The sequence below is a fragment of the Lolium rigidum genome, chromosome 7 (assembly GCF_022539505.1).
Source record: "Lolium rigidum isolate FL_2022 chromosome 7, APGP_CSIRO_Lrig_0.1, whole genome shotgun sequence".
Lineage (NCBI taxonomy): Eukaryota > Viridiplantae > Streptophyta > Magnoliopsida > Poales > Poaceae > Lolium > Lolium rigidum.
The window spans coordinates 190187372-190259460 of record NC_061514.1 but is presented as its reverse complement, the minus strand read 5'-3'; the positions used below and the strand labels follow the sequence as shown (position 1 = coordinate 190259460).

General features: G+C 43.2%; 2 protein-coding genes across 3 annotated transcripts in view; both read right to left on the bottom strand.

Annotated features, from left to right (window-relative positions):
• The window catches only part of LOC124670102, a 6228-nt gene extending 2117 nt beyond the window's left edge, over positions 1 to 4111 (bottom strand). The window contains exons 1-5 of one of the 2 annotated variants that reach the window (XM_047206607.1): positions 4009 to 4111; positions 2891 to 3140; positions 1953 to 2076; positions 950 to 1293; positions 1 to 841 (exon numbers count right to left, since the gene is read on the bottom strand). The exon at positions 1 to 841 is cut by the window's left edge and continues 870 nt beyond it. In XM_047206607.1, the coding sequence (XP_047062563.1) occupies positions 1 to 841; positions 950 to 1293; positions 1953 to 2076; positions 2891 to 3140; positions 4009 to 4094 (1645 nt within the window). In that variant the 5' untranslated portion in view covers positions 4095 to 4111. The remainder of the gene's footprint in view (positions 842 to 949; positions 1294 to 1952; positions 2077 to 2890; positions 3141 to 4008) is intronic. The other variant, XM_047206606.1, reaches the window with a different exon arrangement.
• A 9739-nt stretch (positions 4112 to 13850) lies between these two features.
• Positions 13851 to 17666, bottom strand: LOC124670103 (CBL-interacting protein kinase 23). Its single transcript, XM_047206608.1, has 14 exons — positions 17179 to 17666; positions 16597 to 16659; positions 16207 to 16278; positions 16006 to 16113; positions 15826 to 15906; positions 15623 to 15676; positions 15398 to 15523; positions 15181 to 15270; positions 14979 to 15098; positions 14777 to 14893; positions 14570 to 14686; positions 14405 to 14461; positions 14236 to 14310; positions 13851 to 14099 (listed from the first exon to the last, which is right to left on the bottom strand). Exons 1-14 carry the CDS (start codon positions 17359 to 17361, stop codon positions 14001 to 14003), a joined length of 1362 nt encoding a protein of 453 aa, XP_047062564.1. The 5' UTR covers positions 17362 to 17666; the 3' UTR covers positions 13851 to 14000.
• Positions 17667 to 72089: the final 54423 nt, after the last annotated feature.

The window sequence follows — 72089 nt, the reverse complement described above, 5'->3', positions numbered from 1 at the left end:
AAGAAGATGGTGGGTGGACATCAAAGAGATTAAAGCCACGTTGCCTTTTGCTCCGAATATCTGAATTTTGTGCAGCATCATCAACTTCATCACCGTCACGGTCAATAACAGTCCCTTCTATGCTGTCAGCAGGCTGAAGCCTGTTTACTGGCTTATCAGCTGTGCTCCCACCTTCCTCTATATTACGCTTCCTTGAACTGGGACCACGAGATTCAAATGAGGCTGCATAGCCACCAGCCTCACTTCCGGAAGGTTGACCGATCACCAGATCTATTCCCATTCCTCCGTTATTGAAATTTCCAAGCACTGAGAGCATCCCAGAATGGGTTGGTGGCAACCCTCCTGCCATTGTCAGATTTAGGTCAACACGAGCATTTGACATTGATTTTCCCTCATCAGTACATGCTTCATCACGTCCTTCAACATTGTTCTTATCTGCTCCTTCAGCAACCCATCCATTGATCCCACTTGTAGCACTAATTCCACGTGCTAACAGAGGTTTCGTCCCTGCATCAGGTGCATCGATGTTACCCAGATTAAGATGAGCAGGACGTGGCACAGATGTAAAATCCCAGATTCTCACTGTAGCTCCACATAAGCTGCAATCCAGCAAAGGTGATCTCAAACTGCATCCAGAATCTTTCACATGTAGTTTGCCTTTCCCCTTGTCTTTCTTGACTGATGTGGAGTACGAATTTTGCTGTTGCTCAGCAAAGCGGGAAGATTTATCTGGTTCAGCCGAGGCTGCAATTTTTGCAGAGTGGGTTGAGTTTTCTTCCCAATCTTGTACATTTGGAAGCCATCTAGGTTCCCATCCACAAAGGCTAATAAGCTTCTGCGCCTAGATATATTAGATGGAAGTGACCTAGATTAAATAAAGATAAAAGTTCTGCTACGATAGTAGCAACAAAAGAGGCATCAGGAAGAGCATAAATGAAAAGAGATATACTTGAGAGTAGCTGCAGGTCTCATCTTGATGATTGACATCAATTCCTGCTGTGCCGTCTGTTTTGTAACCCAACTCCCCACACAGAATCGCAATTGATTGGGATAACACATGCACAATCTGATGATTCCGAGTGAGCTTCATACTCTCTATTGCAGAAGAGGCAATAACAGGGAGAGATATAAATTGCAACAGCCCTTCGCAGCGATCTTTAAACCCACCAAGAAGAGCTGATGGGCTGAAGTGGAGCTGCACTAGGCTATCAGCACAGCTATTCCCTCTCCAGGGACAATCATTCTGGTGTGATGCATCAAGCTGTTCGGCAAAGGCTTCTCCAGCATTTGCAACTACAGCATAACAATAACGGAAGATTAGGTTTCATGACCAAGCATGTTTCAGAATGTGAAGAAATATGCAACCGATACAAGATCAGATTAACGGTAGTCATGTCTGTTGGTAATACTGAGTTCTAACTTGAATTTGTTAAGTAACATCAACGTGCAGGAAATTGTAGGAAAGAACCCATGTGGTCATGTCTGTTGGTAATACTGAGTTCTAACTTGAATTTGTACAGCAGTAGTGAGAATCTAAACTAAACTAGCTTCTCTCAAATTCCAACGGAAGAGTTACATACATATTCTTGATCAAGAAATACACCATACAAGCAGATGTTACAGGCGAAATTTTGGTCCACGTGAAGATTTGTACTCATCAAAACAAAACTCATCTAATTCAGCTAATGGGGAAAGTATTCATAAAAAAATGAAGGCATAAGATGTCATCTGTGCACGATTTGCATAAAGCTAGCAAGCCAAAATAAAAGGCAAGCATGATAATCTGACAGAACAGAATCGTTCATAGCGACAAAAATGCATATCACTCCAAAGAGGTAAGACATATCATGGTTTACATTATGCAATATATTTGCACAAGTCAAACCTAAAACAGGGCCAGTTAATTCGAAATTGAGAAAGCCTACGACAAAAATTACTGACTCAGGGCATACCTTCAGCAGGAGACCAGGATGTCAGTGCAGTAAATATAAGATGTGCGCCACATGAGTCGCATTCAATTTTGTCCACGTCAATGTTCACCCATCCCCTTTGAGCACAAGCCAGTGAACTGGCAGCCTATAATTTTGAACAAATCAGTGCTCTTCCAAACAAACTGGGATACCATTTTTCATGTAAGTACATGATTTACCCTTTAAATTTTGAGAACTTAAAAGTATCCATAGGAGATAAACATATGCACGATCCTTGGTAAAAAAAAACATATGCATGATACTTTTCCTATAAACATCTCAAGTCCGTATGAATACGCAAATACTGTAAGCAGGAGACAGCTGCTGAAAACTAAGTTACAAAAATGTCTCATTCAGCAGCACCAAGATGGAAACAAAGAAATTTGAAGTAAACGATCACCTCTCTGCAGTCAGAATATAAACGAAAATTATCAATGCTTTACTCCCTCTATTTTTCTGTAGCTACTCGTAGCCTTGAGAGGTCCCTGTTTCAACACAGGCCCGCTGAGGGAACCAAGAGTGCAGTTCTTGCCTTCTTGCAATTTTCCCTTTCTTATCATATTTAAATGATTCAGAAGAGGTTAACTGACTGCAGCATGTCTATATGCGACATTTCTCATTAAGTTTCTCTCAGATTTAGTGTTTTCTAACTTCCCCGGTCTGTGCTCACAGTGGGTAAAGAGGGAAAAAGAGGAATATCAGGGGCACATATCCAATTCAAAAAAATACTTATGTTTTAGTCCGAGATTGAAATGGACAACATTATCAGTTTTATTATAATTCAATTATTCTAAATATTCACGAGAGAAGCAATTTATTCTAAACTGATATAAGTGCAAAAGGTAACACTATACCTTCCTATTAATCACTCAGTTACAAAGTGACACAATTTAAGAAGAGGTCCAATAAGAGAAGAAAACCTTTGGCTTGGAAGCCCATGTTGAGGGCTTAAATGTGGCCAGTCGATGAAGTAAGTCTCCTCGTTCCCATGGTCTGCATGATGATTGCGAGAAATCCATAGCAGCTCCAACAGCATTAGTACTGAGAGAAGGCTGAGCAGGAAGTGAAGCAGCCAGTGATGATGACCCCACTTTAGATAACTGCTCACTGCCTAACCAATCCATGGTAACTACATTCGTTTGTGCGGGAGGCGATGAAGGACCAGCAGAGCTGAGAAGCAAAAGGAATAGGTTTAGCGCAAGCATACAATCAACAGTATGTATATCAGTAGAGTGAACTCTTTAAGAACTATAAACATAGAAGTATAGCATTACAGGTCGTCCTATTTATCCAGGAAATGATATGCCTTCCAGTTTTGGCAAGATAAATCAGCATTTCAATCTGTCCACTGTGACTTTTTGATAGTGTATTTTTTTTCTTTTTCTTCTTGAGGGACAAGTCACATAAAATGGAGAACTGACATATACAACAACCTTCATCGTCTTAAATCAAACAACAAGTGCAATAAACTATAGAAACCCCAAAAGTTTACAAATTTCTATATTTGGACCTTGCAAATTTCAATGCAATCAGAACAACAAACAGTAAATATATTCAAAGTTGATAACAGAACACCCAAACTGGACCCGGAATATAGATCAATCAACTGCGTCGGAAAGTAGCTTAGCAAAACCAGTAACGACACCAAAATTATACCGTCATAGAATTGACGCTGCAGAAGCTGCAAACTTGGTGCCCACGTAGCCAACGCCAGACACCCCGCAACAGAAAAGTCTATTCCACCGGAAACCTAGCTCTACCAAATTCGCTGGATCGGCGAGAAGGCAAGCTCGCTAGGGTTTAGACGACGCCCTACTCCGACCTACCAACCCACCTAGCTCAAAATTTCCTAGAGTTACGAACCCAAACCCCCCAAAATCCCAAATTTCCTCTGCACGGAGCACCTCACCGGCGTCCCGAAGCCGTCGGAACCTACGATTCGTAGATTAGCACTAGCATAGAAGGGCCACAGGGCACAAACCCAGCACCCAAGGTGCGATGGCAAGAACTGGGCGGGGATGGGGGTTCGGGGGCGTACCTGGCGACCGGGGTGGCGGGTGGCGAGGCCGACCGCGGCGGCGGGTCGGCGGGCGCCGCCGACGAGCTCCTGACCTCCTCCCTCATGGCTGTCGCTCTCCGCCCCGATGCGGGTTCCTTGCAGCCAGGTGAGGTACGACCGCGTCGGAGTCGAGCTCAGTGGGAGTGAATGCTGCGCGTCTTTATCATAGTGGATCGCGTTTTGTTCTGCCGGCCTACTGGACATTATCTGGGCCTCAGGTTTGCTGTCTCACTTTGATGGGCTATTGGGCTTAGCCCATCGTGTCCTATGCAGCTATGCCAAGCCAGTGAAACTTACTGAACTCTGAAAAAATTTACCTCTTCGCCTCTCGCGTCTAGGGTTTGGGTCTCGCAGGCGATCACCGCGGCGAGAGGAGACACCGGCTCCGATCGACGTCTGCTCCTTCTCACTTGCCTTCCGATCCGCTCGGGCTGACTACGGGGACGTCCTGGTACGTCTACCCGGCCTTGGCGGCGGCGGGCGACGTCGGGGTTGAGCGACGGGCGATCCGATCTGGGAGGAGGAGGACCTGATGGCGGCAAAGATGCCAAAGGAAGGAGGAGCGTCGGGATCAAAACCCCCGGTAGATCTGCAGGAGATGTTGAAGAAGCTGGTCTTGAAAGACGAGGAACTTGATGATGTCGTTCTCCCGAAGGAGGAGGTGGTGAACCTGAGGGAAGGAGCTCGCTGGATGGCGGTGGTTAGAGTGCACACAACTAGGCACTTCGGAAACCAGCCTTTTTTTCAGAAGATGGATGTAGCTTGGGGTTTCGCCAAGTCATGGACGATACGGCCTGTCGAGGATAACCTGTTTATTCTCCAGGTATCTTGCCTGGGAGACTGGAACAGGGTGATGAATGACGGCCCCTGGATCTTTCGCCAGATGGGCGTGATGGTGGAGCCTTATGATGGTGTGGCAGACCCGGCCTCGGTGGTTCTTAATCGTCTCCATGCCTGGGTTCAGGTGCGAGGGATCCCACCGTTGTTTCGGAAGGATGAGATTGTGCGTGACATGGCCGCAAGGATTGGAGAGCTGCTGGGTGCAGAAATGTATGCACTGGGAGCTAGTGGTACAAGCTTCGTGAGAGTCAGGGTCAAGCTAGATGTTCATAAGGCTCTGACTAGAGTTGTTGGTTTGCACCCGGAAGGGAGCGAACGGCTGATGTTCCAAGTCCTATACGAGAAGCTACCAAAATTCTGTGATGTTTGTGGGCTTCTTGGCCACGGAGATGAGGAGTGCGAGGACGGTGTGCATGAGCAATCGGCAATGCAGTATGGGGCGTGGATGATTGCGCCGATGGAAGACTGGCACCCTAGCTCGTCGGGCGTGCGAATGAGGGAGCCGCCTAGGGAGAATTTCCGCGGAGGAAGAGGAGGAGGTCGGGGCAATGGGGCGGCTGATTCACGTAAAAGACCGCCAGGAGCCACACCACCGCGAGCGGGAAAGGCAGAGGCAGCCACCCATGAGGCGGGAGGACGACTGATGCTGAATGATGGGAAGGGTGACCCCAATGCGAGGAAGAATCTGGATATCGTGTTGGCAGCAGAGGTGGATGGCACCAAGGTGGGGGTCGCCTCGCCAGTGAAGCCTGATCCAAAGAGACCAAGAATGTCAGGAAGCAACTCTGATGAGGCGGGCTCCGTGGAGGGGCACCGCCAGGAGCAATGAGTTGCATATGCTGGAACTGTCGCGGTCTGGGGAGCGATGCGACAGTTCGAGAGCTCCGGGACCTCGTGAGGCGGTTTAATCCTACCATTCTCTGCGTGGTGGAAACTCAGCTGCCAAAAGCGAGGGTAGAAGCACTAGCAAGAACACTAGGTTATGATAATGGCTTTGCCGTTAGTAGTACGGGGCGCAGTGGCGGTCTCGGTGTATTTTGGAACAATGAAATAAAGGTGGAAATTTTGCCGTATTCTAGGTACCACATAGATGCACGAATAACTGAAGGGGAGGAAGAGCCTTGGAGGCTGACGTGCGTGTATGGAGAGGCCCAGACATCGGAGCGGTACAAGACGTGGGATATGCTGAAACGGATCCGTGCAACCTCATCTCTGCCATGGATGTGTATAGGGGATTTCAACGAGGTACTACATCGACACGAACACGATGGTGTGGGAGAGAGAAGCTTGGCTCAGATAGCAGGCTTCCGTGACACGGTTGACGTGTGTGAGCTGGCTGATCTGGGGTATGAGGGTAACAGTTGGACTTTCGAGAAACGGGTGGCGGGAGGATCGTTCTGCAGGGTGCGTCTCGACCGTGCCTTAGCGACGACGCAGTGGTCAGATCGGTTCCCTTTGGCTGTTGTGCGCAACCTCATTGGAGCGTCATCTGATCATGGACCGATTTTTTTACGGTGGAGAGAATCGAGGAGGGAGCGGAGAGCGACAGAGGAGAAGCTTTTCCGCTATGAGCTGATGTGGGAAACACACGACCAGTTCCAACCTTTCCTGGAGGATGCCTGGAAGGAGGATGGGAAGGCAACCAACATGTCCCAACTAAGGGACAAGCTCGCGCGAGTGTCCGAGTCCCTGGGCAGCTGGGGGCGGAATACATTTGGCAATGTCCAAAGAGAGATACGCCAACTGAATGATAGACTGGCGGTGTTACGAGCGGAGCCCCAACGGGTGCAACCATCATATGAGGAGACAAAAATTACTGAGCGGCTCATTGCTTTATATGAGAGGGAAGAAGTGATGTGGAGACAGAGGTCCAGGGTGCAATGGCTAGCTGAGGGAGATAAGAATACTCGCTTTTTCCACCTAAGGGCGAGCCAGCGGAAGAAGAGGAACCGTATCAACAGGCTGGAACGGTCTGATGGAACGATGACTGAGGATGACAGAGAGATGGCCAACTTAACCACAAGTTTTTATGAGAACCTGTACACATCAGAAGGGGTATCAAATATGGAGGAGGTTATCAATGTAATCCCCTCATCAGTGTCAGCAGAGATGAATGATGCTCTGCTGAAGCCGATTAAGGAGCAAGAGGTGAAGATCGCCCTCTTTCAGATGTTCCCTACAAAAGCACCGGGCCCGGACGGCTTCCCGGCCCATTTTTTCCAGACCCATTGGGAAATATGTGGAGAAGAAGTGACCTTGGCTGTAATTCGTGTGCTTAGGGGTGAGGACGACATGAGGGAAGTGAACCAAACCTTCATTGTGTTGATACCAAAAGTGGCGAGCCCGGAGGAGTTGGGTCAGTTCCGACCAATTAGTCTGTGCAACGTTATATACAAGATAGCGTCCAAGGTGATGGCTAATAGATTGAAAGTGGTGTTACCAGATGTAATCGCCGAGGAACAGTCGGCGTTTGTGCCTGGGAGGTTGATTACGGACAATATTATCTCCGCGTACGAGTGTCTGCATTTCATGAAGCGGAATAAGGCGAAGAAGAACCGCTTTTGTGCGCTCAAACTAGACATGCGCAAGGCGTACGACATGCTGGAATGGAATTACTTGGAGGCCGTCATGATCAAGATGGGTTTCCACCGGCTATGGGTTCGGATGGTGATGAGACTAGTAACAACCGTTTCTTTCCAAGTCCTTTTCAATGGAGGGAAGCTACAGCCGTTTACTCCTTCACGAGGGGTGCGACAGGGGGACCCTATCTCCCCATATCTGTTTCTGTTGGCAGCAGAGGGCCTTTCGTGCCTTTTAAAACACCACAGTTTATCATCGGAGCTACACGGACTAAAGGTGGCGCCAACCGCTCCGGCGGTCAGCCACCTCCTTTTTGCGGATGACGACTGTTGCTATTCAAAGCGGATACGGAGAGTGCGGGGAAGATCCAATACATTCTGGATCGGTATTGTATGGCGTCTGGCCAAAGGATAAATCGGGACAAATCTGCTATCTTTTTTAGCAAAGGATGCCCGAGCGTGACGAAGGAAGCGGTGAAAACTGTGTTGGGAGTTCAGAATGAGACACTCCAGGAGAAGTACCTAGGAATGCCTACAGATGTGGGGCGTTCAAGAGGGAGAGCCTTCAAATACATTAAAGATAGAATCGGAATAAAATCCAAGGGTGGATGGAGCGACTCCTCTCGGCGGGAGGGAAAGACATACTGATAAAGTCGGTGGCACAAGCTGTGCCGATTTATTCTATGGCATGCTTCCTTCTGCCTAAAGGGTTGTGTGATCACATAAATGGCCTCATCCGGAAATTCTGGTGGGGAAGTCGCGAGGGCGAGAGAAAGCCTTGCTGGGTTTCATGGAGAGAGATGTGTAAACCAAAAAGTTTGGGAGGCCTAGTGTTTAAAGACATGGAGCTGTTTAACTTGGCCCTCCTTGCGCGCCAGGGGTGGCGCATGCTGCAGAGTCCGGTGGCATTGAGTACAAGGATTTTGAAGGCCAAATATTTCCCTGATACAGACATGCTGCAAGCTGGGTTAGGCTCGTCGCCTTCTCAGGTTTGGCGTGGAATTCATGAAGGAATACAAGTTCTGAAGCAAGGTTTGGTGAGAAGGATTGGCACGGGGGAGCACACGGACCCGTGCAATGACAATTGGTTACCGAGGGACGGGATGCTTCGGCCCATGGCGTGCCTCGGCCGTGGAACCCGCCTCGGGCGGTAGCGGATCCGATCGACTCGAGTTCTGCAACTTGGAACGAGGAGAAGCTCAGGGAATGTTTTTTACCAATGGATGTTGATGTGATCAAGGAGATTCCTTTGCCCAGTAGGAGACACGACGACTTCTGGGCTTGGCACTACGAGCGAAAGGGTGTTTTCTCCGTGCGTTCGGCATATCGCATGTTGGTCGACACGCGGGAGAGGCGCGAGGCGTGGCTGGATAGCAGGGCCACAAGCTCGAACCATGCAGAATTAGCGAAGGAATGGAGCTCGCTTTGGAAGACCCAAGTCCCGTCAAAGATTAGGGTTTTTCTCTGGAGGCTAGCGCCAGGCCTCTACCGTCGAATGAGTTGAGACATAGACGGGGTATGGCAGACGACGACCGCTGCCAGTTGTGTGGCGCATGTGATTCTTGGAGGCACGCTCTACTGGATTGCTCTATGTCCAGGTGTGTGTGGGCTCTGTTAGACGAAGAAGTAACGGAACATGTCAGCCGGTCAGATGATGGCGATGCAAGGGCGTGGGTTGCTGGATTGATCCAAACCTTGAGGCATGATGATCTTACGAAGGTGTTGGTTACGCTATGGGCCATATGGCATGCAAGAAGAAAGGCGATACACGAGCAGATTTTTCAGAGCCCTATGTCGGTTCACATGTTCGTGGAGAGTTTTGTATCGGACCTGAAAAAGTGCGAGGACCTCAGGAAGAAAAAGCCAGCTACCGCCCCGGATCTGCGGAGGCCGGGATGGATACCGCCACCAAGGGGGATGATCAAAATCAATGTTGATGCTGCGGTGGGCAAGAATGGAGGTCGAGGTACGGTGGCGGCGATGGCCAGGACGGAGGATGGAGTGTTTGTGGGGGCATCGACGCTCGTGTTCCCTGGAAAATCTAGCGCTGAGATTCTGGAGGCGTTGGCATGCCGGGAGGCTTGCGCTCTGGCAAAGGATATACACGCCAGGAGGATTATGGTGGCAACGGATTGCATGAATGTTGTCACTAGTTTGGCCGAGGGGACTCTCGGAAGTTATGCTCACATTGCGAGAGAAATTAGGGAGTCTAAGGGTGACTTTGATGCTCTTGAGTTCCGCCATGAAGCTAGGAGTTCGAATAAAGAAGCACACTGTTTAGCTAGGAGTGCAGTTTATGAAGCACCAGGCCGCCGGGTGTGGCTAGTTAGGCCGCCAGAGGGTTTCCTTGTATCGATTACCTCTGATTAATAAAGGCCTGTTTTCCCCGCTCAAAAAAAAAAAAAAAGCTATGCCAAGCCAGTCTTTCGAGGGATGTAACCTAAAAAAAAGTTCAACGTTTTTTTTATAAACTAAAAAAAAAAAGTTCAACGTTTGTAGTAGTTGAGATTCCCCTTCTAAAAAACTGTAGTAGTTGAGAGATTCTCAAAAAAAAAAAAAAGCAGTAGTTGAGAGTTCTAACAAAGCAGTAGCTAAGAAACTGAGGACATGTCATTTTTACTTTTTTTTGCGAACATAACCGAAGGATTAAGAGAAACATTAAACATTACAAAGCACCTCAACAAAAACAAAAAATATAACGAAGTTCTTGAAATTGCATGGTGTTTTTACTCTTGGCTTCATATGATCCCTTTATTTAAATATAATATAAATATATTGAGAACCGATATTCCTTTTCTTTTGATCAAGTCACCGATTCACATGGATCTAGACATTGTGTGTCTCTTTACTCGTTTCAACGACAAGTAATATGTGTCGGAGGGACTAAATATTCTTTAAAAGATGTTGGGTCCTACATCTTCATATCCTACATGCTCTCTAAGTCGTTTGAAGACAAAAAAATAATTATGAGGCCTATGCACAAAAGAAAGAAAAATCGATGCTAAAATAAGCCTTTTGAGAGGCACTCGTTTGTTCTCTATTCACGAAAAATATCACTTTTTTCACGAAACTTTAAGCGAGCACGAAGAATGTGGAGATATACAGGCCACGGTAAAGGACGCATATGCACGTCTATTTTCGAGAACTGATGGAATCCCATCACATATCTGCCCATCTCTACTTTCTTTCGCAGGCTTGGATGTTTATGTTTTTTTAACTTCTAGTTTGAAGGCTTAAAATTTAAACCTGTTTAACTCATTTTTTTAGAACTTTGAAATTTTTAGCTCCAAATTACTTTGTTTAATCCATATTCTCCATTCCGCGTATTAGGTTTAGACAAAATGGTGAAGGGGGTCCTACGTGGGGGCCAAACCATCTATGCTTGTCGTATTCAAGCTCCTAAATAAATAAATAAATAAATGAATTAGTGCTAGGAGGAACTAGACACTAAATGATATAGTAGAAGCGGGACCTCGGCGTGAGAATTCCAGAAATTCGCTCCTGACAGGATTCGAACTCTGGTCGTTGGGATGCACCACTGCGACCTCAACCACTGGGCTATGCCCACGTCCTCAAGCTCCTAAATAATAGAAACAGAGACAATATGCGAGATGGAGAAGTGTAGGGTTTAGGGACCCCCAAGGTTCAGATTTACTGGGGAATGCTAACCTTTATAACTCATAGCAATTTAGCCACCTTTACACTACACCTATGTACTTATCACATGTTGGTATTGTCCCTTCTATAGACCCAAAGATGTCCATAGTATCAAGCATATAATATCCTTACGACTCAAGTACTAATAGTTTTATGCCTATTTCGGTGATGCTTCTATAAGATTTGAACTATTTGAGTCTAACTTCCACTACACAAGCATATGAAATATGAAATCTTTAGAAACTAAGAAGTCTTGAAAAGGGATTAAATCCTTGTATGCTCCTCCAAAGGTGAAAACCCACCTTGTCCATGACATATGGGCATAGGGGTATATATAATTGTTTCTTCCAAGAAATGATATAAGCATTTAACTATTGTTTTTGGTCAGTGGCGGAGCTTGCCAGGAAAACTGGGGTGGGGGCAAACCAGAAAAAACCATGATTTGGAGGGGGCAAAAAGCTCAAAAAATTTACTATAAACCTTTTTTTTTCTTCACTAATTTTCTAAAAGCTGGGGGGCGGTGCCCCCCCTGACTTGTACATAGCTACGGCAGTGTTTTTGGTACATAATATATCTAGATTCACCTAATAAAATGATACTTGATGTTTCAGTTGAGAACTATGTAATACTTTCTTACCAAGTAGGGAAAAAGGAAAAAAACGATTTAAGGACTAACGACCACCATATGTCCATTTATAAAAATTGGATCAATTGTGTGTCATGTTCATAACCACCACACGCAACATCCTATTTAATCGTACCGACTTTTACTATTTTCTATCTAGTAAGAACTCATATACAAATAAAAATTGAAGCGACCAAAGAATTAAGAAAGAACACAAAATATGACGGCTATTGGTGTGTTTGGTACCTGCACCGCTTCCTCGCTCGGCCAAGCTTATCACAACCTATCCCACTAGGAGGCCCGGGAAAGATATACACACTTTGGTTGTCAGCATGTTGCAAGGGGAGGAAAATATATATCCTCATTTGGTTGCTTGCATCGGGGCAAATTTGGATCGACATAGGCTATATATATGACATCGTGTATGTTTGCAGCTACTATATGTTTGTGGTGACCTCTTCTCATGAGTTGTGAGATTACCATAAAAACTACCACTGCCATATATAACATTCAACAATCTAGGACCAAGTCAAATGTTTATTGTCACACTATGATCTAACTAATTCATGACAACAACTGAGTAACAAAATGATGCTACTTAGTCCATCACTCGGGAACAACATCAACATTGCAACATCATCGTTATTATCATTAGACCCTTGTGTTGCTTCTACTTTGTTCACACTGCCACACGATGGCCCTTATCTTAGGTGTCTAGCACAACATTCTACATGATATACTATGGGCCACTAACAAAGAATGGCATACCTTGAAATATAGATACCATCCTGGGCTAGTTTTCATGTTTACTAGTGTCACACTGTCACCACTTGTGGTCTTAATCATATGCTCTGATCTCAATAATTAAATGCAAGACTTGCTTGAAATCAATCGATTGTCTCCCCATAGAGCAAGAACAATAGTAGCTGGCAGCCGGCTATAACAATTTGCCACATCATTTATAGTTAACTTATACTCCCTCCGTCCACAAATAAGTGGACGCGCGCGGTTTCCAAGAGACTTTATGCTTTTTGTAAAAAAATCCGCATTCCTTTAATTAATCTGCTCATTAATTAAAAAGATGTTTTGATTTAGGCACTAATAAATGTTGTGCATACTAGTAACCAATACAACAACATTGAGAAACCAAAAATGATTAATGGGGGCTAAAATCAAGACATGTACTAGGGATCTAAACGTAAAAAATATACGAAGAAGTCTAGATGTACACTTATTTGTGAATTTCTTAGAAAGTTAGATGTGCACTTATTTGTGGACGGAGGGAGTAGCTAGCATGTACAATAGTAAGCTATAAAAGTGTAGTACTTTTACAATACATGACCCACTTTTTAGTCTCACATAGTGCCTACGAGCACGTGCTAGAGCTAGCAATTAGATAAGAGCACACTTTCCTTCTCTCTCATAATCTCTCTCCTCCAACTAAGCCAACTTATAATATTTTATCCCTTATAGTTAGCTGACTGTACCTTATTATACATGCTCATAGTGGATCTCTAGAAGGTGTTGCCAATCACTCTAAAGTCTAAACCTCTAGTTATAAGTTACAACATATAACATACAACATAATTCACAACAAAAAAAAACATATAACATACAACATGAAGGAACACAGTGGCTTGCTCTTCCATGGATGTGTGTCCCAGACTCCCAGGGCGTTTTCAAAGGTGAAAAGGGGGGACTCTTCTCATCGGAAGTGTATGCTTCCTTTGTTCTCATCGGAAGGTGAAGTGCAGGGTAAACTTACTCATCCATGTGGAATTGACCAACATATGGTTTGACTTTTGAGTTAGGGGAGGGGAGGGGTTGCAGTACATTCAGCCATGGATCCACGGCCTGACCGACCTGGTAAACCCTCATGCAGGCTACCAAACATGCCATAGGTGAATACTGTATGGCTGGGAAGGTGGCACGTATGCCTCGGCAAGCCTCTCAGGTTTTGCGAGTCGGCGCACCTGCTTTAGTGTGGAAAGGAGGGTGCAAGTTGATGTAGAAGACAATAAGAGTGCATTTTTTTTAGAACATGATGAATGTCACCTTTATTATTGCACAGATGATAGCTTCCACTAATTCTATGAATTCTGGCACATTTGCTGCTAAGCTAAAATTAATGCAACTCTGCACATACTTCCATTCATAACTCAGATGCTTGTTTACAACCACATCTAGACCATGAAAAAAAAACGCCACAGGCCTTTCCTGAGGTTTCCTTACTATCTTTTTAATCTTCTACCTCTAAAATTAGGTGCCAATCACGGCGACCTCCGGTGCCGGATCTCGTCGGCTTCAGGTATGCCGCCTTCTGGCTTCCACATGACATCCTTCAGCCCATTTGAGATGCTATGGTAGAACTGCGTAGTGCATGAAAACATGTAAACGGTCAGTCTGAATTCAAACCATCAAGTTCCTTTCTCTAACAGTTTGAAGTTCTAAATAATTTCAGCGGTACATCCCAGTTTGAGCTGAATGAAGCTATGATAAACATACATTGTGGAATTCCAGGGTGTCACCGTTAGACTTGCGGATTTCAACCATGTAGAGTGAAGGTGTGACTTCAAAAACCTGACATTGTTAGGAATGATGATCTCAGGCTATTTCGCAGGCAAGAACAGTATAACACACCATATGACGAGATAATGCACAATTAGAAACCGACCTCTGTCGCAATTGCCAGCTGACCTTTCCTTCCAGGATTCTCTCCTTGCAACTTCAGCTGATTCAATTTAATAATTTTTATCAGAATAATGTTCAGATCAGAAGGAAATAAGTTGTTATGCATTTTTATATATTTTTTAGAGAATGTTTATAATCTAATCAAGACCTTGTAGTTGCGCTTCTGTACATTGAAGCCCATGGGTCCTGCTGCTGCTTCAATTTTAGACAGTATCTCTTTTGCAGGAAGCCTCGACGCAAACCTTGTCTCCCGCTTAACAGAATCCTGTCAATAGCAAAAACCGAATTAGAGAACAAAAATCTCATGGTTATAAGAGTCTTATTCATTTTACAAACTGAAAGACCATGAACATACCGTTTGCTTCTCAAAGAGTGTGCCGAGATTGAGGCCCTGTGAGGTAGAAATCAACTCAAAAGCATTCATCACCGCTGGTCTTTCTTCACGCCTTTCGACAACAAGCTGTGCTGGATCCTGGATCATTACAAACAATGTTATCACAATACATTCACCACGTTATGATACACACAACGAGATGAGAAGGTGAGAAAAACCATACCCCGGTTTCGTTGAATATAGAGTTGACATCATCCAGATTAACGTCTGCTGTCTCAAACCTAGGAGGCTGATATCCTTTCTTGAACCACTCGTTGCTTATAACCTCAGCAATAGTTATTCTCTGAACAGTGTAATAACAATTAGATGAGCTATTTATGAACATAAGAGGGGATGATATGCTACCAGTGAATAGATGAACATACAGTGCTAGGATTGGGATCTAGTATCTTCTTGATGAGCTTTTTTGCGCTTGTGGAGAACCAAGATGGGCAAGTAAAGTCAGCTTTGTATATCTGCATGAACACACAGATTAAAGCACTCATTCTGGTACACAAACCAAGCACTTGCATCAGTAATAATATTTTTTATACCAAGAAAGTAATGTCTCTATATAACAAAAAAAAAGTAAAACTAATTCACCTTCTTGTAAAGTGACATGAGGTTTGAATCTTCAAACGGAAGGTACCCTGCCATGAGGACAAAGAGAATCACCCCACATGACCAGAGATCAGCCTTGGCTCCGTCATAACCTTTGTTATTTATAACCTGTACATCGAAAGAGTATTGGAAATGAGAACTAAATATCTCCTAGAATGGAGAGAACTATATAACCAACAGCATAAGGCATGGATGTGAATGAAGAACCTCGGGAGCAACATAATTGGGAGTTCCACAAGTGGTGTGCAGCAGCCCATCCTCCTACAAGATAACAAAAAAGATGTGGGAACCACCGTTAGAAGAAATAGCAGAACATGAAACCAACAGAAGAGGCCGAAATAAGACTGAACTTTCCATGACCCTGGTTTTCCATCAATCTGAACAAGAGGGAAGCGAGTCAATTTACGTACCCGCACTTGCTTTGACAGCGCGCTCAGTCCAAAGTCTGACACCTTGAGAGTGCCATTAGCGTCAAGGAGAAGATTTTCAGGCTGGAAAATGGAGAGAAAAAGGGTATTAGCCACTGTTCTTGCCATGGAGCATACCAGTCAGTAATCTCCAGACAGCAGTTAAGACACCACGCATGGTACCTTCAAATCTCGGTGATAGACGCCTCTGCTATGGCAGTAGTCAACAGCGTTGATCAGTTGCTGGAAATATTTCCTCGCGTCGTCCTCCTTGAGCCTCCCGCGCGAAGCCTAGACCACAGAAGGCAGAGAAATTAAGCAGAGAGTACTCACAGGAGTGGGAAACGCACACCCGAGATGTAGACAAAGATATTGTTCACTCACGATCTTGTCGAAAAGTTCACCACCGGTGACAAGCTCCATCACTATGTATATCTTGGTCTTGCTGGCCATCACCTTCACAAAGTACACACCACCATTAGAGGTGGACATAGACATGTATATTTAGTCAAAGGGAAGAGATTAATTTCGGGAGGCGAACGCATGAACAAATTATTTTCCTTTTGAGGTTATATGATGTATACTAAATAATTTCCTTTTACAGGGGGAGACCATTAGAATATACTGTATATAATTGCAAACAACACATGCTAGATTGGATAAAAATTACCATTGAGTAAACGCAAATCGTTCATGAGTATATTTACTTAATTAATGAGTACTAATAATAGGTGTAGATAAGGATGAGTAATTTGGTGGAGATATGATGCATACCTCGTACATCCGAATAACGTTGGGATGCCTGATGAGCTTCATGGTGGAGATCTCGCGCTTTATCTGCAGAAAGAAAGCATACATCATGCGCGCATCAGGACCAGAGGAGGCCAAAACTGAAGTCAGCAGCAGCCAAATTTGATCGCGCAGGCTGCTACACACACAACGCGCTTTCCAACGAACACGCACGAGCGGCTTGCCCGGCCGTCCGTCTGCGCGTCAAAATCTCGCATTGAATCGGCGGTGGAACGCTGCGTCGTTGCTGCTGCCGGCACGAATTCTCACGTCTCGTCTTTCGAGGAAATCGGAAGAACTGCTACAACTCCTAGCTAGAGGGAAAAAATAGCCTAAAAAATCAAGGAAAAAAAAAAAGAGAACACCCGACGTGGGCTCCTATTGCAATCTCTGAACTCCCTTTACAACAGGAATCATCTGAACAACAGGAGTAGTAGCCTTTCTGGATGAAAAAAAATCTCTCTTTTTTCCGGCGTTGGCTCCTACGCGGCTACGCCTATTGCAATCTCGGAAGAATGATAATAACAAGATGATTAAACGGTAATAAAGACGGATGGGATCACGTACCTGCGCGATCATCTTGTGCTTGAGGACCTTCTCCTTGTCGAGGATCTTGATGGCGACATTCTCGCCGGTCTGGACGTTCCTGGCGAACTTGACCTTGGCGAACGTCCCCTCCCCGAGCGTCCTCCCCAGCTCGTACCTCCCGACCCGCGTCCTCCCGCCGCTCCCGCCGCCATGCGTGCCCATCTTCCCTCCCCCACTCGAATCAACCACCGACAAGATTAAAAGATGTTCGTCGTCCGGATCTGCTCGTCCGACGGGACGGGCCGGCGACTAGGACCTCTGCTTGTCGCAGGGTCTCCACTGCACGAACAGCTCCTTGTCCTCCTCGCCTGGCTGCCGGTGCCGCATGGAGACTTGTGGTGATCCTCAGTGCACTACGACGCGCTCTCGGACGACCGCAGGCATGGAAGAGAGGGGTCAGGATCCAGGAGCAGAGTAGTGCTACTGGTTCTTCGTTTAATGGCGGAATGGGAGGAGGGGAGAGAAGAGAGGAGACGGGGAGGGCGTATGTATAGGCCGCGCCCGTGTGCGGAGGCGGACGAGGAGAAGCAAAGCGCTGGGTCGCGTCGCGTCGCGTGCGCGTGCGCGCTTGCGTGAGACGTGACGTACGTGCCCTGCGGCGCGGCCGCGTGGAGTTTTCGTCCAGCCTTTCTCTCAGTTTTTACGGCCGTTACGAGTAGTATACTCTTCTGTTGACCAGCTTTACAAACAAGGACTACAAAAGGAACACTTTCAATGTTATTTTTACAACTTTGACTAGTATAATATGTCAAACCTTATTTATGTATTTTACTGTATTTTCTTCACATATAAGTAATACAAAATTACCATAAGGTGGGCAGCAGCCAGCTATAGCTTTGCCGCACTATTCGATTTTGTTTGGAAAACAGCGAATTTGAACCATATGATTATTGTATAACATAAAACTACGATTGCAGTATTTTGTTGTTTGCGTGCAACACCACCGAAAGAACCCCTACCATCCAATCATCTGAATTCGTGGTCACATTAAAATACACTCATGCAACAAGAATCTTGGGTATGCAACAAAAATATTGGTGCGCAACAGAACCCATTGGTTGCAGCTAAACATTGAAAATGCATCTTAACACATATGGTATGAGAATCAAACACATGTAACATGTGTGACAACACATACAACAAAAAAGGAAGGGTTAATTGGATCTATGTCACTCCAATTTCATGAGTTGGGAAAATGCCATTAAAAAAACACAAGTTGGATATATGCCATTACACTCTGTCATACTTCTGCCTATGCCATTTTCATCTAATACCGGACTATATACTACTCTTATACATCCATACATGCCTTTATACAAACAGTTTTCTTTTCTTTTGCACGTTCGCACCCATGTCTCAACCAATTGACTCGATTCATAACCTGAGCCAGCTGCACGAACGAGTTCCATCCACACGAACTAGCGGCCGCTGGTGGAGGAGGGCGCTGCTGGAGGTGGCGGCGCCCTACGTAGGCTGGTTGCCGGCTGGATTCATGGGATGCTGGTCTCCGTGAACTAGCAAATGCCCAGATCGATCCATGGTACAAGATACACTCCTACTCAAAATGCCTCACCTAGCAGCAACAACTCGTAAAATCCCTCTCACTCTTGTGATTTTTGGCCAAAATCCGGATGGGGATCTGGATGTATCGATCTCCTTCCGACAGGAGCAGAGAAAGTAGTTCATCAGTTCGTTTGTACGAGCAAGATGAGAAGCCACACTGGTACTCACAGAGCAGGTCGGCATCGAGAAACAATTCAAGGGTGCCTAAAATCGGCTAGAAATTGAGCAGTTCTCTTGTATTAGTATGATTGAATTTCTATAAAGTTTTCAGATTTTTTGGGTAATTCAAATTTTCTGCCATATTTTGATTTTTTTTTGTGTCTTGAAAAGCTGAAAGTGTCCCTAATTTGGACATAGGGTAATATGGTCAGAATTCAAATACACATTGAATAATGTATTTTTCAAACCGTTATCCTCTTTAAGTGAAGAAAATGGCATAGAGAGAGGTGTGATAGAGTTGTAATGGCATATGTCTAACTTGTATTTTTGTAATGGCATTTCTCCAACTCATAAAAATTGGAGTGGCATTGATCCAATTAACCAAAAAAAGAAATATATTTGCACCATAAGAAATTTCCATGAAGCATAGAATTGAACTATTTGCAACATGTTGTTCGTGGGTACACAAAAACTATCATACACTTATAGCGTGTCAAAAAATCCTTCGGGGTTTTAAAATTCCAACAAAAAACTGATAGCCTCCACCATCAATAATGTAGGCACCGCCTTCGCTCAATGGGGCCCACCTAACATGAATCCAGCTCATATGAGCCTAAATAGGGCTAAATCGAGCAACCACAAACCCATCGCCCCAAATGCACTATCCTTTTTCTAGCTCGATGGCATGTAGAATCTGTAGTTTGACCTCCAACTAAACGTCTATGTTCATGGCAACGCCCTCCTCCATTGTGGCGATCTGAGGTCAAGAACAAGTAGGTCGAGCAGCTAAGGGCAATGGCTAGGAGGGATGACGTAGTAGCTAAGGAGATTTTTTTTGTACAAACAGAAGCAAGAAGTGTAAGAGGAGGAAAGAAGGAGAGAAAATGCCTCTAACATCTCGCACAAGAGGAAACAGAGGCACAGAGCGAATCAATTTACTCTAATTTATCAAGTATATTAATTAGTTGTACTTAATCATTTTGGTTGAGACAATTAGATTTGCCATAAAAAGATAATAAAATTTTCGGATTTGCTGGAAATCGGACGCCTTATACTTAATAAGTTTAAGTCGAGCGCTTGGAGATTCGTATTTTGTGCTTGCAGATTCGTGCTCTGACTTTTGGGCTGTTTGTGTGTGCTTGTGTTGTTGTTGGCCCGACGCGTAAACGGGCTAACTTGTTTTTTGCGGGCTTTGTGAATTGGGCTCGTGGTGACGGTTCCTATCTATAAGGCGTCTTTCTCTCTCCCATGGAACCGCTTACCGCGCATTCCAGTTGCGCGTGTGTTGCAAACGACATATTTTCAGTTGCATGTGGGTTGCAACTGAGGTTTTTTCGGTTACACGTGAGTTGCAACTGATTTTGATTTTCCAATTGCATGAGCGTCGCAACTGAGATTTTTCTAGTTGCGCATATGTTGCAACTAAGAATTTCCACATACATGTGGGTTGCAACTGAGAATTTTTCCAGTTACACCCGCGTCGTAACTAAGAATTTCCACTTACATGTGGGTTGCAACTGATTTTTTTTTCCAATTGCATGAGCGTTGCAACTAATATTTTTCCAGTTACGCATATGTTGCAATTAAGAATTTCCACGTATATGTGGGTTGCAATTGAGATTTTTCCAGTTACGCATGCGTCACAACTAAGAATTTCCACTTACATGTGGATTGCGACTGAGTTTTTTCCAGTTACACGTAAATTGCTACTAAGATTTTTCTTATGTCTTAAATGGTTGCACAGATTATTTTTTCTAGTGAAAAAAACGAACACACAAAACTGGACGCTAAAATTAAAGTAGTACACGGCTTAATAAGCTACTAATGTCAAGGACTTAGACTTATTAAGTCTCAGACGACTGATCTCTAGACGCTCCCTAAAATTTTACAACTTTGTCTCACAAGACGTTAAAGCTATGTTTATACAAAAAAGAAAAATCTTAGCACACATGTATAGAGCTCGGTTTATCGTTTGTCTCGCTTCCCATAAAGTTGCCCAGAAAATGCCATATGCAGCTGGTTCTGTGCGTCGATTACTCGATTTTGTCCTCGATTGACAGGTGATATTTTATTTCTTTGTGTTAGGTTGTCGCTTGATAATAAGATTTTTTTTCTTTTTTCGCAAAACACAATATGATTATATACGCTCACATGTACATATATACATACACTCATCCTTATAAACGTACGCACAGCCTACCTCTATGAGCACCTCTAAGAGACTTCGTCCAATAAACTGATCCAACAGGTTTTCAAATTAACGAAGTCATCACATGCCTCTCACTGTCGATGAAAACATCACCTCCCGGTGAAGAATATTCCGGATTTTTAATAAGACACTAAAGTATTAAACTTAATATTTGAAATCTACTGGGCTGAGGTGTCTCTACCCTTCTAACCACCCAATAAAAAGCGAATATTGACACGTTCGTGGCTTGTGAGTACTCCATCTCTATTTGGCCATCATTTAATTGTGTGACGATCGTCTAGAAAACCTGCATCATTTACGGATAATGTTTTTTCTTAAGAAACTCTAGCTCCGGGGTACACGTATTTGTGTAGACGGCTTTCTCTAATTTCCTTGACTTTTCTTTTTGGCCAGACGATGACGTCTTTCAGTTTCGGTTTGTGCTGACTCTGTAAAGCTTGCCCAAAATTGTTTTGCTATATATAAAATGAACCATATATATGAAATTTGCCTATCCCTAAAAAAGATGCCAAAATGGCCGATGTGAAAACGTGGACGGCTTGATAATGCTCCAGCTATATATTTGTCGCTTCTAATATTACCAGTCACAATCAATTAAGGCGATTTTTAAGTTTCATCGTGAAAGGTAAGATTTTAAACTTTACCTGTGATGACACCCTCGCTTGCATACTACTCTTGTGAAACCTAAAACAGCAAATAAGTCTCTCAACAGTGAGAGACTCGAACCTGTGTTGCTAGATCTACAATCCAACCTTAATGATATACTCCATCTCTGACTTCACCATGGATCAAAATGTCACATGATGACAACAAAGAACGGAGTTTCACGTCGTTCCCTCCAGAACCAAATGGTCGGAACAAAATCATAGGTGCGCACAACCGAATACCACCCGATCCAGCAAACTCCAGTCATAGGATGCACTGTTACATTCGTCGCCGAAGCCTAACTCACCACTCCGGGCAGATCAAGAAGGACTGGCCTCAGGAAGGTCTCGGTCTTCGCATAAGAGGAACCCTATGACAACCACCTCTATTCAAAAGCCACGCCAGTAGCCCCCACGTCACCAGCCGATGTAGCCGAGGAGAGGACGAAGTGATGGGACGAAGAGGAGACAGGCGAGACACGCCAGACAGCTACCCATGGATCCCGAAAGCCAGTGAAATGGCCATGCCCACTGGCCCAGATCGGACCCAGATCGTCCTGCGCCGCCGCTGAACTAGGGCATAGGGCAGCTGTCGCCGCCAGTCAGGCGTGCCACCAACCTCCCCGACAAGCACCCTGCACCTTGACGCCTCCTCCGCAGCACCACCGGACCCGCCCGACGCCATGCCTCACTTCCTGAAGACACCGCGAAGACGCTCCGCTCGCCCACCGCGTTCGGCAGGACGGGCGGCGTCACCTCCGCTGACGTGGTTAAAAAAACACTCCAACTAATCAGGGATCAAACCCTAATTTTGTAGCGAGACGAATGTAGTGACTTTGTTAGTATCAAGGCTCGTTGGACCAATTTCTTGAACTATGTCTCTAGAAGTGTTCATGACCATAGGTATACGTGCGTGCATTTATAAATGTGATGTATATACAATTTGTGACCGTTTGTGCATGTAGAGTGTTTTGTAAAAAAAATCCGATAAGAAAATAAAATGGCTATTTGGCTCGGCTAATTAGTTGCAAATCTATATCTTGACTTTGATGTCTTAAAACTGGCTAATTTATTTCATTTTTTCAAATTTTGTGCAACAATATTTGCTATTAATTTGCACCGCTGACATGATATGATATGACACATGTTTAGCAGTGAAAACGGATCGGATCAAATCAGATATTGCTTTCACCATATCCTTTACCATATTTTTTTGAGGATTCGGATCGAAGCAGATAATGATAGGATAGGGATTTGAATGTGCATAGTTAGGCCGATGGACTAAGTATTTTATCTTGGGTTGATCTAATTTTATCGATAATCCTTTCTGAAAACCTCGGATAGTCCACAAAAGATGACGAATAATGCATATACGTCGGATACCATATCCGCTACCGTATCAGTCGGATACCTTGTTGAACAATATCCACGTCCACATCCATATCAAACGAATTCCAAAAAATACATACCATATTCTTAAAAGCGGATGTAAATACGGATCTGGAGGTGGATATTGTCATGCCATTTACACTCGTACACAAGTTGGTGGAAGACACTCTGGCACTCTGTACACCTTGTATTGTCAAAACAAGATGTCTCAGTTTTCTCCAATTCTTGGTCTACATGCAAGGCCACTTCGTTTTGATTAATTGGACTACTTATAGACTTATGGTAGAAAGATTCCGATAGTATCTTTAGTTAACCAACCAATCTCATGCTAACCTTTGAACCAATGAGCCACCACTTAGAACAAGAAAAAGAAAAGAAAAGAGGAATGAAAGGATAAAGGAAAAGAAAAGAAAAAGAGATTGAACCCAATGAGTCGGCCAGCATGATGACACCAAAGAAAACGCTAAAACTAAGAAATGCCCAAAGGGAAATCAAAGAAATGCCAATATACTTCAAACAGGAAGAACCCCAACCACTCATAAGGTGTTAAATCTAAGAAGCGAACACATATCTCACTTCCACTCTATACTTTATTCAACTAAAGATGCTAGCTACTTACTCATGTATGATTTTTCTATGAGTGTTTAAATGTTAAAGGACTAGAAGGATACTACATCCTCCCATTATTTGGTTTGCAATGCAAGCATGATGAATTACTAGTTAACAATTGAAGGAATCAAAGGTCTCGAAAACCTTGCTCATGATTCAATCAAACGTGATGTGAGAAATTTGCTTGTTTCTACTATCAATTAATCATGTCCAAATAGTGTTGCCATATATTATATCTTTTACACCATGTGTAGATAGAAGCACACCAACATAGTGGATATTTAGACTTTGTTATCCATTGACGAAGCTATGTATCAAATACTTGTCATGTTAAATTTATTATGCATGTACAGATCAAAGTTCTTGTCATAATCTTTTAGAAGTAATGCAATAAACTCCAAAGTCCATGTCCTCGACTATAGGTTAACCTCGGTGACGAGGGTGTTCCTCGGCAATGTCCACCTTTTGGGGCTTAGGGTTGACGGAATCCTGCAGGCTGACACGAGACATCGGATAGCAAACAGACAGGGAGAGATATTTACCCAGGTTCGGGGCCCTCAATGAAGTAAAACCCTTACTTCCTGCTTGTCTGATCTTGATTATCGAAATTATCAGGTTACAATGGGGTAGCCGAATGCTAAGACTAAGTTCTCATCGAGAGGCTAAGCTTTCTAATGATCTAGCTCTAGACTTGCGGTGAATCTGGCTGTGGTGATTGTGTGTCCCTCGGTAGACCCTCTCCTGGCCCTTATATTGTAGGCCAGGTCTCGAGAGTTCTGTCCGGGTTCGGCTAGGTTACAAAGAGTTCTATGTCTAAACTTTCCTTGTTCTTCCTCTTCTTGCCTTGTTCATCAAGAATGTTTCTTCGGAACCGACATATCGGCCCACCTTGGTCGGTGGATGATCTTCATGGGTCCCTGGTTGGGCCGTAGGAGGTACCATAACATTGGTTACCCGAAGGGTAATGCCCACATCAGTAGCCCCTGAGTGAATGACCGAAGTAAAGCTTCGGGCAGGGACTAAAATTGTCTTCTGTCGAACGTCCATAATTGCCGGAAGATCTTGATTTCTTGAAACGAAAAGCTCATCTTTATCGGGTGCGCGTCCAGCGCTCCCGATGGGAGTAGCCCCCGAGTCTAGGCATGGATGCTTGCAACCGTGTGTAGACTCAAGTTGTACTACTCGAATGTTTTTGGCTGTCGATGTTTTTTCGTAAGATGTCGTAATCATCCGATATCTTTTTATATCGGGTCTTCCATAAGTTTGAGTAAAGTCATGCCAATTGATAGTACGTAAGGGATTTGAGTAACGTGCCCAGTTTTACTCGATGGATCGATGCTGGTTAACTGCCGATGGCAGAACAACGTTACTCTACTCAGAATCAAGTCCCCGGGCATGATCCTAGATCTTCTAAAATCTTCGAGTCCATAATTTTTATCGGGTGCGCGTCCAGCGCTCCCGATGGGAGTAGCCCCCGAGTCTAGGGACGGATGCTTGCAACCGTGCATAGACTCAAGTCGAGCAACCGGATGTTATAGATTTCTTCCGATGCTTCATGAGGAACCGATACTTTTGATGACATCATTAGTGATGTGGCCACTGCGGCGGTTTGATTGACAGGACGTGACCTGACGGGCCCACCCTACTTCTGCGCGGCCAGTTAGGAAATGACTAGTCCTTGCGCATTGACCGAGGCGCCTCCTCGATTTCTGCACGTAGTGGGAGTAATGGGGCGCCGGTTTCTCTCTCTTCTTGACACATGTATGAATGGATCTTTGTCCATCTTCCCACGATGCAGAAATAACGGCCACGATCCTTAGTCATTTCTTGTTATAAATAGAGGAACTCTTACGTTTTCACTTTTTACGGCTCGCATACTGCTCATCTTCTTCCTTTGCCTTCTTCTCACCATTGCCTCTGCCTCCACGAGCTCTCCAGCAACCATGGGCAGGAAGAAGGGTATGCTAGCTCCGGTGCTACCGCAAGCGACCCAAAGCCAGCCTCGATTGGACAGCATCCACCATCTCCAAGCGTGAGGAGAACAAGATGAGGTCGCTAGGGCTCATTTCTTCTACCGAATCTGACTTCGCTCATCCAGGTTCCGCTTCTAGCCCAAAGCCTCCAAAGGGTTTTCCCATCATGTTCGTTGCCTTTCTGCAGCGTGGGCTTTCTCTTCCAGCCCACGAATTTTTTTGTTCTCTCCTCTTTTTCTACGAAATTCAGCTCTGGCAGCGGACTCCTAATTCCATTCTCCATCTCTCTATCTTTATCACCGTGTGCGAAGCTTTCGTCGGCATCGACCCCCACTGGGGTCTGTGGAGGAAGATTTTTTATGTTAAACGCCACAGTGGTAATGAGGGCCCTCACATGGTCGGCGGTGTCGGCTTCGTCGTCAGGAAGGAAGTTAATTACTTCAACTTCCCGATGAGGGGGTCTATCCAAGGCTGGCGGCAGAAATGGTTCTATCTTCGGGACATCCCAGCATCAGGGCGTCGCTCTAATCTGCCACCATTTGAAGACGTTCTAGCTGCTGTGTCAAAGAAGTCTTGGCAAAACACCTTGACTGCTGAGGAAAGCGAGGTAGCCGATGAATTGTACAAAAAGATCTTAGATATAAAGAGTGCAAGAGGTCAGACGATGTGCAGCACTGAAGTGGTCATAGTGTTCCTGAAGCGTCGGGTGCAGCCAGTAATGTCGAGAGATCATCAACTCTGGTTGTATACTGGTGCAAAGGATAAATCGAGGGTCAGCCCGAATGATTTTTCTGAAGAAGATCTTCGGGACGAGGTGCGGCATCTGACTTGCTTCAGTCAGAAGGATAACATACCTATGACTTCGGCTCACCCTCCTTTTGACTTTAAACACCTTCCTTCCAAGGTAATTATTTTATTTATCCCTGCAACCGATGTCATTTTTGCTCCCGAACCTAAAATTTGTTATTTTGCTTTCAACAGGCTTCTACCATTGCTCAATGCTATCACCGACGCCCGAAAGTGGAGCGGCTCCGAAAGATAACGACGCTTCCAAAGAAACTGAGGATGACCAGAATGTTCTTCAGGATAGTGATGCTTTGGGTGATGAAGCCCCTGAAGATGACGCACTTGTCAAGTCCATGCGCCGCAAGAAGATTAATGAAGACCTGATGGTGACAGCGGAATCGAGTCCTAGCGGACGAAATGAAGATGATGCTGATGCAATCCCTTCTCCTGCACCTTCCCGAGAGACTTCGGCTCCTCGGGTCACAAAAAGACCATCAAGACTCTTCGCAGAAGAGGATGACTTGGAGTCAATTTCGTAAGTTTCCTTTTATTCCTTTTTACTTCCACTTAGCTTCTTTCAGCTTTACTAAAATTCATTTATGCTTTGTCCTGTTCCGAGGATGATGACGATGTTCCTCTTTCAAAGAGGGCAAAAGTAATATCTGATAAGGCAGAGTCTGCGAAGAAATCGATGCCTTTGACTGCCGGAAGTGATCATGTCGCCACTCCTCCGCCAAGAACAGTTGTGGCCAAGGTAAAAGTTTCGACAGTTAATCCTTCAGCAAGCGCCTCCGCTCCTCCTTCTTCGAGTGATCATGTAAGCATTTCTTTTTTAGTAAACAGTATCCAGTGTAGTATCCATCAGCCCCCGAGCCGATGATTGGCTCTTTGATAAAAGCCAAGTATAGGTTAAGATATGCATGTTGTATAACCTGACGTAATCCTTTGATTCCCTTGCTGCAGCCAATTTATGCCACAGTTGATGTTGTGGTAGATCTGATCAATTCGTTCGACTAGAATCATAAAACGTCCAACTTCGCAAGGCTGTTAAAATTTCAGTTGGTCAAGTGCTAGAGGCTAAAAGGCTAGCAGCCGAGGCACAAAGCAAAAACACATGCCTAAAGGACGAACTGAAGAAGTTAAAGAAGAAGATGAAGGAGGAGCAAGAGGCAAGGCACAAGGCTTTCGTTGAAGCTACGAGAAGGAAGGTGCCCTCCGCGAGTCCATTGAAAATTTGCTAAGTAAGATTTCTTCATGCTTGTATGTTTCTTCTTCAGAATACTCTACTTTTGTAATGAATTGTTTCTCCATGATATTCCATGTACTGCCGACATGCCTTTCGACCGTACAAACAAACTTCGAGTGGACTCGATGTGGGATGCCCTTTCATTTGCAACTGAATCCAGCAACCAGATCCAAGATCTCTTGAAAAAGACCAAAGGAGCTTTGTCGAGGTTATTCTCGATGATATTCCCAAAGCTAGACCAAAACAAGACTCTTGGAGAAACGGCGGATAGTTTCTTTGTCGACTCCTCTGACGCCATTGAGGTATTGAAGCGACGTTCTCGTCTTTACGGAGCAGTCCTCACTTTTCAACTTTTGATGGGGCATGTACTTGGTGGTTCTGACCTGGAGAAACTATCCAAAGAGCTACCAGTGGATGCCAATGATTGTCTTGTCAACCTTGAGCCGTTCAAGCAACCCTCATTGTCGTGCGCCAATCAGCTCCTTAAAATAGTTAATGAAGACAAGAAGAAAGCAGCATCTGGAGTTGCACCAAGTTCATCGGCACAGACTTGATCAAGCTGGGCCCACTAACTTTTTTAGTTGTATCCTGAATACATTCGACCCTTGCTTTGTAATGAATTGAGCTGACTTTGTTGTCGACATTTAACTTTCATCATAACTTTTTGAATGAAATGCTTTGCTGGCTCCCGATGGGAGTTTTCTGCATTCAATATTTTTTCCTTTGATGATTTTCTGAGGATGCATATTAAATATTTTGTTGCAGACTCCTTCGACTTCTTTCTGAGTGGAGAGTTCTTTGCATTCTTCTGCTATCGATGAATTGGAACTCGTGTGTCGTATGCGCGATGAAATTTCCCGAGTGAATAAATATATAGTTGGTCTTCATAGTATGGCAGCATTGGTGAAGAAGAAGAGCGAAATTGTTGCTGCAGTCAAACAACATGCTTTAGATCGCCTTCGTGTGGCTACCGAGAGCCTAAGCTGTAAGCATTCAACCACCTCCGTTTTGTTTTATTGATACTTCTGCAAATGATCTTCTGCTGACTTGATCTTCATCTTCAAAAGTTGTTGCTTCCGATGAATCGGAACAAAATAAGAGGATCCATGAGAAGACTGCAATGATGACCGACATCTCTCACCCGAAGTGTGAATTGTGGTCAAATAGATCAAAGGCTGTAATCGTGGCGAAGTTCGAGTATCGAGCTGAGAAAATTCATTATTAGTTTGAAAAGTACCATTCATAGAAGACTCCATCTGGAATAGAAGAGCATGTAGAGCCGACATTAGCCAAAGCATCGGCTTCCTCGTTGCTAGCTCTGCCGATATGTTTTAACTCGCAGCCTTCAAACTTAGCTTCCATTGATTGGTACATCTGGCGATAAGCAATCATATTGTCGCTAATAGCGTCGCATAAATTCATCGACTGCTGAACTACAAGATTTGAATCTCCATAAATATCCAAACGAGTAGCTCCACATGCTTTGGCCATACGCCTACCGTGTAGTAATGCTTCGTATTCTACTTCATTGTTTGTTGGTAATGAGAAATTCATCCTTAGAACATATCTCATTTTGTCTCCTTGCGGCGAGATTAGCACTACTCCGGCTCCTGCGCCTGTGCTTCGCTTAGATCCGTTGAAATACATCGTCCATGAAACGACATGTCGGGTGCCACCGGAATTTGCGACTAAATCCAATCGACCAAAAAATCAGGAAAGACCTGGGACTTGATAGCTATTCGGTTAACATAAGAAATGTCATGTGGTGCTAACTCGATAGCCCATTGAGATACTCTGCCTGTGGCATCGGGGTTGGTGAGTATGTTCTTCAATGGAGCCTCGGTGACAACGATAATCGGATATTCCGTGAAGTAATGCCGTAACTTTCGTGGTGTCCTCCACATGGCATATGCCAACTTCTGGTGATGAGGGTACCGTTGTTTTGCGGGTGTGAGTACTTCGCTGAGGTAGTAAACGGGGTGTTGTACGGCATGGACTTTTCCTTCTTCCGCGCGTTAGACGACAAGCACAGTGCTGACGACTTGAATAGTTGTGGCTATATAGTGTAGCATTGTCTCCCTGTCATGTGGAGTCACGAGGACTAGAGAGGTTGACAAAACCTTCTTCAAGTTGTCGAAAGAATCTTGTGCCTCTGCTGTCCATTCAAACTTTTCGGATTTTTTCATCAGCTGATAGAATGGCAAGGCCTTTTCTCCTAGTTTTGCAATAAACCTACTAAGAGCCGCTAATCGTCCTGCCAATTGCTGCACCTGTTGTAGACTCTTGGGCGGCTCCATGTCAAGGACATCCTTAATCTTTAAAGGATTAGCTTCTATTCCTCTAATTGAAATAAAGTATCCGAGTACTTGGCCTCCGGGTACCCCGAAGAAGCATTTATTGGGGTTCAGCTTGATTTTGTATCTATCGAGATTGTAAAAAGTTTCTCTCAAGTCATCAATGAGCGTGGCCACGTTTCTGGTTTTGACGACAATGTCATCAATGTAAGCCTCAATATTTCGGCCAATCTGCTCCCTGAGGCAGGCTTGCATGCACCGGTGATAGGTTGCACCTGCATTTTTTAATCCGAAGGTCATGACGTTGTAGCAGTAAACACCATGCGGAGTTATGAACACAGTTAACTCCTGTTCTTCTTTTTTGATCTTGATCTGATTATATCCTGAATAAGCATCGAGAAAGGAGAGGTGATCGCAGCCTGTTGTGGAGTCGACTATTTGGTCGATGCGAGGCAACGGGAAATGACCCTTTGGGCGATGCTTGTTGAGGCTTGTGAAGTCGATACACATACGAAGAATTGTCGTATCTTTCTTTGGCACCATGACTGGATTAGCTACCCATTCAGCTTCCTTGAGCTCTCGAATAAAACCAGCTTTGCGGAGCCGATTAACTTCTTCGCCAATAGCTTTTCTTTTTGGTTCTGAGAAACGACGCAACGTCTGCTGTACAGGTTTGGCTTTGGGGTCAACATTGAGGGCGTGCTCAGCGAGTTCCCTGGGAATACCTGGCATGTCGGATGGTTCCCATGCAAATATTTCCCAGCGCTCATGGAGGAACTCGATGAGCGCTCTTTCCTATGCGGCAGTAAGATCTGCCAATGTGTTGATCGTTTTCTTCGGATCAGAGGGGTGCACTTGATGCTTCTTTGCTTCCTTGGCAACGTCGAACTCGTCGGACTTTGTGTTCCGATTGTCGGGAGGTGGCTTTGTATGATCGGTAAAAACATCGAGTGCATTAAGTTCTTCTCTGACTCCGAACTTGGAGGCGATCTTCTGGAAATCTCTGTCGCAGTTATCAGAACGAGAAAAACTCCCGTGAACAGTTATTGTTGTCCCATTATTGCCCGACATCTTCAGCTTCAAATATGCGTAATGAGGGACTGCCATGAACTTGGCGAACACTGGCCTGCCGAGGATGGCGTGGTACTGCGATTCCCAATCTACCACCTCGAACTCGAGTTTCGCCTTCCTGAAGTTGTTGGCTGTGCCGAAAACAACATCCAATGAAATTTTTACCAAGGGGATAAACGGGTCGGGTTGGGATGATGCCATGGAAACCAATGTCAGATTCTTTTAACATATCGACTGACAATCCCATTGCTTTCATTGTACTTGCAAACAAAAGGTTTAGACCACTTCCTCCATCCATGAACACTTTGCTCATATTGTATCCTCCGATCTGTGCTTCAAGGACTAGGGCAGCGTGACCGGGCCTTGGAATGGCTATAGGGTGGTCTGCTCTGCTGAACAGAATGTTTTGATCCATCCAATCGATATAATCGGGTACCGCTGCCATAGCCACTTCTGCAAATTTTATCTCCCGTGAAAAATTCCTGGCCTCCCTCTTTGAAAATCTAGTCTTGTGAATCATGTTCACTTGCCCTCGAGATGCAGGGTAAACTTCGGTTGGTATGCAGATATATTCGTCTGGCACATATTGTTGTTGTTGAGAGTAATTGTAAGCTGCTGCTCTTCCTTCTGCCAAACGAGCTTTTGCTTCCGAATCAAACCTTAGCTCTTCACACAGCTTCTGAATGTCGAGGAACTGCCGACAACCTTTGAGTAAATGTGTGGCCTTCCCGATGTTATCTTTTGGGTCGATATAAGAGTGCAAGTAACATGGTGCGACAAGCTGCTCCGCGGCTGGCAAATAAGGTGCACGGATGTGATTCTTGCTTAATTGTGCGCTATAACACCTTTTATCACACTGGCGGAGGCGACTCGCAGCTTGTTCTTCTTCCTCACGGTGAAGATCCCTTCGTCTCTTCCGTTGCTCCTCTCTGCTACCGAAAATCCTTTGGCTCCTCCCGTTGCTGTTCCCAGGCAAGCCCACTGAGGCTATCAGTGGGACAATGGTTTCTAGAGCCGAAGTCCTTAAGCTTGATGCAGCTGAATTTGGAAGTCGAAGGAACCCTCCAGAATTAACGATGAAGTGGACACTATCAACACCCGGATTTTTAAGTCCAGATGCCTATTATGCCATACATCGCAATCCCAGGAAGATTGTTTTTGCGAGACATAATAAGTTCATATCACAACACATCATTCATTACAACACCATAATAGTCTTACATCAAAAGGATCACATGATCCAGTCTCATTACAACAATTGATCTAAGGATCAAATACATAACACAATAGCGGAAGTACGTAGTAGAGGTCCATCTGCTCCACATGCAACTTTTGACGTCAGGAGTAGTCCTAGTTATCATAGATGTCCTGCTGTCCGTCTTCCTGGTAGTGGTGCTCCTCTTCATAGTCTGGCCATTTGAATAGCCAGGGACAAAGCCATGAGTACTTTTAAAGTACTCGCAAACTAATACTAGTGTAAGCACCATCAACTATATCAAGGGAGTTTTAAGCTCTATTTTCATTTGCCTAAAGCCAGTTTTATTTCGTAAGCATTTAGAAATCAAAGACTATTCATTTGCCTAACTTAACTCAAGTGGGAACATTAGTATCATTCCCACAACTCTGTTGTGATTCAAAAGTCAAAGTCACATTTCACTTTCAAGTCACAAGTCACAAGTCACTAGTCACCTTTTTAAAAGTTCTGATGACGGAACAATATGGCCTTTCCAACTGTCCATGACCGCGGACGCGGCTATTCGAATAGGTTTACACTCTGCAGAGGTTGCACACTTGTGCACATCCGTCGGGGATAGCCCTGAATGATCATAACTCAGTATGCTGATCATCAACCATTAACCTTTCACTTACATACCCTAGTATAGGCACCTCTCCCCATGAGCTTGGCCTCCCAGTGATAGCAAACCGCCAACCTGGGAACTGCATAGGGCTTGGGTAGGACATTCACCTCATTTCACGTCATTTCACTTTCAACGGAGGCAGCCTCGGCATAACCCCTATGACGCTTGTTCAGAGGGAACCCATACTAAGACACATAAATTTCCAGCTAAAGCCTTACCCATAATCAGGTATTGTGGGGGTACTCAAAATATGGAATGGTATCGCATCTGAACCCAATCATCAGTTTTTATCAAAATCACCATTTCAATCAAGTCACATTCACCTTCAAAATCTTTCAATAGAATGACTCATCATTCCAAGGTTTTCAAATTCAAAAGATTCACATGTTCCCAGCTAAAGTAGTCACTTTGAATTTAGCACTAGCCACTAGTCATGAGGGGTGCTAACTAGCTAGTAGCTCTCTAGGCTAGCTTTGATGTTCTTGTACTACTTCATATCTAGACTCATGTTAACTATAAAAGTAAACATTGATAATCAAAGTAAAAGCTTTGTAAGATGAAAACTGGGACTTGGAAAGTAAAACACAAAGTAGTATGGTATGAGTGCCTTGCTCAAGTTGAGCTTGCACTAGGGTAACTTGCAAGAGTTTAGCTTGCCTTGATTGGTACAGTGATCAAAGCTTTCTTCTTCTTCTTGGTAGAAGACCTCCTCCTCCTGGTAGTCCTTGGTACTAGCGTCTATAAACGGATACGAGGTAACAAACACCAATCAATACTTAAGTAGACTAGTTAGCCATAATGGCTCACTCAGGATGATCTATCATCATCACAATCATCATTAACAACAACTGGGGTTTTCCTACTTAGTGTTAGGAAAATAATTTCCTCTCATTGAAAAATTCTATTAGGGTTTCTACGTATTTCCTTTGGAGAAATAATTTCCTCTTATTGAATCTTATTAAGATTTAATCTCCTCAAATATTAAGTATGAGATTATGTTGACTAAGGTCAACAGTTCACATTTATCATTTGGGAAAATGATTTAAATGAGGTATTACACCTCATGCAATTTAAACACTATTAAGCACAATTTAACATTCTCAAGTAATAACATATGAGGTCATGAAGTCTAATGTCATCACCTCATATTGAATTACTTGGGGAAGTGATTTAAATGAGATGCTATATCTCATAGGATTTAAATACTATCTTTGAAATAACTTAAATGAGCTAGAAATGGCCACATAGCCACTATTTGAATCTAGCCCATGATCATATGAAGCAACCAGGTCATATTTTTACATAATCAATTAGACAATATGAAATGTGATTTATGAGAGTTGGAATCAACTCAAAATCATTTATGGTTGATTTTTAATAATAGTTTGAATTTGAAAAAGGTACTGGATTGTTCTTTTTGCTACATTAATTCTACAATAGATCTAGGATTGAGGCTAGTGTAGTTGTTTAGAGAATTTCCTAAGCTTTCCAACAATATAAATTTCATAAAATTTGGCTCAGGGGATTTGGTTTTATTCTATTTTGAATTTGACACCACTATTTGAATTCAGCTAAAAGAATTAAATCCTATTTGAAATGTTGGGCTTGGCGGGAAAGCTAGATGGGCCAGCGAGAGGGAAAAGGAAGAAGGCCGGCCCAGCTACGCGTCTCGCACGCAGCGGGCCGCCTGATAGTGGCCCCCGCTTGTCAGTGGCTCTATAAAACCGAAGCGGTATGGTTTGATCTGGGGCGTAGGATTAGATTAGGATCGGACGGTGCTTGTGCATCATCGTCTCCGGCGAGAGGGGTTACTGGCCGCAGCGAGGGTAGGGTTTGGCGGCTCACCGGCGCTCCGGCGATCGTCAGCGAGGTGCTACGGTGGTGTTGCGGACGACGGCGATGCAGATGGTGGTCGTGGGAGAGGCTGAGGTGGACGAAATCGTTGCCTCGATCTGGCCACGGGAGCGGTGGTCTCCGATGAAATTCCTGTTGAGATATGCCCAAGAGGCAATAATAAAGTGGTTATTATATATCTTCATGTTTATGATAAATGTTTACATACCATGCTATAATTGTATTAACCGAAACATTGATACATGTGTGTTATGTCAACAACAAGGAGTCCCTAGTAAGCCTCTTGTATAACTAGCTTGTTGATTAATAGATGATCATCGTTTCATGATCATGAACATTAGATGTTATTAATAACAAGGTTATGTCATTGATGAATGATGTAATGGACACACCCAATTAAGCATAGCATAAGATCACGTTATTAAGTTCATTTGCTATAAGCTTTCAATACATAGTTACCTAGTCCTTCGACCATGAGATCATGTAAATCACTTATACCGGAAGGGTACTTTGATTACATCAAACGCCAGTGCGTAAATGGGTGGTTATAAAGGTGGGATTAAGTATTCAGTAAAGTATGAGTTGAGGCATATGGATCAAGAGTGGGATTTGTCCATCCCGATGACGGATAGATATACTCTGGGCCCTCTCGGTGGAATGTCGTCTAATTAGCTTGCAAGCATATGAATGTTTCATAAGAGACCACATACCACGGTACGAGTAAAGAGTACTTGTCAGGAGACGAGGTTGAACAAGGTATAGAGATACCGATGATCAAACCTCGGACAAGTAAAATATCGCGTGACAAAAGGAATTGGTATCGTATGTAAATGGTTCATTCGATCACTAAGTCATCGTTGAATATGTGGGAGCCATTATGGATCTCCAGATACCGCTATTGGTTATTGGTCGGAGAGAGGTCTCAACCATGTCTGCATAGTTCGCGAACCGTAGGGTGACACACTTAAAGTTTGATGTCGTTTTAAGTAGATATGGAATATGGAATGGAGTTCGAAGTTTTGTTCGGAGTCTCGGATGGGATCCAGGACATCACGAGGAGGTCCAGAATGGTCCGGAGAATAAGATTCATATATAGGAAGTCATATTCCAAGTTTGGAAATGATCCGGTGCATTTATGGAAGGTTCTAGAAGGTTCTAGAAAAGTCCGAAAGAAATCACCATGGAAAGTGGAGTCCCGAAGGGACTCCACCTTGCATGGCCGGCCAACCCTAAGGGGGAGGAGTCCCAGGTGGACTCCCCAAAGGTGGCCGGCCAACCCCCCCAAGGAAGGGGTGGGAGTCCCACCTTGAGTAGGATTCCCCCCTTGGGTAGGTTTTGTCCCTTTGGTAGGTTTTGGTTTCGGGTCTTATTCGAAGACTTGGATACCAACACTTGGGGATTTCCACCTATATAATGAGGAGCAAGGGGAGGGGGCCGGCCACTTGAAGCCACAACCTTGGCCGCCCCCTTTTTGGCCGGCGCCCAAGCCCCCCTCTCCCCAAACCCTAGCCTCTCCTCCTCCACATAATACTCCCGCAGCGCATAGGCGAAGCCCTGCCGGAGTTCTCCACCACCACCGCCACCACACCGTCGTGCTGCCGGGATTCCGAGGAGGATCTACTACTTCCGCTGCCCGCTGGAACGGGGAGGAGGACGTCGTCTTCATCAACACCGTACGTGTGACCAAGTACGGAGGTGCTGCCTGATTGTGGTACCGTCAAGATCTTCTACACGCTTTTGAAAGCGGCAAGTGATTATCTTCTGCAACAACGAGATCTAATCTCGTAGGCTTTGGAAATCTTCAAGGGTTAGTCTCGTGATCCCCTCGTTGCTACCATCTTCTAGATTGCATCTTGGCTTGTTTTTCGTTCTTGCGGTAGGAATTTTTTGTTTTCTATGCTACGAATCCCATCAGTGGTATCAGAGCCGTGTCTATGCATAGATTGGTTGCACGAGTAGAACACAATTGTTTTGTGGACGTTGATGCTTTGTTGTCTTTAGTTCGAGTACTTTGCATCTTTGTGGCATAGTGGGATGAAGCGGCTCGGGCTAACTTTACATGACCGCGTTCATGAGATTTGCTCCACGCTCGACATGCAACTTGTATTGCATAAGTGGCTTTGCAGGTGTCTGTCTCTCCTACTATAGTGAAGATCCAATTTACTCTTTTTATTGACAACACTAGTATCACCGTTGTGGTTCATGTTTGTAGGTAGATTGGATCTTACTCGAAAACCCTAAACCACGTAAAATATGCAAACCAAATTAGAGACATCTAACTTGTTTTTGCAGGGTTTGGTGATGTGATATGGCCATGATGTGATGTTGAATATGCATGAGATGATCATTATTGTATTTTGGAAACCGGCAGGAGCCTTATGGTTGTCTTTATATTTCATGTTGTAGTATTATTTCAAAGTAGTTGTAATAGTTGCTACACACGGTGAACAACCATGAAGACGGCACCATGGACCTTGACGCTATGCCAACGATGATGGAGATCATGCCCGTTGATGATGGAGATCATGTCCGTGCTTTGGAGATGAAGATCAAAGGCGCAAAGACTAAAGGGCCATATCATATCACATATGAATTGCATGTGATGTTAATCCTTTATGCATCTTATTTTGCTTAGATCGCGACGGTAGCATTATAAGATGATCCCTCACATTAATATCAAGATAATAAAGTGTTCTCCCCTCGTATGCACCGTTGCTACAGTTCGTCGTCTCGAAGCATCTCGTGATGATCGGATGTGATAGATTCTACGTTCACATACAACGGGTGTAAGCCATGTTTGCACACGCGGAATACTTGGGTTTGCTTGACGAGCCTAGCATGTACAGACATGGCCTCGGGACAACGGAAACCGAAAGGTTGAACACGAGTCATATGGATGATATGATCAACATGTTGATGTTCACCATTGAAGCTACATCATCTCACGTGATGATCGGTTTTGGTGTAGTGGATGTGGATCGTTGATAACCCACAAGTATAGGGGATCGCAACAGTCTTCGAGGGAAGTAAAACCCAATTTATTGATTCGACACAAGGGAAGGTAAAGAATACTTATAAGCCTTAACAACTGAGTTGTAAATTCAGCTGCACCTGGAAAAGCACTAGTAACAAGGGTGATGTGAAAGCAGCAGTAATTTGGGAGCAATAGTAACAGAGAATACGGCAGCGAGTAATAGTAACACGCAGGCAATGGCACCATAAAATAGTTGATACTACTTCCAATGACATGTAGAACGAGTATATGATGATGAGAGATGGACCGGGGTTCCCAGCTATCTACACTAGTGGTAACTCTCCAATAACAAGTATTGGGTGAACAAATTACGAGCTTGGGCAATTGATAGGATTGAAATAGCATTAAGACAGTAACATCAAGATTATTAATCATGTAGGCATGTTTTCCATATATAGTCATACGTGCTCGCAATGAGAAACTTGTACAACATCTTTTGTCCTACCAGCCGGTGGCAGCCGGGCCTCAAGGGAATCTACTGGAAATTAAGGTACTCCTTTTAATAGAGCACTGGAGCAAAGCATTAACACTTGGTGAAAACATGTGATCCTCATATCACAGCCTTCCCCTCCTGTTGTCCCAATTTCTGTCACTTTGGGGCCTCGGGTTCCGGATAGTAATATGTGCAAACAACTTGTAGATACAATCTAAGCAATAAGTATAGAGCTTAAATCTAAGATCATGCCACTCGGGCCCTAGTGACAAGCATTAAACACAACAAGATTGCAGCAACAATAACTTCACAAACTTTATAGATAGACTAATCATAATGTAACAATCCATCGGATCCCAACAAACACAACACCGATTACATCGGATGGATCTCAATCATGTAAGGCAGCTCATGAGATCATTGTATTGAAGTACATGGGAGAGAGAGTACCAACTAGCTACGGCTAGAACCCGTAGTCCATGGGGGAACTACTCACGGAGCATGATGGAGGCGATGGCGTTGATGGAGATGGCTTCCGGGGCACTTCCCCGTCCCGGCAGGGTGCCGGAACAGAGACTTCTGTCCCCCGAATTGGAGTTTCGCGATGATGGCGGCGCCCCTGGAGTCTTTCTGGAGTTTCGTCAATTGGTATCGAAGATTTAGGTCGGGACGACTTTAATAGGCGAAGAGGCGGCGCAAAAGGGTTTCTGGGGGGCCCACACAGTAGGGGGGCACGCCCCACCCCTTGGCCGCGCCGCCCTGGCGTGTGGGCCCCCCCTGGCTCACCTCCGACTCTCCTTCGGTGTTCTGGGGTCTTCCGGGAAAAATAAGATGTTTGGCGTTGATTTCGTCCAATTCCGAGAATATTGCCCGAACAGCCTTTCTGGAACCAAAAACAGCAGAAAACAGGAACTGGCACTTCGGCATCTTGTTAATAGGTTAGTTCCGGAAAACGCATAAAAACATTATAAAGTGTAAGCAAAACATGTAAGTATTGTCATAAAACAAGCATGGAACATCAGAAATTATAGATACGTTGGAGACGTATCAATCGTGTGCCACTTAACAACTACGAGGGATGTTGTATTAAGTGGGAGTTCATTAGTAATTAGATTAAAACTTGAACTAATTATCATGAACATAGTCTTAATAGTATTTTGAATTAAATTTGTAGAATTGGCATCCGTTTTCTACCATGCGTTAGTATTGTAATTGAGATTGATATACTGTTAAATTTGACAAGTAACTTTACGGACTGGTACCGTATTGTTAAAGAATCAAGAAATGATTAAGTCCTATTGCAAACTTTTAGTAAACCTCACATTGTTGATTCAAAGAACAATGGTTTCAATTAGTACCTAAAATCATCTTGTCTCCATGAAACTTGAAGTTCAAATCCATTTGAAATTAAAGTAAGGATCTGGAAATTTTGTTTTCAGAAATAAGCGAGGTATGAGATATATGTGATATCTAAGACCTTATTGCAAGGTGATAGAATATAATTTGGTGAGAGTTCATAAACTCATAAGTTTTATGGGAATGTACGAAGGTTGAAGACGCCAAGCGTCTCAATCCTCCAACTATTGGGGCACCAACAATATTCGCATATCCATGAAGTGATCGTCCTTAGTATGCACCGTTGCTAAGACTCGTCGTTTCGAAGCATCTCGTGATGATCGGGTGTTATAGATTCTACGTGTGCATACAACGGGTGCAAGCAAGATTTTCACATGCGAATAGTGAGGTTAAACTTTACGAGTACAGACATGGTCTCAGAAAGTCGTCATGATATGATGGATAAAATTATGAGTGAAATTGTTCATCATATTACAAAGTTACTAATGGTGAAATCTAGAACACTTGTCATATGATGATCAACTTCAAAGTAAGAACCTCAAGGTTATTGGTATTTGACCAATGGACATAGAAGTTATTGAAGGTGAAGTGTTTTCTGAGAATGAGGAGAACTAAAAGAGAAACTACAAAAGATATTTTGGCAGAAAGAAAGAAAAGACTAGAAAGTCTAGCTCGTGTGTATATACATGTTATGGATGTATTCCTTGTTTTGTCACATAATGAAATTCTTGGGTATTTGTACCAGATTGGTTGGTATGAGATGTCATAAAATACAACGCAATACAAGAATACGATGGCATAAGTGACTGATAAGGAATATGGTAATAATGCACGTCTGGAACATAATAAAGTGTTATTATGTTTGTCGTTGGCATTCTACCTAGCCCTTAGAATTTATAATAAAGAACTTAATAATTGTTATTTTGCTCTGGTCAAATAAAAACAATGAGTTGTTCAAATTATGACATTACTCCATGTACGATGGATAAGTTATTATAAATCTTAATGGTGAAACACACATACATAACACTGACGCTAACATGCCATAAGGCAAATGATTTGAATTCTACTTATTTGTGGAACCGCCGTTCAGGTCATGTTAGAAAGGAATGCATGAAGAAATTCCATGCAAATGGTTTTATGGAGTCATTTGATTTTTGAATCGTTTGGCGCTTGCAAATCTCTTCTAAAAGGAATGACTGAAATACCGTTCATAGGCCAAGAGTTGAACGGGCAACTAACTTAGTGGAAACATACACGATGATGTATGTGGTTCACTGGGCATAGTTGTGTGCGGGAGATTCTTCTACTTCATGAAAACTTCCAACAATGAATTGAGTATATATATGTGGATATATTTAATAAGGAAGAAGTTTGAAACATTTGAATGGATTCAAATAAATTTCAGCATGAAGTGGAAATCATCGTAATAGAAAAGTCAAATATCTATGATTAGATTATGGTGGAAATATTTGAATTACGAGTTTTAGCGAACATCTAAGAGAGTTATAAAATTGTTCTACAACTCACGTTTCTTGGAGTATCATAGTGATGATGGAGTATCCGAGAGACGTATCCAAACCTTGTTGGATTAATGATGAGATAAAATAAAATGACGCCATTATATTTTGTGGATTATGCTTTAGAGACTACCGCTTTTACACTGAATAGAGCATCATCATAATCCGTTGAAATGACACCATACGAGTTATGGTATGGGTGTAAACCCTAATGGTCTTTTCTTAAATTTTGGTATGCATAGCATAAGTAAATAAGTTTACAACCAAAATCGGATGAATGTTTTTGTTGGTTATCCCCGAGATTTGATTGGGAATTCTTCCCACTGTGGAAACAAAGACAAAATTGATTGTCAATGTTTCTTACTTATTTCCAAGAAATTGTTTCTAGCGAATTATTTGAGTGGGAGGGCAATAGAACTTGATAAGGTTGAAGAACCTGAGCATGATCAGAGTAGCGCAGCATCAGAAATGGTTCTGGAAGCGGCCACAAAGATCATAGCTCCCATGTCTACAAAGTGTTATAGTCATGGAGATCAAAGTACCTATTGAACCTTGTAGGTATGGTTTACTTTGTGATCAAATAAATTATTTATGGACAAAGGATTGATTTTGAACAATAATAAACCAACTACAAACAAAGAAGTATGATGGGCCCTGATACGTCTCCGACGTATCGATAATTTCTTATGTTCCATGCCACATTATTGATGATATCTACATGTTTTATACATACTTTATGCCATATTTATGCGTTTTCCGGAACTAACCTATTGACGAGATGCCGAAGGGCCAGTTGCTGTTTTCTCGTTGTTTTTGGTTCCGGAAATCCTAGTAAGGAAATATTCTCGGAATCGGACGAAATCAACGCCCGACGATCCTATTTTTGGACGAAGCTTCCGTAACACCCGAGAGAGGCCGCAGGGGGCCACCGGGCCCCGGATGATAGGCCGGCGCGGCCCTAGGGGGGGGGCGCCCCCCTAGTGTGTCGTCGCCTCGTCGACCCTCCGACTCCGCCTCTTCGCCTATATAAAGGTCCCTGACCTAAAACCTCGAGACGGAAAAGCCACGGTACGAGAAACCTTCCAGAGCCGCCGCCATCGTGAAGCCAAGATCTGGGGGACAGGAGTCTCTGTTGTGGCACGCCACCGGGACGGGGAAGTGCCCCCGGAAGGCTTCTCCATTGACACCGCTGCCATCTCCACCGCCATCTTCATCACCGCTGCTGTCTCCCATGAGGAGGGAGTAGTTCTCCATCGAGGCTAAGGGCTGTACCGGTAGCTATGTGGTTCATCTCTCTCCTATGTACTTCAATACAATAATCTCATGAGCTGCCTTACATGATTGAGATTCATATGATGATGCTTGTAATCTAGATGTCATTATGCTAGTCAAGTGGGTTTTACTTATGTGATCTCCGGAGACTCCTTGTCCCACGTGTGTAAAGGTGACAAGTGTGTGCACCGTGTGGGTCTCTTAGGCTATATTTCACAGAATACTTATTCACTCGTTATGAATGGCATAATGAAGTGCTTATTTATATCTCTTTATGATTGCAATGTGTTTTGTATCACAATTTATCCGTGTGCTACTCTAGTGATGTTATTAAAGTAGTTTATTCCTCCCGCACGGTGTAATGGTGACAGGTGTGTGCATCGTGTAGTACTTGGCGTAGGCTATGATTGTGATCTCTTGTAGATTATGAAGTTAACTATTGCTATGATGGTATTGATGTGATCTATGCCTCCTTTCGTAGTGTGAAGGTGACAGAGTGTGCATGCTATGTTAGTACTTGGTTTGGTTATGTTGATCTGTCATGCACTCTAAGGTTATTTAAACATGAACATTGAATATTGTGGAGCTTGTTAACTCCGGCATTGAGGGTTCGTGTAATCCTACACAGTTAGTGGTGTTCATCATCCAACAAGAGAGTGTAGAGTCTAGCATTTATCTATTTATTCTGTTATGTGATCAATGTTGAGAGTGTCCACTAGTGAAAGTATGATCCCTAGGCCTTGTTCCTAAATATCTGCTATCGCTGCTTGTTTCATTGTTTTACCGCATCCGTATTGTCCGCAATATTACCACCATCAACTACACGCCAGCAAGCACTTTTCCGGCGCCATTACTACTCGCTCATACTTATTCATACCACCCGTATTTCATTATCTCTTCGCCGAACTAGTGCACCTATTAGGTGTGTTGGGGACACAAGAGACTTCTTGCTTTGTGGTTGCGGGGTTGCATGAGAGGGATATCTTTGACCTCTTCCTCCCCGAGTTCGATAAACCTTGGGTGATCCACTTAAGGGAAACTTGCTGCTGTTCTACAAACCTTTGCTCTTGGAGGCCCAACATTGTCTACAAGAATAGAAGCACCCGTAGACATCAAGCACTTTTCTGGCGCCGTTGCCGGGGAGGAAAGTTAAAAGGCACTCATACTCCGGTCCCAGGTTAAGTACTTTTCTGGCGCCATTGTGTGTGTGTTCGAAGCTATTTCCTTTAGATCCTGCAATTGCATCTTTTTGTTTCTTGTTTACACTAGTTTGGCATAATGGACAACAATGAGCTTCTTATTCTATTTCCTGACTTAAGACATGGATGGTTTGATCCGAAAATTAAAAAACCCATGGAACATATTAGCATGAATACTTTGAATACCATTGTTGCTAATGATATGGAAAATTCTAAGCTTGGGGAAGCTGGTTTTGATGAGCATGATCTTTTTAGTCCCCCAAGCATTGAGGAGAAAATTTACTTTGATTATACTTTGCCTCCTATTTATGATGATTATAATGATAGTAGTCTTTTAGTACCGTCTGTTATGGAGGATAAATTTGATTATGATTACAATATGCCTCCTATATTTGATGATGAAAATAATAATGATAGCTACTTTGTTGAATTTGCTCCCACTATTACTAATAAAATTGATTATGCTTATGTTGGGAGTAGTAATAATTTTATGCATGAGACTCATGATAAGAATGCTTTATGTGATAGTTATATTGTTGAGTTTGCTCATGATGCTACTGAAAGTTATTATGAGAGAGGAAAATATGGTTGTAGAAATTTTCATGTTACTAAAATGCCTCTCTATATGCTGAAATTTTCGAAGCTACACTTGTTCTATCTTCCTATGCTTGTTACTTTGCTCCTCATGAACTTGTTTATTTACAAGATTCCTATGCACAGGAAGCATGTTAGACTTAAATGTTTTTTGAATTTGCCTCTTGATGCTCACTTTTTGCTTCAAATACTATTTCTTGCGAGTGCATCATTAAAACTGCTGAGCCCATCTTAATGGCTATAAAGAAACAACTTTTTGGGAGATAACCCATGTGTTTATTTTGCTACAGTACTTTTATTTTGTATTTGAGTCTTGGAAGTTGTTACTACTGTAGCAACCTCTCCTTATCTTATTTTTATCGCATTGTTGTGCCAAGTAAAGTCTTTGATAGTAAGGTTCATACTAGATTTGGATTACTGCGCAGAAACAGATTTCTTGCTGTCACGAATCTGGACCTAATTCTCTGTAGGTAACTCAGAAAATTATGCCAATTTACGTGAGTGATCCTCAGATATGTACGCAACTTTCATTCAATTTGAGCATTTTCATTTGAGCAAGTCTGGTGCCTCAATAAAATTCATCTTTACGGACTGTTCTGCTTTGACAGATTCTGCCTTTTATTTCGCATTGCTTCTTTTGTTATGTTGGATGGATTTCTTTGTTCCATTAACTTCCAGTAGCTTTGAGCAATGTACATAAGTGTTAAGAATGATTGTGTCACCTCTGAACATGTTAATTTTTATTGTACACTAACCCTCTAATGAGTTGTTTCGAGTTTGGTGTGGAGGAAGTTTTCAAGGATCAAGAGAGGGAAATGATGCAATATGATCAAAGAGAGTGAAAGCTCTAATCTTGGGGATGCCCCGGTGGTTCACCCCTGCATATTTTAAGAAGACTCAAGCGTCTAAGCTTGGGGATGCCCAAGGCATCCCCTTCTTTATCGACAACATTATCAGGTTCCTCCCCTGAAACTATATTTTTATTCCATCACATCTTATGTACTTTGCTTGGAGCGTCGGTTTGTTTTTGTTTTTTGTTTTGTTTGAATAAAATGGATCCTAGCATTCGTTGTGTGGGAGAGAGACACGCTCCGCTGTTGCACATGGACAAATATGTCCTTAGGCTTTACTCATAGTATTCATGGCGAAGGTTGAATCTTCTTCGTTAAATTGTTATATGGTTGGAATCGGGAAATGCTACATGTAGTAATTCTACAATGTCTTGAATAATTTGATACTTGGCAATTGTTGTGCTCATGTTTAAGCTCTTGCATCATATACTTTGCACCCATTAATGAAGAAACACCTAGAGCTTGCTAAATTTGGTTTGCATATTTGGTCTCTCTAAAGTCTAGATAATTTCTAGTATTGAGTTTGAACAACAAGGAAGACGGTGTAGAGTCTTATAATGTTTACAATATGTCTTTTATGTGAGTTTTGCTGCACCGGTTCATCCTTGTGTTTGTTTCAAATAACCTTGCTAGCCTAAACCTTGTATCGAGAGGGAATACTTCTCATGCATCCAAAATCCTTGAGCCAACCACTATGCCATTTGTGTCCACCATATCTACCTACTACATGGTATTTCTCCGCCATTCCAAAGTAAATTGCTTGAGTGCTACCTTTAAAATTTCTATTCCCTACCTTTACAATATATAGATCATGGGACAAATAGCTTAAAAACTATTGTGGTATTGAATATGTACTTATGCACTTTATCTCTTATTAAGTTGCTTGTTGTGCGATAACCATGTTTTCTGGGGACGCCATCAACTACTCTTTGTTGAATATCATGTGAGTTGCTATGTATGTCCGTCTTGTCTCGAAGTAAGGGAGATCTACCACTTTAATGGTTAGAGCATGCATATTGTTAGAGAAGAACATTGGGCCGCTAACTAAATCCATGAATCATGGTGGAAGTTTCGAGTTTTGGACATATATCCTCAATCTCATATGAGAACACTAATTGTTGCTACATGCTTATGCATTAAAGAGGAGTCCATTATCTGTTGTCCATGTTGTCCCGGTATGGATGTCTAAGTTGAGAATAATCAAAAGCGAGAAATCCAAAATGCGAGCTTTCTCCTTAGACCTTTGTATAGGCGGCATGGAGGTACCCCTTTGTGACACTTGGTTAAAACATGTGTATTGCGATGATCCCGGTAGTCCAACCTAATTAGGACAAGGTGCGGGCACTATTAGTATACTATGCATGAGGCTTGCAACTTGTAAGATATAATTTGCAAGATACATATGCTTTATTACTACCGTTGACAAAATTGTTTCTTGTTTTCAAAACCAAAGCTCTAGCACAAATATAGCAATCAATGCTTCCCTCTGCGAAGGGCCTTTCTTTTACTTTTATGTTGAGTCAGTTCACCTATCTCTCTCCACTTCAAGAAGCAAACACTTGTGTGAACTGTGCATTGATTCCTACATACTTGCATATTGCATTTGTTATATTACTCTATGTTGACAATTATCCATGAGATATACATGTTACAAGTTGAAAGCAACCGCTGAAACTTAATCTTCCATTGTGTTGCTTCAATACCTTTACTTTGATTTATTGCTTTATGACTTAACTCTTATGCAAGACTTATTGATGCTTGTCTTGAAGTACTATTCATGAAAAGTCTTTGCTTTATTATTCATTTGTTTACTCATGTTATTACCATTGTTTTGATCGCTGCATTCATTACATATGCTTACAATAGTATGATCAAGGTTATGATGGCATGTCACTCCAGAAATTATCTTTGTTATCGTTTACCTACTCGGGACGAGCAGGAACTAAGCTTGGGGATGCTGATACGTCTCCGACGTATCGATAATTTCTTATGTTCCATGCCACATTATTGATGATATCTACATGTTTTATACATACTTTATGTCATATTTATGCGTTTTCCGAACTAACCTATTGACGAGATGCCGAAGGGCCGATTCTTGTTTTCTGCTGTTTTTGGTTCCAGAAATCCTAGTAAGGAAATATTCTCGGAATCGGACGAAATCAACGCCCAGCATCCTATTTTTGGACGAAGCTTCCAGAACACCCGAGAGAGGCCAGAGGGGGGCCACTGGGCCCCCAGATGATAGGCCGGCGCGGCCCTAGGGGGGGGCGCGCCCCCCTAGTGTAAAGGTCTCTGACCTAAAACCTCGAGACGGAAAAGCCACGGTACGAGGAACCTTCCAGAGCAGCCGCCATCGCGAAGCCAAGATCTGGGGGACAGGAGTCTCTGTTCCGGCACGCCGCCGGGACGGGGAAGTGCCCCCGGAAGGCTTCTCCATCGACACCGCTGCTATCTCCACCGCCATCTTCATCACCGCTGCTGTCTCCCATGAGGAGGGAGTAGTTCTCCATCGAGGCTAAGGGCTGTACCGGTAGCTATGTGGTTCATCTCTCTCCTATGTACTTCAATACAATAATCTCATGAGCTGCCTTACATGATTGAGATTCATATGATGATGCTTGTAATCTAGATGTCATTATGCTAGTCAAGTGGGTTTTACTTATGTGATCTCCGGAGACTCCTTGTCCCACGTGTGTAAAGGTGACGAGTGTGTGCACCGTGTGGGTCTCTTAGGCAATATTTCACGTAATACTTATTCACCGTTATGAATGGCATAGTGAAGTGCTTATTTATATCTCTTTATGATTGCAATGTGTTTTGTATCACAATTTATCCGTGTGCTACTCTAGTGATGTTATTAAAGTAGTTTATTCCTCCTGCAAGGTGTAATGGTGACAAGTGTGTGCATCGTGTAGTACTTGGCGTAGGCTATGATTGTGATCTCTTGTAGATTATGAAGTTAACTATTGCTATGATGGTATTGATGTGATCTATGCCTCCTTTCGTAGTGTGAAGGTGACAAGTGTGCATGCTATGTTAGTACTTGGTTTGGTTATGTTGATCCGTCATGCACTCTAAGGTTATTTAAACATGAACATTGAATATTGTGGAGCTTGTTAACTCCGGCATTGAGGGTTCGTGTAATCCTACACAAGTTAGTGGTGTTCATCATCCAACAAGAGAGTGTAGAGTCTAGCATTTATCTATTTATTCTGTTATGTGATCAATGTTGAGAGTGTCCACTAGTGAAAGTATGATCCCTAGGCCTTGTTCCTAAATACTGCTATTGCTGCTTGTTTACTGTTTACTGTATCTGTATTGTCCGCAATATTACCACCATCAACTACACGCCAGCAAGCACTTTTCTGGCGCCATTACTACTGCTCATACTTATTCATACCACCTGTATTTCACTATCTCTTCGCCGAACTAGTGCACCTATTAGGTGTGTTGGGGACACAAGAGACTTCTTGCTTTGTGGTTGCAGGGTTGCATGAGAGGGATATCTTTGACCTCTTCCTCCCTGAGTTCGATAAACCTTGGGTGATCCACTTAAGGGAAACTTGCTGCTGTTCTACAAACCTCTGCTCTTGGAGGCCCAACACTGTCTACAAGAATAGAAGCACCCGTAGACATCAGGCCCTGACTCCGTTAAAATGGCTATACGCCATGAAATCCAAGATAGATAAATACTTTTTAAAAGAAAAAAAAGGATCTATAAAATTGATGGACTTGGATGGAATATCCTTGAATAAGCTCGACTTGTCGAAAAATAGTTTACGACAAAGTTCAAAGAGTTTACTACGATAAGATTAGATCTTCCGTAGCGATGCTTATAGTCTATGTGGATTATTCTAGTAATCACTACATATTTCTTTTATGAAGATATGCTAGTGGGATGGCAAAATACATTACTTAACCGAAGTATGTATTCAAGGTGTATACAAGGTACAACCAAGAGTTTTGCTGGTCCGTAGAATACTAGATAGATATACAAACTTCAATTAGATGAAGTGAGTATCACGGAGTTGGAATCTTCACCGGATGAAATGATCAAAGAGTTATGATTTCATCAGAGACGATGAAGAGGCTTGCGTTTGCAAGAAATTAAGTGGGAGCGCTGAGACATATTTGTAATACTTTATGTAGATGACATATCGTTGATTATAAATAATGTAATTATATAATTGATTAAAAAGGTTTCATTGAGAATTAACTTCAATGAAAGGATATGAACTGAAACATATTTAGTGTCAAGATCTATGAAGATAGATTGAAACACATAAAAAGTTTAAGTTAAAAAGTACATAGAATGAATATTGAAGTAGTTCAATATAAAGAAGGTGTTCTTTTCATGTGAAGGCTTTACAAGACTTGAGTGTATCTGACACTCAATGAGTAAAAACACATGAGTGATTTTAGATCACGAATAATATGTACAATATCAGATGTCTGTGCTCTAAAAGGTTAGGAGCATATACCAGAATGATTCATGTGATGATCATTGGATAAACAGTAAGAATATCCCTGAGTGCTTTAGAAGAACCAAGGATATATAGTTTTGTATGAGTAATGACAAACAAATCGCTGTAAGGTGTTGCACCGATATTAGTTTGGTCACATATAAAAATAAAATTTCAAATCTAAATTAGGCTAAGTGTTGTTTAAAAGGTAGCACAATAAGATAGAAGATGTCTATGCTAGATTTAGATAAGTTCTAAATATTGTGACGGATTCTACAAAAGAAGGCAGAGTATGTCATTGTTTTGACAATGATTAAGGATGTTAAGTCAAGAAGTTCTTTGAGAACTTGGTGTAGTTCCGATAGTGTCAGAACTTTGAAGCTATATTGTGTGTGACAATATTATTAGTGACATATTTCAGACCGCGGAATTAAGGTTCCACCAGAAGACTAAACATATTTAATGCTGAATCATTTGGAAAATGAATGATGCATGAAGACGCAAATGAATTGCAAAATACATACGTTTCTGAGCATGTCAGATCCATTGACTAAAACCTCTCCCGTGAGCAAAACATGATAAGCACCAAAAGGCCAAGGTGTTATATCTTTACAAATGTAAACTAGGTTATTGACTCTAGTGCAAGTGGGAGACTGTTGGAGATATGCCCAAGAGGCAATAATAAAGTGGTTATTATATATCTTCATGTTTATGATAAATTTTTACATACCATGCTATAATTGTATTAACCGAAACATTGATACATGTGTGTTATGTGAACAACAAGGAGTCCCTAGTAAGCCTCTTGTATAACTAGCTTGTTGATTAATAGATGATCATCGTTTCGTGATCATGAACATTGGATGTTATTAATAACAAGGTTATGTCATTGATGAATGATGTAATGGACACACCCAATTAAGCATAGCATAAGATCACGTTATTAAGTTCATTTGCTATAAGCTTTCAATACATAGTTACCTAGTCCTTCGACCATGAGATCATGTAAATCACTTATACCGGAAGGGTACTTTGATTACATCAAATGCCACTGCGTAAATGGGTGGTTATAAAGGTGGGATTAAGTATTCCGAAAGTATGAGTTGAGGCATATGGATCTAGAGTGGGATTTGTCCATCCCGATGACGCATAGATATACTCTGGGCCCTCTCGGTGGAATGTCGTCTAATTAGATTGCAAGCATATGAATGGTTCATAAGTGACCACATACCACGGTACGAGTAAAGAGTACTTGTCAGGAGACGAGGTTGAACAAGGTATAGAGATACCGATGATCAAACCTCGGACAAGTAAAATATCGCGTGACAAAAGGAGTGGTATCGTATGTAAATGGTTCATTCGATCACTAAGTCATCATTGAATATGTGGGAGCCATTATGGATCTCCAAATCCCGCTATTGGTTATTGGTCGGAGAGAAGTCTCAACCATGTCTGCATAGTTTGCGAACCGTAGGGTGACACACTTAAGGTTTGATATCGTTTTAAGTAGATATGGAATATGGAATGGAGTTCGAAGTTTTGTTCGGAGTCTCGGATGGGATCCAGGACATCACGAGGAGGTCCGGAATGGTCCGGAGAATAAGATTCATATATAGGAAGTCATATTCCAAGTTTGGAAATGATCCGGTGCATTTATGGAAGGTTCTAGAAAAGTCCGGAAGAAATCACCATGGAAAGTGGAGTCCCGGAGGGACTCCACCTTGCATGGCCGGACAACCCTAAGGGGGAGGAGTCCCAGGTGGACTCCCCAAAGGTGGCCGGCCAACCCCCCCAAGGAAGGGGTGGGAGTCCCACCTTGAGTAGGATTCCCCCCTTGGGTAGGTTTTGTCCCTTTGGTAGGTTTTGGTTTCGGGTCTTATTCGAAGACTTGGATACCAACACTTGGGGATTTACACCTATATAATGAGGAGCAAGGGGAGGGGGCCGGCCACTTGAAGCCACAACCTTGGCCGCCCCCTTTGTGGCCGGCGCCCAAGCCCCCCTCTCCCCAAACCCTAGCCTCTCCTCCTCCACATAATACTCCCGCAGCGCATAGGCGAAGCCCTGCCGGAGTTCTCCACCACCACCACCACCACGCCGTCGTGCTGCCGGGATTCCGAGGAGGATCTACTACTTCCGCTGCCCGCTGGAACGGGGAGGAGGACGTCGTCTTCATCAACACCGTACGTGTGACCAAGTACGGAGGTGCTGCCCGATTGTGGCACGTCAAGATATTCTACGCGCTTTTGAAAGCGGCAAGTGATCATTTTCTGCAACAACGAGATCTAATCTCGTAGGCTTTGGAAATCTTCAAGGGTTAGTCTCATGATCCCCTCGTTGCTACCATCTTCTAGATTGCATCTTGGCTTGTTTTTCGTTCTTGCGGTAGGAAATTTTTGGTTTTCTATGCTACGAATCCCATCAATTCTGGCGAGCTAGTGTGTAATCGGAGAGGGGAAGTGGTCGAGGAGGACTAGAGGTGAGAGGGGAGCAAGATGGTGTGAAGAAATCATCCAAGGGATGCCTCCTTTTATAGCAGCGAGGTGTGGCCGAGGGGCGCAGGGCAGGTGAGTGGTGACAACGGCGTTGGAGGTCACGAGAGACCAGGGGAGTGGGCGCAGTGTGTTGGCAACGTCGAGGCGGTCACGACAAGCGTCAGGGCGCAGCAGGAGAGGGACGGAGGCGTCATCATCGTCCTCGCGTACCCGTGTACTGTGGCGGATGGCGTCATCCATGGCGACAGCGACAGGGCGTGCGACGGCAGGTGAGGGTGTCCTGGAGGTCGTTGGGGTCGTGGTGAGCAGGTGGATGAAAGGAGAGAGCGAGGGGTGGTCGAAGGCGACGGGCGCATGCGTGTACTGGCGCGTCCAGGGCGCGTCCTTGCACGCTCTGGCGCGTCCTGGCGCTCTGGACACGTCGTGTTCTGGGTGCTGTCAGCCTCTCCTTGGCCAGGGCTTGCGCCAGTGAGGTCAGTGGGTCAAGGTCAACTTGTTTGACAAGGTCAGAGAGAGAGGTGAGGAGAGGGGAGCAGGTGTGCATGGTGGTGATCATGGTGGCCGGCATGGTCAAGACAAGGATCATTTGTGCATTTCTCTTGGTCTCTGAGTGCATGGCATGCTTGAGTGGTGTGAGGCCAGTGTGTTTGACATGCTGGGCAAGGTTGGAGAGTGCTAGAGCAAGGCACATTGGATCAATGCCAATATTGTGTGACATATGCAATGTCCTTGACATGGCTTTGGTCATGGTGAGCATGCAATGCTAGGTGATGTCAATGTGAGTTGTTAGGGGTACAATGCACTATAGATGAGCACAAGAGAGGGAAGGTGAGGTGGTACATAGTGGTTGGAATAGTGGTTGTACCCTAATTTTACACTATGTGATCACCATATGTGAGATGCAGTGGTCACACTTGTGTTTTAATTTGGCCAAATTTCTTCATAGGAGTGATCTAAATAATGTTTGGCACAAGTTGGTGGTGGTGGTGGGCACATTTGAGTGGTTTGGTGAAAATTCTAAAAGTTGGGGTAATCTAGAATCTGTTTCAAAGTTGCCACTTTGCCTCCTTATATTAAGCAATACAAAGAGAACTAGTCAAAGTGGTCAACACCAAAAGTGTTCAACTTGATGAGGTCTTGGATGAGGTGCAAATATTTGGGAGAGTTTGGTTTAAGAATCTCTTAATCCAGGGGCTCAAAGTGGGTAAGATGTTAAAACTGTCACATGTGACCATTATCACATGTAACTTAAATTTGATTTTTTTATTTTGATTCGATTTGTGTTTCTTTGATTCAAAAGTGATTCTTATTAGTTTAGTAACACTTCCAAACCATTGACACCATTCAAAATGGCCTAGGTTAAAGATTTGCAAAAGTGGCCATAGCCACATATGTGATGTTATTTTATTTTTCATTTCTTTTATTTTGGTTTCTCTTTGATCCAAAAAGTATTCATTTGAGTTCATGTTGGGTTTAGTAATGGTTTCAACCATTTAGGTAAGGTCAACAGGGCATAGGCCATTATTGGTGAAATGGCCCTAAGCCCACATATGCCTCACCCTTTTATTTTATTTTCTTTTTATTTGTTCCTCTTTGGTTTTGAGAAGGGTAGGGTTTAGGGTTTAGAGAGATGTTCAACACTTCAAACAAACTAACATGGCAAGGATCACTACATACTTGCATGAGCACTATGCACATCAAGTGTTTCAAATAAAGTTTTTGTTGGCTCCAAATTTTGGAAAAGGAAATTCATTTTCTTCTTTGTTTTAAGAAAATTGAGATGTTACAGACACTTCCAAAGGTTGCATCCATATTGCTACGCAGCTCCGAAGGGATCGGACGCGATGCTTCAGCGCGTGGAGTGAACTCAAAGGAACCGCAACGAACCGAATTTCTTGGGCTTGAAGGTGTTGGTGAAGTTAGCACGAACGTTGCTGATGTGACCAGAGCTGCCGATGACATGCCTTGTACCGACAGGTTTCCTGCAGACGACGCTAATTGACGAGGGTGCTCCTCGGCAATTCCCACCTTTTGGGGCTTAGGGTTGACGGAATCCTGCAGGCTGACACAAGACATCGGATACCAAACACATAGGGAGAGAGATTTACCTAGGTTCTGGGCCCTCAATGAGGTAAAACCCTTACTTCCTGCTTGTATGAACTTGATTATCGAAATTATCGGGTTACAATGGGGTAGCCCAAGGCTAAGACTAAGATCTCGTCGAGGGGCTAAGCTTTCTAATGACCTAGCTCTAGACTTGCGGTGAATCTGGCTGTGGTGATTGTGTGTCCCTCGGCAGACCCTCTCTTGGCCCTTATATTGTAGGCCAGGTCTTGAGAGTTCTGTTCGGGTTCGGCTAGGTTACAAAGAGTTCTATGTCTAAACTTTTCTTGTTCTTCGTCTTCTTGCCTTGTTCATCAAGAATCTTTCTTCGGAACCGACATATCGGCCCACCTTGGTCAGTGAATGATATTCATGGGCCCCTGGTTGGGCCGTAGGAGGTAGCATAATATTGGTTACCCAAAGGGTAATGCCCACATCACTCGGGGATGTTGATGCATGTAAAATGCATACAGTAACTTTGTAGTTTATTGTGTCAAAATCGTTAGTATTATGCAACTTTATTATATTTATTGGTACTAACCTATTAATTGCAGAATTGCACAAGTTCTTGTTTTAAACTTTGTTGTGTAGGAAATAGTAAAATATGAAACGAAACCGATCATTATGGTGAAATCTGGAGTTTCCTGAAATATATTCCTTCAGAATACTTTTAAATATTGCCCCCAGAAGATCCAAAGATGACATCAAACGGGAAATGTGCTAGATATATAAGTTGTGGAGAATTTTCATAGCTTTCATTTTACGTAAAGAACGCCACAAACGGAGTTCGTATGTGAAATCGGTGCTTGTTTTACTGAAGCGTACAGATGCAGTTTTAGAAACCCAAAAATTGGTGACCTGATTGACACAATCTTTTGCCATACTTGATGGATTCGGTCAAGCCACGAGTTTATGGACTCATAAAGAACAAAGGGGAGTCTTAGGAAGGTTCTAGAGGTGCTCAAAATTCCTTGGATCAAAGGGGCATCCATCCTATGACCAAGATTGCATCTCCACCTCTACATATTGAGAGGAAACCCTATTTTTGGAGGCATCCATACATTGTGACGAAAATCTTCCTCATTGGCAGCCAACAAGGAGGGGGAAAACCTTCGTCGAACCCTTAGCATTCCTACCTCCCAACATTTCCGACATAAGATTAGCTCAACCTTACTCCACCTCTTCCAGCAACCTCCTCGGACGAATTCCGAATTTAGAAGAAATACAAGAAGAGTTGGAAGGCAAGCCCGCATGGCGGCTAAAGTCCAGGAGAAGGAAATGAAGAAGGCTTCAAAAGCCCGGAACCGCGAAGGGGAGAAAGGCCAGTGGTGGCCCTGCGACATCGCCGAGTTGGAGCTCAAGGCCTTCGAGAAGGAAGGGTTTGTGGCTCCGGATTCCTGGAGTTTCACCAAGGACTCCATCACCCCGACTCCGGTACCTGACGAGCGGGTCTTCACCAAGGCTTGGGTGGAGCTAGGCCTCTCGCTTCCACCTTCGGAGTTCTTATTATCGGTTCTTAGCACCTACGGACTCCAACTGCACAACATCTGCCCCAATTCCTACCTCCTCCTCTCATACTTTGCCACACTCTGCGAAGGTTATCTCGGAGTCCGCCCGGACGTCCGGCTCTTCCAATTATTCTACATGGTGAAGAAGGTGATGAAGGAGAAGGTGATGGTCAACTGCGGCAGCATGACCTTCGTGCTCCGCACCAAGAGGGTGTTTCCGGCCCCTTGCTTCTCACAAATCCGTCCGGTACTGGCACCGGATGGTTCTATCTGAAGAACGTCTTAGTTCCGGGTTGCCACGACGGCCTCCCCGCCTTCAACAACAACCCTCCGGAGGAGCTCGCTAGCTGGAGCTTCATCCCTATTCTTGCCCAGCATCCGGAGCTGGAGAAGATGGCCCAGAGAATCTCATGGCTGGTCCACGGCGGTCTGACCGGAATGGACCTGACCTTGAGCTGGTTCACCCGCCAGATCCAACCGCTGAGATACAACAAGCGACTGATATGAGAATATTCCAGAGTTGATGATCAGCTTCGGGCGACCAAGAACAACTTACCGACGGATTCTCTGAACAAGAGGATCCGGACACTTGTGAAGCTTACCCGGGGCCAGGAGGTCTCAGAGATGAACAAAGACTTGTACCTCAACAATAAATGCCCTCCCGTACGTTTCACACTTAGTCATTTTGCTTCTTGTCTTTGAATCGTTCTAGCTTTTTCAACACTTCCTCTCCAGCTCAACACTTTGGCGGAGGAAGATTTTTGAGATATTTTCCGTATTCCTACGAATGCTGGAAAGGCGGAGGAGGATCCGGAGGACGAAGACGAGGAGGAGGAAGAAGCTCCCAAGAAAAAAAGCCGCTCCTCGTGCTACCAAACGTCCCCGCGCCAAGGTTTCCAGAATTGATGTCAGAACCAGAGGTGAGGCCTCCGCCAAGAAAGCGAAAACCACCGCCCCTTATGGCCCTCGACGCCTTGATTCTAGGAAGGCGGAGCGCGAGCGCATCAAGATGCTTGCTACCTCCGGAAAAGGGACGCGCCCGACACTTCCCGGAGCCACGTAAGCTTTCCGGATTATAAACTCTTTTGTTGTAAAGTTGAACTTGTCACTTATATCTTTTCATTACTGGGTTCAGGAACCAGAAGGTCGTTGCTTCACGGGTTTCCACCCAGAAGCCAATCACCATCTTCCTCTGGTCATCTCCGGCCATAAGCCCCGCCACCCCAGTTCCGCCAAGCACCTCGAACGCTGTTCCCCAACCCACTACGCCTGAACCTCAACCAACCCTAGACCCCGCCGCCGAAACTCAAGTGGAAGTAATTCCAGTGAGCAGCGGGAGGAAGGACGGAAGATGCTCCGCCAAGCGGGCTGCCCCTGAGGGAGCTCAAGACAAGGGTCAAGACGAGGCGGAAGTCACTTCTACAGACAAGGCTAAAGCTAGGGCTCATGATGCCATCGTATTTCTGGCCAACTTTGGTGAACCCTCTGATGTTTATGCTACGCCCAAGACGTACTCCACCAAGTTCTTCAACAAGCTCACCGAGGCGGAGAAGTGGGAGCTCGAGCAGGATTTGCTAAACTCCATGCTGAACAACGGATGGGGCAAAGGTGATGCTGAATGTTCCGACATTCAACAACACAAAAAGGAAATCTGCGAGTTTCTCAACCAGCTCCTCTGCAAGCGCAAGATAAACCAATCTCCCAGTAGCCCCCAAGTGTCTAGGCGGAAATCAGATTTAGTTTACACCTTGTACTTTGAGTGAACCATCCTGAGAATTTTTTTAAGTGTCGTAGTAGCCCCCAAGCGTCATGTCGGAATATGTCCGGCAATGATACTTCGAAAATATCTACACTTGTTTAAATGCAATCGGAACTTATCCTTTCTTGATTTTTTCACTATTGCAGGAACAACAAGCATTGTACTATGAGCTTCACAAGAACAACTCTTTGCAACGCCACGTCACCCTGATACGTCCATTTTGCATCACTATTTTATATCATAATTTACTGTTATTCATTGATATATTCATATTTAGAGATGATACTTATGTTATTTCACCTATTTTGCATGTTTCATGATTATTGGAGAATTATTCACCGGAGTCAGAATTCTGCTGGAAAAAGCACCGCCAGGATACAATATTTCTGAAGATCAATAATTGACGGAAAATATACCGAAGCTCCTATTTTCCCAGATGACGGAGCCAGCCAAAAGGGGAGGCCGGGGAGGGCCGCCATGGGCCCTCCCCATAGGCCGGCGCGGCCACCAGGCCTGGCGCGGCCACCAGGCCTGGCGCGCCGCCACGTGGGGAGGGGCCCATGACCCCCCTCGGCCATCATCCTTTCGCGTACTTCATCTCCCAGAAACCCTAAGGTGCGACAGAACATCGAGGATAGACACAACCGCCTCTGCGGGGCGGAAAACACCAGAGAGAAAAGAGCTCTCCGGCAGGCTAAAATCTGCCGGGGGAAATTCCCTCCTGGAGGGGGAAATCGTCGCCATCGTCACCGTCATCGAGCTGGACTTCATTGGGATCATCATCATCATCATCATCTCCACCACCGACACCGTCATCTCCACCGCTGCACCTCGTCTCCGCTGTAACATCTAGGGTTGAATCTTGATTATTTCATAGGGGAAACTCTCCCGGTGTTGATTACTCCTTGTTATTGATGCTATTGAGTGAAACCATTGAATCAAGGTTTATGTTCAGATTCTTATCCATCATCATATCACCTCTGATCATGTTCCATATGATGTCTTGTGAGTAGTTCGTTTAGTTCTTGAGGACATGGGTAAAGTCTAAATGTTAGTAGTGAACTATGTTGAGTAATATTTAATGGTTTGATATTTAAGTTGTGGTGTTATTCTTCTAGTGGTGTGATACGTCTCAAACGTATCTATAATTTCTTATGTTCCATGCTACTTTTATGATGATACTCACATGTTTTATACACATTATATGTCATTATTATGCATTTTCCAAGCACTAACCTATTGACGAGATGCCGAAGAGCCGATTCTCTGTTTTCCGTTGTTTTTGGTTTCAGAAATCCTACAAAGGAAATATTCTCGGAATTGGACGAAATCAACGCCCAGGGTCTTATTTTTCCACGAAGCTTCCAGAAGACCGAGGGAGATACGAAGTGGGGCCACGGGGCGCCGCCACACTAGGGCGGCGCGGCCTAAGGGGGGCCCGCGCGGACCTAGCGTGTGGGGCCCCCGTGCCTCCTCCGACTCCGCCCTTCCGCCTACTTAAAGCCTTCGTCGCGAAAACCCCAGTACCGAGAGCCACGATACGGAAAACCTTCCAGAGACGCCGCCGCCGCCAATCCCATCTCGGGGGATTCAGGAGATCGCCTCCGGCACCCTGCCGGAGAGGGGAATCATCTCTCGGAGGGCTCTTCATCGCCATGATCGCCTCCGGATCGATGTGTGAGTAGTTCACCCCTGGACTATGGGTCCATAGCAGTAGCTAGATGGTTGTCTTCTCCTCATTGTGCTATCATGTTAGATCTTGTGAGCTGCCTATCATGATCAAGATCATCTATTTGTAATCCTACATGTTGTGTTTGTTGGGATCCGATGAATATTGAATACTATGTCAAGTTGATTATCAATCTATCATATATGTTGTTTATGTTCTTGCATGCTCTCCGTTGCTAGTAGAGGCTCCGGCCAAGTTGATACTTGTGACTCCAAGAGGGAGTATTTATGCTCGATAGTGGGTTCATGCCTCCATTGAATGCTGGGACGATGGATGAGAAAGTTCTAAGGTTGTGGATGTGCTTGTTGCCACTAGGGATAAAACATCAATGCTTTGTCTAAGGATATTTGTGTTGATTACATTACGCACCATACTTAATGCAATTATCTGTTGTTTGCAACTTAATACTGGAAGGGGTTCGGATGATAACTTGAAGGTGGACTTTTTAGGCATAGATGGGTGCTGGATAGGGGTCTATGTACTTTGTCGTAATGCCCTGATTAAATCTCATAGTACTCATCGTGATATATGTATGTGCATTGTTATGCCTTCTTTATTTGTCAATTGCCCAACTGTAATTTGTTCACCCAACATGCTATTTATCTTATGGGAGAGACACCACTAGTGAACTGTGGACCCCGGTCCATTCTTTTACATCTGAAATACAATCTACTGCAATACTTGTTCTTTACTGTTCTTCTCAAACAACCATCATCTTCCACACCATACATCTAATCCTTTGTTTACAGCAAGCCGGTGAGATTGACAACCTCACTGTTACGTTGGGGCAAAGTACTTTGATTGTGTTGTGCAGGTTCCACGTTGGCGGCGGAATCCCTGGTGTTGCACCGCACTACACTCCGTCACCAACGACCTTCACGTGATCCTTGACTCCTACTGGTTCGATAAACCTTGGTTTGTTACTGAGGGAAACTTACTGCTGTGCGCATCACACCTTCCTCTTGGGGTTCCCAACGGACGTGTCAACTACACGCAGCAAGTAAATTTCTGGCGCCGTTGCCGGGGAGATCAAGACACGCTGCAAGGGGACTCTCTCACTTCCAATCTCTTTACTTTGTTTTTGTCTTGCTTTATTTTATTTACTTCTTTGTTTGCTTTCCTATATCAAAAACACAAGAAAATTAGTTACTTGTTTTACTTTAGATAATTCCATGCATATTTTTATTTCACTAGGTAGGATTAATGGAAAACAATAAAAATATTAGAGATCTTTATAGTATTTATCTTGAGTTAGGACATGAGGTGTTTGAAGAGAAAATTAAAAAACCTATGGAACTTTATATGCGTGTGATACGTCCCAAACGTATCTATAATTTCTTATGTTCCATGCTACTTTTATGATGATACTCACATATTTTATACACATTATATGTCATATTTATGCATTTTCCGGCACTAACCTATTGACGAGATGCCGAAGGGCCGATTCTTTGTTCTCGCTGTTTTTGGTTTCAGAAATCCTAGTAAGGAAATATTCTCGGAATTGGACGAAATCAACGCCCGGGGGCCTATTTTTCCACGAAGCTTCCGAAGTCCGGAGAGGAAACAAAGTGGGGCCACGGGCGACGACACAACAAGGCGGCGCGGCTCGGGCCCCGGCTGCGCCGACCTGTTGTGTGGGGCCCCGTGGCGCCTCCCGACCTGCCCTTCCGCCTACTTAAGGTCTTCGTCGCGAAACCCCCGTACCGAGAGCCACGATACGGAAAACCTTCCGGAGACGCCGCCGCCGCCAATCCCATCTCGGGGGATTCGGGAGATCGCCTCCGGCACCCTGCCGAGAGAGGGGAATCATCTCCCGGAGGTCTCTTCATCGCCATGATCGCCTCCGGATCGATGTGTGAGTAGTCCACCCCTGGACTATGGGTCCATAGCGATAGCTAGATGGTTGTCTTCTCCTCATTGTGCTATCATGTTAGATCTTGTGAGCTGCCTATCATGATCAAGATCATCTATTTGTAATCCTTCATGTTGTGTTTGTTGGGATCCGATGAATATTGAATACTATGTCAAGTTGATTATCAATCTATCATATATGTTATTTATGTTCTTGCATGCTCTCCGTTGCTAGTAGAGGCTCCGGCCAAGTTGATACTTGTGACTCCAAGAGGGGGTATTTATGCTCGATAGTGGGTTCATGCCTCCATTAAATCTGGGACAGGTGACAGACAAGTTCTAAGGTTGTGGATGTGCTCGTTGCCACTAGGGATAAAACATCGATGCTTTGTCTAAGGATATTTGTGTTGATTACATTACGCACCATACTTAATGCAATTGTCTCGTTGTTTGCAACTTAATACCGGAAGGGGTTCGGATGATAACTCGAAAGTGGACTTTTTAGGCATAGATGCATGCTTGGATAGCGGTCTATGTACTTTGTCGTAATGCTCCGATTAAATCTCATAGTACTCATCATGATATATGTATGTGCATTGTTATGCCTTCTTTATTTGTCAATTGCCCAACTGTAATTTGTTCACCCAACATCTGCTATCTTATGGGAGAAACACCGCTAGTGAACTGTGGACCCCAGTCCTATTCTTTACATCTGAAATACAATCTACTGCAGTTGTTCTTTACTATTCTTCACAAACAACCATCATCATCCACACTATACATCTAATCCTTTGTTTACAGCAAGCCGGTGAGATTGACAACCTCACTGTTACGTTGGGGCAAAGTTCTGTGATTGTGTTGTGCAGGTTCCACGTTGGCACCGGAATCCCGGTGTTGCGCCGCACTACACTCCGCCGCCATCAACCTTCAACGTGCTTCTTGGCTCCTACTGGTTCGATAAACCTTGGTTTCTTATCGAGGGAAACTTGCTGTCCGTGCGCATCACACCTTCCTCTTGGGGTTCCCAACGGACGTGTCAACTACACGCATCAAGCAAATTTCTGGCGCCGTTTCCGGGGAGATCAAGACACGCTGCAAGAGGAGTCTTCCACATCCAATCTCTTTACTTTGTTTTTATATTGCTTTACTTTATTTAATGCTTTGTTTGCCGCATTATATCAAAACACAAAAAAATTAGTTGCTAGATTTACTTTATTTACTGTCTTGTTCTCTATATCAAAAACACAAAAAAAATTAGTTACTTGCATTTACTTTATTTAGTTTGCTTTATTTACCACTGCTAAAAATGAGTAATCCGGAAGTGGAAGTTCGTTCCTTTAAGCAACAAGGGGGAGAAAGTTTTAAAGATGCTTGGTATAGAATTAGTGATGCTCATCATAGGTGCATTAAGAAACACTCCACTATTATACTACTTAGGAACTTTTATGTTGGTATCTCTAGCTGGAATAGGTATGTTCTTGATACTCTTGCGGGAGGTAATTTCCTAGGCACTCTCGCTTTAGAAGCTAGTTGCATTATTGAGAGTCTAGTTGGAATACCACCTGTTAATGAAGCTAAAATTGAAATTTCTCATGAAGATGTCATGAAAAAGTTGGAGGCCATAGAGAAAGATCTTCCAAGTATTGAGACTAAATTGGGAATATTACTTAATAGCACTGATAAACTTGATAAATCTCTAGGAGGAATTAATGAGAGAATTGCTGTTTTAGAAACTTGTGCTACTCATGATAATCGAACCCATAGGATTAGTGAACTTGAAGAAGCTATGGGAACCTTGGGTTCAACTTTTTCTTCTCTTAAGTTTAAGGAGAAAGCTTATGTGGGTAAGGAGCAAAAATTCATGTATGCCTCTAAAGTGCCTAAGCTAAAAAGCTATTATAGGCCTAAAATTGACAAAGCCCTTAGCACCACAACGGATGGGGGAGCATCTAAGATACCTATTGATGTTGATGCTTCATCTCTTGATAATACTTGATACACACTTTCTGCGCCTAGCTGAAAGGCGTTAAAGAAAAGCGCTTATGGGAGACAACCCATTATTTTACTTCTGCACCTTTATTTTATATTTGAGTCTTGGAAGTTGTTTATTACTGTAGCAACCTCTCCTTATCTTTATTTTAATGCATTGTTGTGCCAAGTGAAGTCTTTGAAAGTAAAGCCAATACTAGATTTGGATTACTGCGCAGGAACAGATTTCTTGCTGTCACGAATTTGAGCAGTAGTATCTGTAGAAAAATTAAAAAAATCTCCCAATTTACGTGCGTGATCCTCAGATATGTACGCAACTTTCATTCAATTTGGGAATTTTCATCTGAGCAAGTCTGGTGCCACTTTAAAATTCGTCTTTACGGACTATTCTGTTTTGGCAGATTCTGCTTTATTTCGCATTGCCTGTTTTGCTATGTTTGATGGATTTCTTTGTTCCATTAACTTTCGGTAGCTTTGTGAAATGTCCAGAAGTGTTAAGAATGATTATGTTACCTCTGAATATATGAATTATGCACTGACCCTCTAATGAGTTTGTTTTAAGTTTGGTGTGGAGCAATTTTTCAAGGGTCAAGAGAGGAGGATGATACAATATGATCAAGAAGAGTGAAAAGTCAAAGCTTGGGGATGCCCCCGTGGTTCATCCCTGCATATTTTAAGAAGACTCAAGCGTCTAAGCTTGGGGATGCCCAAGGCATCCCTTCTTCATCGACAACTTATCGGGTTCCTCTAGTGAAACTATATTTTTATTCCGTCACATCTTATGTGCTTTACTTGGAGCGTCTGTTTGTTTTTATTTTTGTTTTTGTTTGAATAAATCGGATCCTAGCATTCTTTGTTTGGGAGAGAGACACGCTCCGCTGTTTCGTATGAACACATATGTTCTTAGCTTTATCTTTAATGTTCATTGCGAAAGTTGGACTATTTCATTCATTGTTATATGGTTGGAAACGGAAAATGCCGCATGTGGTCAATGGTTTAATGTCTTGAATAATGTGATACTTGGCAATTGTTGTGCTCATATAGATCTTGTTTAAGCTCTTGCATCATGTACCTTGTACTCATTAATGAATAACTACATAGAGCTTGTTAAAATTTGGTTTGCATGATTGATCTCTAGAGTCTAGATATTTTCTTGTTGAGGTGTTTGAACAACAAGGAGACGATGTAAAGTCTTATAATGCTTGCAATATGTTCATATGTAAGTTTTGCTGCATCGTTTTATACTTGAGTTTGCTTCAAACAACCTTGCTAGCCTAGCCTTGTATTGAGAGGAATTCTTCTCGTGCATCCAAATCCTTGAGCCAACAACTATGCCATTTGTGTCCACCATACCTACCTACTACATGGTATTTCTCTGCCATTCCAAAGTACATTACTTGAGTGCTACCTTTAAACTTCTATTCTTTGCCTTTTGCAATATATAGCTCATGGGACAAATAGCTTAAAAACTATTGTGGTGAAGAATATGTACTTATGTGTCTTATTTCTTAATAAGTTGCTTGTTGAGCGGTAACCATGTTTCTGGGGACGCCATCAACTCTTTTACCTTTGTTGAATATCATGTGAGTTGCTATGCATGTTCGGCTTGTCTGAAGTAAGGGCGGTTCTCAAAATCAAATGGTTTGAGTATGCATACTGTTAGAGAAGAACATTGGGCCGCTAACTAAAGCCATGATTCATGGTGGAAGTTTCGGTTGGACAATTAATCCTCAATCTCTTATGAGAATATTAACTGTTGTTGAATGCTTATGCATTAAAGAGGAGTCCATTATCCGTTGTCTATGTTGTCCCGGTATGGATGTCTAAGTTGAGAATAATCAAAAGCGAGAAATCCAATGCGAGCTTTCTCCTTAGACCTTTGTACGAGCGGCATAGAGGTACCCCTTTGTGACACTTGGTTGAAACATATGCTATGCAATGATAATCAGTGTTAATCCAAGCTAATTAGGACAAGGTGCAAGCACTATTGGTATACTATGCATGAGGCTTGCAACTTATAAGATATCTTATACATAACACATATGCTTTATTACTACCGTTGACAAAATTGTTTCTTGTTTTCAAAATGAAAAGCTCTAGCACAAATATAGTAATCAATGCTTCCCTCTGCGAAGGGCATATCTTCTACTTTATTGTTGAGTCAGTTTGCCTATTCTTTCTATCTCAGAAGCAAACACTTGTGTCAACTGTGTGCATTGATTCTTACATGTTTACTTAATGCACTTGTTATATTATTTTGTGTTGACAATTATCCATGAGATATATATGTTGAAGTTGAAAGCAACCGCTGAAACTTATATCTTCCTTTGTGTTGCTTCAATGCCTTTACTTCGAATTTATTGCTTTATGAGTAACTCTTATGCAAGTCTTATTGATGCTTGTCTTGAAAGTATTATTCATGAAAAGTCTTTGCTATTTGATTCATTTGTTTACTCATTATCTTCATCATTGCTTCGAATCGCTGCATTCATCTCATATGCTTTACAATAGTATGATCAAGATTATGATAGCATGTCACTTCAGAAATTATCTTTGTTATCGTTTACCTACTCGAGGGCGAGTAGGAACTAAGCTTGGGGATGCTTGATACGTCCCAAATGTATCTATAATTTCTTATGTTCCATGCTACTTTTATGATGATACTCACATGTTTTATACACATTATATGTCATATTTATGCATTTTCCGGCACTAACCTATTGGCGAGATGCCGAAGAGCCGATTGCTTGTTTTCTCGCTGTTTTTGGTTTCAGAAATCCTAGTAAGGAAATATTCTCGGAATTGGACGAAATCAACGCCCAGGGGCCTATTTTTCCACGAAGCTTCCAGAAGTCCGGAGAGGAAACGAAGTGGGGCCACGGGGCGACGGCACAACAAGGTGGCGCGACCTGGGCCCTGGCCGCGCCAGCCTGTTGTGTGGGGCCCCCGTGGCGCCTCCTGACCTGCCCTTCCGCCTACTTAAGGTCTTCGTCGCGAAACCCCCAGTACCGAGAGCCACGATACGGAAAACCTTCCAGAGACGCCGCCGCCGCCAATCCCATCTCGGGGATTCGAGGAGATTGCCTCCGGCACCCTCGCCGGAGAGGGGAATCATCTCCCGGAGGTCTCTTCATCGCCATGATCGCCTCCGGATCGATGTGTGAGTAGTCCACCCTGGACTATGGGTCCATAGCGGTAGCTAGATGGTTGTCTTCTCCTCATTGTGCTATCATGTTAGATCTTGTGAGCTGCCTATCATGATCAAGATCATCTATTTGTAATCCTTCATGTTGTGTTTGTTGGGATCCGATGAATATTGAATACTATGTCAAGTTGATTATCAATCTATCATATATGTTATTTATGTTCTTGCATGCTCTCCGTTGCTAGTAGAGGCTCGGCCAAGTTGATACTTGTGACTCCAAGAGGGGGTATTTATGCTCGATAGTGGGTTCATGCCTCCATTAAATCTGGGACGATGGACAGCAAGTTCTAAGGTTGTGGATGTGCTGTTGCCACTAGGGATAAAACATCAATGCTTTGTCTAAGGATATTTGTGTTGATTACATTACGCACCATACTTAATGCAATTGTCTGTTGTTTGCAACTTAATACTGGAAGGGGTTCGGATGATAACCTGAAAGTGGACTTTTTAGGCATAGATGCATGCTGGATAGCGGTCTATGTACTTTGTCGTAATGCCCTGATTAAATCTCATAGTCCTCATCATGATATATGTATGTGCATTGTTATGCCTTCTTTATTTGTCAATTGCCCAACTGTAATTTGTTCACCCAATATCTGCTATCTTATGGGAGAGACACCGCTAGTGAACTATGGACCCCGGTCCTATTCTTTACATCTGAAATACAATCTACTGCAATTGTTCTTTACTGTTCTTCGCAAACAACCATCATCATCGACACTATACATCTAATCCTTTGTTTACGAGCAAGTCGGTGAGATTGACAACCTCACTCGTTACGTTGGGGCAAAGTTCTGTGATTGTGTTGTGCAGGTTCCACGTTGGCGCCGGAATCCCTGGTGTTGCGCCGCACTACACTCCGCCGCCATCAACCTTCAACGTGCTTCTTGGCTCCTACTGGTTCGATAAACCTTGGTTTCTTACTGAGGGAAACTTGCTGCTGTGCGCATCACACCTTCCTCTTGGGGTTCCCAACGGACGTGTCTCCTACACGCATCAGCGTGCTAATGGCAATGTTATTAGTATGAATGCTTTGAACACTATTATTGCTAATGCTATGGAAGAATTTAAGCTTGGGGAAGCTGGTTTTGATGAGCATGATATTTTTAGTCCCTCAAGCATGGAGAAGAAAATTTACTTTGATGATACTTTGCCTCCCATTTATGATGATAGTGGTATTTTGGTGCCACCTACTATGGAGGATAAAGTTTATTATGATTACAATATGCCTCCTACATTTGATGATTATGATGATGAGAATAATAATGATAGCTACTTTGTTGAATTTGCTCCCACTACAATTATTAAAAATGACTATGCTTATGTTGGGAGTAGTAATTATTTTATGCATGAGACTCATGATAAGAATGCTTTATGTGATAGTTACATTGTTGAGTTTGTTCATGATGCTACTGAAAGTTATTATGAGAGAGGGAAACATGGTTATATTCATCTTAATAATATTAAGTTTCCCCTCTTTATGTTGAGAATCTTGAAGTTGCGCTTGTGTTGCCTTTCTATGCTTGTTGCGTTACGCTTACATGACTTGTTTATTTACAAGATTCCTTTCTATAGGAAGTGGGTTAGGCTTAAATTTTTTTCATACCTGCTTTTTGATGCTCTCTTTGCTTCAACTCTCATCCTTATGTGAGCATCATTGAAATTACTGAGCCCATCTTAATGGCTATAAAGAAAGCACTTCTTGGGAGATAACCCATGTTTTTATTTTGCTACTGTTTTGTTGAGTCTTGGAAGTTGTTACTACTGTAGCAACCTCTCCTTATCTTTATTTTATTGCATTGTTCTGCCAAGTAAAGTCTTTGATAGTAAAGATGATACTAGATTTGGATTACTGCGCAGAAACAGATTTCTTGCTGTCACGAAGTTGGGCAGTGTTCTCTGTAGGTAACTCAGAAAAATCTTCCAATTTACGTGAGTGATGCTCAGATATGTACGCAACTTTCATTAAATTTGAGCATTTTCATTTGAGCAAGTCTGGTGCCCCAGAAAAATTCGTCTTTACAGACTGTTCTGTTTTTGACAGATTCTGCATTTTATTTCGCATTGCCTGTTTTGCTATGATTGATGAATTTCTTTATTCCATTAACTTTCAGTAGCTTTGTACAATGTCCAGAAGTGTTAAGAATGATTATGTAACCTCTGAACATGTGAATTTTTGATTATGCACTAACCCTCTAATGAGTTTGTTTTGAGTTTGGTGTGGAGGAAGTTTTCAAGGATCAAGAGAGGAGGATGATACAATATGGTCAAGGAGAGTGAAAGCTCTAAGCTTGGGGATGCCCCCGTGGTTCACCCCTGCATATTTCAAGAAGACTCAAGCATCTAAGCTTGGGGATGCCCAAGGCATCCCCTTCTTCATCGACAACATTATCAGGTTCCTCTAGTGAAACTATATTTTTATTCCATCACATCTTATGTGCTTTACTTGGAGTGTCTGTATGTTTTTGTTTTTTGTTTTGTTTGAATAAATTGGATCCTAGCATTCATTGTGTGGGAGAGAGACACGCTCCGCTGTTGCATATGGACAAATATTTCCTTAGCTTTACTCATAATGTTCATGGCGAAGGTTGAAACTGCTTCGTTAATTGTTATATGGTGGAAACAGAAAATGCTGCATGTGGTAATTGGTATAATGTCTTGAATAATTTGATACTTGGAAATTGTTGTGCTCATATAGATCATGTTTAAGCTCTTGCATCATGTGCTTTGCACCTATTAATGAAGAACTACATAGAGCTTGTTAAAATTTGGTTTGCATGATTGGTCTCTAGAGTCTAGATATTTTCTGGTTAAGGTGTTTGAACAACAAGGAGACGATGTAAAGTCTTATAATGCTTACAATATGTTCATATGTGAGTCTTGCTGCACCGTTTTATACTTGAGTTTGCTTCAAACAACCTTGCTAGCCTAGCCTTGTATTGAGAGGAATTCTTCTCGTGCATCCAAATCCTTGAGCCAAAAACTATGCCATTTGTGTCCACCATACCTACCTACTACATGGTATTTCTCCGCCATTCCAAAGTAAATTACTTGAATGCTACCTTTAAAATTTCTATCCTTTACCTTTGCAATATATAGCTCATGGGAAAATAGCCTTAAAAACTATTGTGGTGAAGAATATGTAGCTATGTATCTTATTTCTTAATAAGTTGCTTGTTGAGCGGTAACCATGTTTCTGGGGACGCCATCAACTTTTACTTTTGTTGAATATCATGTGAGTTGCTATGCATGTTCGTCTTGTCTGAAGTAAGGGTGATTTTCATGATCAAATGGTTTGAGTATGCATATTGTTAGAGAAGAACATTGGGCCGCTAACTAAAGCCATGATCCATGGTGGAAGTTTCAGTTTGGACAATTAATCCTCAATCTCTTATGAGAATTTTAATCGTTGTTGAATGCTTATGCATTAAAGAGGAGTCCATTATCTGTTGTCTATGTTGTCCCGGTATGGATGTCTAAGTTGAGAATAATCAAAAGCGAGAAATCCAATGCGAACTTTCTCCTTAGACCTTTGTACAGGCGGCATAGAGGTACCCCTTTGTGACACTTGGTTGAAACATATGCTATGCAATGATAATCCATGTTAATCCAAGCTAATTAGGACAAGGTGCGAGCACTATTGGTATACTATGCATGAGGCTTGCAACTTATAGGATGTCTTATACATAACACATATGCTTTATTACTACCGTTGACAAAATTGTTTCTTCTTTTCAAAATGAAAAGCTCTAGCACAAATATAGTAATCCATGCTTCCCTCTGCGAAGGGCCAATCTTCTACTTTATTGTTGAGTCAGTTTACCTACTTCTTTCTATCTTAGAAGCAAACACTTGTATCAACTGTGTGCATTGATTCTTACATGTTTACCTATTGCACTTGTTATATTACTTTGTGTTGACAATTATCCATGAGATATACATGTTGAAGTTGAAAGCAACCGCTGAAACTTATATCTTCCTTTGTGTTGCTTCAATGCCTTTACTTTGAATTTATTGCTTTATGAGTAACTCTTATGCAAGTCTTATTGATGCTTGTCTTGAAAGTATTATTCATGAAAAGTCTTTGCTATATGATTCATTTGTTTACTCATTATCTTCACCATTACTTCGAATCGCTGCATTCATCTCATATGCTTTACAATAGTATGATCAAGATTATGATAGCATGTCACTACAGAAATTATCTTTGTTATCGTTTACCTACTCGAGGGCGAGTAGGAACTAAGCTTGGGGATGCTTGATACGTCTCAAACGTATCTATAATTTCTTATGTTCCATGCTACTTTTATGATGATACTCACATGTTTTATACACATTATATGTCATTATTATGCATTTTCCGGTACTAACCTATTGACGAGATGCCGAAGAGCCAGTTGCTGTTTTCTGCTATTTTCGGTTTCAGAAATCCTACTAAGGAAATATTCTCGGAATTGGACGAAATCAACGCCCAGGGTCTTATTTTTCCACGAAGCTTCCAGAAGACCGAAAGGATTACAAAGAGGGGCGACGGGGCGCAGCCACACTAGGGCCTCGCGGACTAAGGGGGGCCCGCGCCGCCCTAGCGTGTGGGGCCCCTGTCAGCCCTCCGACTCTGCCCTTCCGCCTACTTAAAGCCTTCATCGCGAATACCCCAGTACCGAGAGCCACGATACGGAAAACCTTCCAGAGACGACGCCGCCGCCAATCCCATCTCGGGGGATTCAGGAGATCGCCTCCGGCACCCTGCCGGAGAGGGGAATCATCTCCCGGAGGGCTCTTCATCGCCATGATCGCCTCCGGATCGATGTGTGAGTAGTTCACCCCTGGACTATGGGTCCATAGCAGTAGCTAGATGGTTGTCTTCTCCTCATTGTGCTATCATGTTAGATCTTGTGAGCTACCTATCATGATCAAGATCATCTATTTGTAATCCTACATGTTGTGTTTGTTGGGATCCGATGAATATTGAATACTATGTCAAGTTGATTATCAATCTATCATATATGTTGTTTATGTTCTTGCATGCTCTCCGTTGCTAGTAGAGGCTCTGGCCAAGTTGATACTTGTGACTCCAAGAGGGAGTATTTATGCTCGATTGTGGGTTCATGCCTCCATTGAATCTGGGACAGTGACGAGAAAGTTCTAAGGTTGTGGATGTCTTGTTGCCACTAGGGATAAAACATCAATGCTTTGTCTAAGGATATTTGTGTTGATTACATTACACACCATACTTAATGCAATTGTCTCGTTGTTTGCAACTTAATACTGGAAGGGGTTCGGATGATAACCTCGAAGGTGGACTTTTTAGGCATAGATGCATGTCGGATAGCGGTCTATGTACTTTGTCGTAATGCCCCGATTAAATCTCATAGTACTCATCGTGATATATGTATGTTCATTGTTATGCCTTCTTTATTTGTCAATTGCCCAACCGTAATTTGTTCACCCAACATGCTATTTATCTTATGGGAGAGACACCACTAGTGAACTCGTGGATCCCGGTCCATTCTTTTACATCTGAAATACAATCTCATCTGCAATACTTGTTCTTTATCGTTCTTCGCAAACAACCATCATCTTCCACACTATACATCTAATCCTTTGTTTACGAGCAAGCCGGTGAGATTGACAACCTCACTCATTACGTTGGGGCAAAGTACTTTGATTGTGTTGTGCAGGTTCCACATTGGCGCCGGAATCCCTGGTGTTGCACCGCACTACACTCCGTCACCAACGACCTTCACGTGATCCTTGACTCCTACTGGTTCGATAAACCTTGGTTTCTTACTGAGGGAAACTTACTGCTGTGCGCATCACACCTTCCTCTTGGGGTTCCCAACGGACGTGTCAACTACACGCATCAT

Bases quoted from the DNA above. Each gene is read 5' to 3' on its own strand.
- LOC124670103 (XM_047206608.1), bottom strand. From the start codon at position 17,361: ATGGGCACGCATGGCGGCGGGAGCGGCGGGAGGACGCGGGTCGGGAGG. The intron at 15,271-15,397 runs GTGAATTAGTTT...GTGTTCATGCAG, and splicing joins TCATGTCACTTTACAAGAAG to ATATACAAAGCTGACTTTAC. The intron at 14,687-14,776 runs GTATGTTCATGG...TGCTATTGACAG, and splicing joins CACTCTTTGAGAAGCAAACG to GATTCTGTTAAGCGGGAGAC.